Below are 72,089 nucleotides of genomic sequence, written 5' to 3'. Positions count from 1 at the left end.
GTGTCATTTTTAATGCTCCTTGTGTTTTGCCTTGTTTTAGTCTCTAAAGTACTGCAGCCTGTTGATAATGTGAGTGGTGCTCCAAGGTGCCTCGTCTTGCCATTGACGTTCAGCTATGTGAAGCATCTTGGCTGAGAATTAGCATGTATGGTGCAAGCTTTATCAATAAAGCTGACTTTTTCTAATACAGGACCTCTGGTTCTACTAGAATAGCAGCTTTTACTCGTCTTATAAATAACATTAAGCCTCGTGTGTGATGACTGAATATGTAATCACATGTGAATATAATGAATATAATTATGAAGCTGATCAGTAACAGTTGTGTCTGCTTCTCTCTTCTTTAAAGTACAAGTGCATTCACTGACTTTGACTCCATGGCATTTCTCAGGAACACAGCACATATTTGCTTGTGTATTCTGTATCATAATTGTATTTATGACAGCTTGTTGTTCATATGGAACTTTGTGACGCTGGCCCTCTTGGCCACCATTATCAACACGACCCATCCCATTCAGAATCACGGAGGCTGGAGCTGATCCCGGCCGACATTTGGTGAGAGCTGTGCCACACCCTGGAGTGCTCTCCATCCATTCTGACATACAGCAAACCAAGACACTCACACCTACGAGCAATTTAGAGCTTAACCTAACAAACGTGTTTTTGCCAGAGAACCCTTGCATGCATTTTGAGAACGTGTGCAAACAACTCCACACAGAAACACCCTGACTGATCAGGATTCAAACTGGGACCTTCTAGCTAACAGTGCTAACTGCTGCAGCACGGTGCAGCCCCTCTCTGCACAGTCGCTCTAACTAAAAAAATCCTCAGTGTAGCTGCAGGCTGGATTAATAAAATCAATACAATACAGTACAATACAATACAATAATAAGAAGAATAAAAAATAATAGAATAATACAATAATAAGAATAAGAACTGGTTTTAGATGCAGATGAAAGTATTTTGCATTATTTTGCAGAGTTTTTAAATATAGTTACTTATATAACAGTTATATATTTATGTCTCCAAGGTTCAGTTCATAATATTTAGCCTAGTCGCATTTAGCAGACAAGCTTGGTCAAAATTAAACATCATGTTTTTAAGTAGGTCAACGTAAATTACAGTTTAACCATCAAAATATAAAAACTTATATTTTTTAAAATCAACTCATGATAAGCTTTTGACTCATACATAGGGAGGGTCCCCTCCACGGACGACGCCATCTTGGATTTTTGCCTTTTGCATGTTTCTATGGTAACATAGAAGGGACCAAACAACAGATTAGGGCGGGGCAATTTATCAAAAATTAGATTAAATTGTAATATGGCCTGCTGCAATTTTCAAATACAGAAGGTGCAGTATTTCTTTGACCTGAAATTTGTGTCAAATTAGAAGTTTTAACTTTTTTGCAGTGGCAGATATATTATGAATGACATATCCAATCATTCAAGTGCCATTTTTTTAAGAACAGTCTACAAACAAATCCTACCTTCATTTCTATACTTTTTTCTTATTAAATATGAGAATTACAAAAATCCTTCAATGCAGCAATCCGTATCCAATTTGCAATACGAGTCAAAATGAGCTGAATTAGCTATTTTTAACAAATTATTCAGCCCTTGTTTAGGAACTAAAGAAAATTTAGCAATAATAGCATATCAAATCACAATACGGGGCGGGGAGGGAGGAGGGTTGCAATTACATTATTTTCTAAAATCGTTCAGCCCTATAACAGATACACATTTTCTTTTAAATCCACTGGTTGCCAGTTTCCACCAGAGAAATAAGCACTGCAATCTAGAACTGACTGTTAGATGTTGATTTACACACTGCACCTTTAAGTCTCTCAGACATTAGCAAAAAAAGAATAAACGTATTTAATCCTACCCTCTCATTTTATAGTCCGGCTGCTGAACAGAAGCCCAGGACATTGCAGACCCTGGAGAAGAGCTCCTTCAGCCAGCTGATCCTGAGGCTCAGCTCACCTTACAGTACCAGGACAGCCCTGACACCGTCTCAACCAATCAGATACAGAGAGAGAGAAAAAGACAATCAACTATTGGGCATGTGCAAAACTAAGTAAACTCCAGTGTTATTGGGTCATAGAGACAGGTAGACACAGACACACACCTGGATACCTAGCAGGTATCCAGGTATTAGGCAGAATATAGTTGGAAAAAACAGAAAAAACAATAATACTTATCAAACATCTAAATATTGCCAGTTTACTCATTCGGTTATTTATGTGAATGAAATAATATAACAATAAAGCCGTCAGCATTATTTAAAATTTAAGGACAACAAATAGAAAACATAAAGGGAGCTGAGGAGCTAGAAGAACTTCTAGAATCATTTAAGATAGAGTACATTTCCATCACACTGATGGATCTCAGCCCTGGTATGGACATGAACCACTGGAACAATCATTTGAGGGATGATAATAAAATAATCAGCTGGTTTTTGTGCGTTTATAAAAACATTTCCATAATAAAAAAAAGCACACTCACCATGAGTCAGAGAGTCCAGGCAGCCAGGATGGGAGATGAAAATCAAAGTCAGTTGAGTTTTATTCAGACTTATGTTAGGAGATAACGCTGGAACACATGAAGACCGATGTCCCTCCTCCAGAAACGTCCTCTCCTCTGCTTTCTTCTCCTCTTCATCTAAATCTGACTCTTCTTTAGACTTTAATCCTCCAGTGCAGGTGATGATCACTGCTCAGTCCAAAGTTTAAGGGTCCAAATTTAAAGTTAATTTGTTGGAAAAGAAGCCAAAAAAAAATCCCCTGCATAAATCAGAGCGAGTGCTTTTTCATGTGGAATCCTAAACGCGGAACTTTTCACCCGAAAACGTTGATTTCCACGGTTATTTACAGCGTGCCTCATGTGGACACTGAAGGGCGCCGAGAGCATCTGCACGAGGCGCTCTGAGCTGTCACAAAGCATCAGGAATGAGAATGGGATGTCTCAATACTTTTATGTCCTGTTAGAGTCTCCTTGGTTAAAGTTGTCTGTGAGAAATACGGGGCCAGATATGAAACATGAAAGCCATGAATGGCATCAGAACTTTGGAAGTCATCTTTAATCCACTGAGTCATGGAGGCCAGCTGAAACACGAGTCGTGTGTGTGTGTGTGTGTGAACAGCTGGGAGCACATCCCTCCTACTCTCTGTTTCCCAGCCAAACCTTCCTCCTACTAATAAAAGTCCATCGGTTACCTTGGTGACGGCGTGTGGCTCCTTCCTCATCTTTATCCTCTGGTTTCACAGATTCTTACCTGCAGGTCGGTGAGGTGAGTGCTCATGTTAATCTGCAGGTGGCGCTGTCAGCCCAGGTAGGACGAGGAGAGCTCAGCAGCTCGAGGCTCGGCTGCTCGGCGCCTCTTCCTCTCCGTTTAGCCGACAGTCAGACGCTTTCAGCCGGCAGTCTGCAGCCTGGACCGGGGGATGGGCTTCACCTGGAGAGGATGGAGGAGAGAGCAGATCTTAGTGCATGCAGGGGAGGATTCATCCTCATTAAAATAGCACAAACACAGACAAAACAGTCAACTATCTAAATATGAACTAAACCATTAAGAACTCAAATAAAAGATTTTCTTTATGATTGCACAAAACAGTGAAACGTGTCACTGGTAGCTGCAGCTTTAATGACAACACAAAACTCATTCACATTAATCCTTTCACACACAGTGGGCTCTATGATAGACAGCTACTCAAAAATCTTTTTTTTTCTAAAACCATGGGGTTCTGATTAAATGTTCTCACAACAGTCATTTTAATTGATGTGAGACAATCGTCCCATTCCCTGATCCTATAACCACTAAAATACTGTCTAGTCAGAGTTTGGGGTTTAGGGAACACTGAAAGTCTCAGAAAGTTAAATTACAAGCCAAAACAGGAAAAAACAAATGTTTCAAAAGATCAAATAAGTAGATGAGTAACACCAGAGCCCCTCCCCTTTTTGTTTTGGTCCTTCACTCGCTCTCTGTTGACTCGACTTGGATGCAATGAAATTGAGAAATCTCTCCTCTTTATTACTTTAGACTGGGAGTGGAAGGGTTAAGAGTACCAGTCTCTGTGAGGTTGTAAGAACGTTTTTAATTTGTGGCTTGAAGCCTATTCGCTGTTTAAAAGAACTACAATAAAAATTAAAAATATACAGAGCTTAACAAAATAATAGACCACCTGTCATGTTTGTCTCAAAGACCATCCAGCATCATGAAGTGCTTTAATGCCGACTCTTTCATTTTCAGTCAGCTCTCCGCGTTTTACCATTTTGAACAGGAATGAGGAATTTCAAACTGAATTCATCCAAATGTGAGCCAGCTCACTGGGCTTCTCTGAGAAGTCAGAAATGAATCAAGCATAACATTCAACCACTAAAACTCATTTGTCTGTTCAGGAATGACAGTAAATAACTATAATTTGACATATTAATCAAGAAATATTCATGTGCTTTACTATTTTTTCAGTGTTTTGTAAATCAGTAAATTTGAAAATTGATGGATAACAATAATTATTCTATTTTAGCATTAAAAATATCATTTGGGTTAAAGAGCTTCTACATATTGGTGTATTAACCATTGCAGAAAGATAAAAATGATTTTGGTAATTACCAATGCTGATAATTTAGGACAGCTGTGGCAGAAACCTGACTTTGGCTTGGGTGGTCTAATACATTTGTTAAGCACTGTATATATATTTTTTTACAAAAAAATATTTATCAAATTAAATAATTTGAAAAAATGTCTTAAAATATAAAGTCTACAATATATATTCTGAAAGCATTCGAAATTAATTTTAAAATAATTATAAAATATAAAAATCAATAATACATTTAATTAGAAGTAATAAATCATAATTAAATATTTTCACTTTAATATCACAATTCAACACATTCATGTGGATAAAGAAATATATTTTTGTGAGTCCGTTTTACACATATGATTTGAAAGAAAGTTTTTAAATACTAGTTGTCTTTTTAATCTTTAAAATTTGGGTTGCTGTTTAGTCATGTGGTGTCACGTGGAAAAAAAAACATGGAAAATAAGGATTAACAAATGCCAGCCCATGGAGCTGTTTGATTTATTTGTCTGTTTATTCAGTTATTTTTAAGTAGACTAAATTTCTGCTGACATTCACTTTTTAGTTGTGTGTTTTCCACCGTAATCTAAGAATTAAAACTGAAGCTAAAGACGCATTAGGCTGATTTTAAGGAGAAGCCACAGCAAGACCGTTTAATAATTATCATTTTATCTAGAACTACAGTTTGTTACCGCTATCACATTAAATATGCAACAGGAGTATCACAGGACGGCAGAGTTAGCTCATCAGTCCAAATATTTCTTCAGTACTTCGGCTAATTTTGGAAACTTCGCTTCAATTAAGACACGCAAAACTGCGTTTGAAGAGCGCCATTAATGCAACAATTAAAGCAATCCAATGTGCTTTACAGAGACGAAAAACGACACTTAGAACAGCAAGAGTGTCAAATAACATCAAAAACAAAAATAATAAATATACAACAAAATAAAAACAACCAACCGGAGGAGCGAAATTATCCTCTGAAAATATGAAAGATTAAGACAATATACTCTGATGTCTCAGTAGAGATTTGAGCATCAGGGACTGATGAGAAGAATAGCACTGATGTATGGAAATGTAATTTTGCAGGGAAGGATTTCAGGAAATCTGTGAACAGAAACGTCTCTGCGTAAAAAAGGCCTTCAGATGAAACAAATAACCTGAGAGCGCGAGGGCTATTTTCTTAGTTCTCTGAATGTTTTCAGCCATTTCACAGACAAATTAAAAAACAGCATTTTTGGCATTAAAGATTTAAAGCGCATCTTTATCATGTGCGTAAAAACGCCCTTGTTTTTACGCACAGGGTGATAACTGATACTCTACAGTCTGCCGTATGTTCGAAAGTCTCTGTCGTCTTTATCTTCTACTCCCACAGCAGATCAGACTCCCAGCAGCAGATCAGACTCCCACAGCAGATCACAAAACGATTAAAGCTCGATTTACGTTTCTGTGAGTGTGTTCCAGTTCCAGGCAGAAACCTGCGGGTTCATATTTTTTATTTATGGTGACTTCTCTTCGTCCTGCTGAGAAAATTCAACATGGCGGCTCTGCTTTCTGTCTCAGGACGAAGCTCTGTGGTTTTATCAAAGAATGACTTTACCATAGACAGAGATATACTGCACGCGCTGCGTGGATTCCGCATCAGGTTCTCGTTACTGCGCCTCATTACGCGCGGACTCCTGCAGCACATGAGGATTTTTAAAAGCATATTATGGTGATCTAGATTGCTTTTTCACCTTTTCAAGAGTACCTTCTGGGTGAAAACATTTAAAAATATCCAAACATCCACTAGAATTTCACCCCACTGTGTCCAAGCTGTGGTTCCTGAAGAACTTTTAAAAACAGGAACACATTTAGACTACATGTTTTATTTCTAACCTCCTTTTATTCCGGTTTTAAATCCGGGACAAATATTTGTCCTCAAAATCTGCTTCCACTCCCAAATGTAATCATTTTCAATTCTTCCAGAGAATGTTTTTAGTTTTATTAATGATTAATCATATTTAAAATTTTAAATTAAATTCTTTAGCAGCAAATAAAAAGCCTAAAAAGAGTAACAGGCGCGTGCCATAAGAAATATTCCATTTTAGAAGGATGTCCCTAAAAACATAAAAGCTCAGAGATTCAGAAGGTTAGAATTAAAGAATAAAACCGAAATATGGAAACTGCCGATGGCTCATCGGTTTATTAATTCCTCTAATAAAAGTGAAAGAATTTTAATTGCTTATTAGATAAAAACAGGAAGTTGACATTTTTAGATATTAGATGAAGATAATAAAGGAACAATGTCGACTATTGTGAAGGTAAAAGGGGAAAGAGGCAAAAGAAGATTTCGGAAAATTAAAGAAATGACTTGGTGAATTTTCTTTTATTTGCAGAGCTGCTTCAATCTGATTTGTTGAGGCCTGTAAATATGTATCCGGAGTTTTACGGAGTCACCCATCATGAATATCTTTGTTTCAAACTCATGTTTTCACTGTGAAATCCAGCTCGTCTCCCTCTGAATATTTCCGCTCCACTTTTCTCCGCATGTAGCCGAGAATAAAGCGCCAAACAGCGGGGATTGTAAAGTTTGCGGCTCCGCATCCTGTCCGTCTGCTGCACGCAGGAAGAGAGCAATTTAAGCCGAGCAATAAATTCATTTGGAGGAGCCACAAAGTGAGTCTTTGTGTGTGAGAAGCAGCGCCATAAAGGCCAAATAAAGACAGACGGATCAGCCACCTTCTCTCTGCTGCAGACTAAACAGTCTGCTGCATGCTCACCTCCATCTGTTCTCTAACAGGCTCCGCCTTTCCTTCTCATTCAGCCTCCATCTTCTCTACGGAAGCCCATTTCAACCAATAAAAACAAAATACGTGGAAAAATCATCGTAGTGATATCAGAATATTTCTATTTGAGGAAAAAGTCAAAAGTAGAAGATGAATATGATGTTCATGACTCATTAGTCAGAATGATGACAGAAAGTCTCCATGATCTTTACACGATAAACTTACAGAGGACCCAGGCTCTAAGAAGGCAGACCACATGAGGACAGTTTCAACTGATTTCAAACACCATAGTCCTCCAGACCCAGACCCTTTTCAGCCCGCGACCCCCAAAATAAAGGGGCCAGAGACCGGGGACCCCCACTGTACCTGGGGGAGGCTGAACACAGCCATGAACTTTCAAGAATAGTCATGAGGAGAGGGGGGCAGCAAAATCCTGGTCCACTGTAAAGATAAACTGTGGTATTTTATATTTAACCTGAATCATAACCACTCTTATCAAAGAAACACATTTTTATTCTTTTGTGTAGTAAGCAGCCCTCTTAAAAATGTAAATCCTTTTGTTGAAAACAGAATTAATATATGTTAAAAATTTTAAAAAAAGATAAGAAAGGTGGTGAGATTAGATTTTATAAGTTGCAGAAATGGGTTAGAAATGCCAAAAATTAGATACAAGTGGGAAAAAAATAACCAAAAAATAGCAAAAAATGGGTGAAAGTGGCAAAAATGGACATATTAAATGGTAATAGGGGATTCAAAAGTGGCTGAAATGAAGTTAAAGAGGCAAAAACAGGTGGATATTTGGTTAAATGGGATAAAAATGGATTTAAACTGGCAAAAAGGGTTAGCTGAGGCAGAAATAGTCAGAAACTGGCAAAAATGGGAATATCAATGGTGAATGTGGCTTAAAAAGTGGTAAAAGGGGTTAATAGAGGCAATAATGTTTCAACAGAGCAACAACAGGCAAGACTTGGTTTAGAAGTGGCAAAAACAGGCAGAAAAAAAGTGGTGGAAAGGGTTTAAATGGACAAGAAATGGGTTTTAAGTAGCAAAAATGTGTTGAAATTGGCAAAACTGGTGGGAAAAAGAGATCAAAATTTAAGACTGGGCAAAACTGGTGTAGTGGGAAGTGGGAACAGTGTGCTTCAAAAATATTCTGTTTTTTAAAGGAGACCCCCTCTCAGTGTAACGCTGAGAACCCCTGCACCAGAGGATTCATCAGAGACCACGCAGCTTCTCTTTGCAATAATGATTCGATTCCACAAAAACTCTGAGGATTCCCTGACTTCAGAAGATGAACAACCACGGAGGATGACTGTGATTTACTGTTAAAAAGAAAGATGAGGAGTGGAGTCATATTAGTGTTTGTTAGCTGTAAAAGTGCGTAACATCCACGCTGATGCCGCCCGCTCTCATTGGCTCATGCAGGATTTCTATTCATCCAGTCTGACGGTAAAATTTCCACACTGACACCACACAGGATTATTATTATCATTATTACTGGACTATTTGGACTGATAATCTGCTGTGAGGAGCCTCCTAGTGATCGTGGGTGAGGGTCGATGAGTCTGGCCTTCTGCTGTTTTTGGCTCTTGTCTAAAGATTGTGACCTTTTAAATCCTCATAATTCTGCCTAACAGTGACGTTTATCCCGTAATTATGACGTAACTTCTTTCCATACATGCTGAGCTCTCATATTTATGCTTTGCTGGCACATGTGGGCTTCCGTACCTTTCTCCCTCTTTCTCTAAAGTTAGCATCCCTCCTCTTCCTGTGATCTCCCCTTCCTTTCATTTCTCTCTTCTTTCACATCCCTCATACCTCAGTCTTTCTGCTCTCCCGGGTTAACAGCCAGCTCCATCCTGCAGCAGCCGAGCCCGTTTTGGAGTGACACACGTCTTTCATTGTTTCCTCTGGTCGTCTGAGCGCAGCAGCAGCAGCTCTCCTCTCAGTCTGCTTCTCTGTCATCCTGGAGGAAGCTCGCAGCTCGCCGATGGTGGCAGAAGACCCACCGGTTGCACTGAAGAGGGAACCTGCATGGCGATCATCTCCGCGTGCACGGATCCGGATCTGATGGGGGTGGAAATCCTCCTTCCTCCTGGACTTTAGAGGATCGAGCAGATAAAAATTCCAAAAGGACGCAGCGGTGGATCTGTGAGGCTCAAACGGTCTGGACCTCGGATTCTGGTTCGGTTCCTGGGTGACGTAGGTGAAGGGGGAGGAGGGGGATGCAGCGGGGGGAGGGGGCGAGGGTGAGGGTCCTTTTTTGTTGAACAGTCAACACGTGCGTAACGCTCATCCTGGACTTTGTCTCACTGCGCCGTGCTCCATCCTGTAAACATGTCTGCCTTCACAGCTCGTGCGCACCTGGCGGGGCCGAGGTGAGACCGGGGGGAGCGCGAGCGGGACCAGGTTGGAGAAAGTGAACATTAAAAGTTAAAATCATAGAGTAAGGTCTGCTCTGGGTAGATCTGTGCTCACAGTGAGTTTAACTGTTTCTTCATCTTAGAAAAACTTTGAAAATGTTGATTTATAAATAAATCAGACTGTCAGAGCCCGTTATTATGGTCCCATTTAGACTTTTCCCTCGTATTTAAAGCGCCATTTAGCTCGACCTGAGGATGGAAAATGTCTTTTGATTGGTCAGCTTGATAAATATGTGGACATTTCCCACTTCAGTTTACCTTTATACGCTGAATTAAAGTAGAAAAATCAGGAATGCACTATAAACGACAGCCCAGAGTGATAAATATACCCCAGTGTAAACTGTATTTATATTTGTATCTATGTATTTATTAGCCATTAATCCTGGCTGATCTGAAGTCCAAACGACAGCTGTTTAAAATCTTCTGTTTTGTCCTGATTATTCGAAGTCAATTAGATCAATAAATTCCAGGTGTAAAATCCTGACATGTCTAAGTACGCATGCGTCATTGTTGTTTGCCACTTCTCTATTTTGCGTCCAAAGCTTAAAGAAACATCTGCCGGGCCGGTTTATTTAGTTCTATCTGTGTCTCTACTGTCTCTCTGCTTTAACCCTTTCAGGGTGACTTTCATTGCATCTCCGAATTACAGAAAACAGAAGAAATCAAACGTTACCAGCACCAGATTTCATTTCTAGCGCATTTTTCCGTGCGTAAAATCTGAATTCGTCAAAAATTTGAGCTGTTATGAAGCCAGGAAACATGTCCTTCTCAAAAGGAGTACAGTGGAGGTTAATTTACATCAGGGGTCATCAACATCTGCACAAGGGCCAGATTTAGTCTGGACAGAAACTCTGGGGCCGGACTTTCAAATACACAAAAATGAAAGAAATACACTAAGTTTAAAAACGCACATTGGAAAATTTGCTAGAATTGTCATGAGATGTACTCAGATGCTTCAAACAACTTCTCAGACACACAGTAGACCTTTGTTCTGACTGATTGTGCCTTTCCTCAACCACAGACCAGTTCATGAGAGTTGTACTCACCAGTGTATAAACTGGGTGGGTGAGTGAAATATTGGGATGGGATAAATTGTTGGCTAAAAACGTGTAGGCGCGTGAAGCTCTTCAGGAGGAATGGCAGGCGATCCCACAGACAGATGAATGGCCTCATAACATCTGCGCCTCGGAGAGTGGCCGATCTGGTGCGAGCAAATGGAGGTCATACCAGACACTGAAACTTGGACTTGGAAGGATGGCTGGTACTGTCAACGTTTTACTGCGTGATTGAATAAACCGTTTCCTTGATTCCTGATTTTTGTGCGTTATCTCCCACGAGATGTGCGCAGTAAGAACAATAACTATAATTGGAAATACAGTTCATGAATAACAAGTAATACATTCATGAATTTCAGTGTGCGTTTTTAAAGTTACTTTGTGTATTTAGGTCTGACTGAAAATTATTGTAGTATTTGTATTTTCTTTCAAAACTCAGGACATTTTTAGTTTTACCAGTGAGATCTATCCACATCTAGCCCCCATTTTTGAAACTTTTAACCCTTTTTGATACTTTTTTCCTCTTTTACCTAATTTTGTAAGGTTTTAACCCGTCTTAAACTTCCTGCATGTTTTATCCACTCTTATCCACTTTGCCATTTTTAATCCTTTTGCCACTCTGCTGCCTGTTATCGCCCCTGTGTGCCGGTCTTTAACCCCTTTTCCACTACTTTACCAGGCTATTTGTGCCATATTTTTGCCACTTTTAACCCCTTTTTGCCTCTTTAACCCATGTTTTGCCATTCTTAACCTCTTTTAAACCACTTTTCCTGCACGCTTTATCCTCTGACTTCCACTTTTCTTCTACTTTTAACACTCTTTAGCCCCTTTTCATTGCTGTTTTGCACTATTTTTGCCACTTTTAACCCATTTTTGACACTTTTCCCCTTTTTTCCTCTTTTACCTATTTTAGCAAGATTGAAACCCCTCTTAAACCACTTTTCCTGTATGTTTTAACCACTCTTTTATCCACTTTTGCCTCCTTTTCATTACATCCTTGTTAACATTTAAATAATTGTTTGCCGTTTTGGGGATGGATTTAACAGCTGCAGACATTTACTTACTCTTAAAACCACAACTTCTACTTTTCCTCCTTTTCTGAATTTAATGATCTTTCAGGGGCCGGATAGGAAGCCCCCGGGCCGCCAGTTGATGATCACTGATTTACATGATCTAGCCTTGTTATTTTGGATGAACAGACTTTCATGCACACATAGAATCTTAAAAAGTAAATCTGGAGAGTAAAGACCATCTGCTGCTGATGAACTCCGGACCTATAGAAGTTTGATGGAAACACCTGAATGACACCAAAGATCTACTAACATGCCATCAAAGTGTGTTTGAACTCTTATAAGAAACTCAGTGTGTTTAAATGTTTCCATCAGCTTCCATCTGCACACCTTTCAAAGATGAAAATAAAGCTGAATTTCTTTCAGAGATAACCCTTAAAATGTTTGAAGCCCTCTCACATTTAGATCACCTTTAGTGGACTTCCGTTTCACCTGGGCCTTGCGCTCTTTACGCGTCATTCTCAGACGCTGACGTCACCACGCTCCGTTATTTTGAAGCATTAACGATCAGTGTTGAAAATGTGCAGGCTTCGGGGAGCTGATGGAGATGTTGCCCGGATGAAGAGTGTTTTTACTCTGACATTACTGGAGACCTTCTGTGAGGAGGAGGAGGAGGAGGAGGGACCAGGAGTCTGTTGACGGCAGTAGAGACAGACTTTGACTGTAAACGCTTCCTGTAAGGCGGCCAATGGCCGTCTGAGGTTCACGGACAAGCCCCGCCCCCGAGCTTCTTTCTTCCTTTTTTATTATTTATAACGGGAAAACGCGACCCTCCCCCGTTTCGGCTCACCGTGCCCATAACTCACCGAGGCTCCAAATGAGAACCACGCGGCGCTGCGGAGCCTGAGACCGGGCAGGAGGCCTTGGAGGAGCCGCTGGGAGTCCGGGTCTGAAACCAATTAGAGTCCAGCTCCGAGCAGCAGCCTGCGGAGGAATCCAGGCCCAAATTAGAGCAGAACATTTCTGTAGTAACGAGGACTCTCTGTGGAGTATGTTTCTGAGCATGAAGTTAGGACAATTAGGGGAGAAAGAGTCGATTAAGAGTCAGAACGAGGCCGGATGGAGCAGCAGGAGATTTGGTTCTCAATCTTTGAAAAAGAAGCCTGGAAGAAGAGATGGATATAAATCAGTGCAAACTAAAATGCCACGACTTATTAAATCCAACCTCAAATAAATCTCTAATCTTCCTCTGATTGGTTTACTTGCAGCTGCAGGAAGATTTTTATGCATTTAAATGGCACAGAGACATTTACGCATTTAATCGTTTTCAATCCAAACCATTTTTCATCCACGAAAATCAAAGAAAATTCAATGTTTATAAAGTTTTATGCAGTTTTTTCTTTGCCCTTAAAATTGAGGAAAAAAATCCACGCAAGCTCCGTGCCGGTTTTACGCACAAACAGCCAAAAAGGACCAAAAATCGGAATATTACGTCACATGTTAAATACAATAAAAATAAAAGATCTGTCGATTGGTAATAATTCTTTAGGATTTAAGAACTTAATTCTAAATATTTGGTAAAACACCTGAAGTACACTCGTTATGTTTTTGTCACCACTGAAGAAAAGACAGAATTATTGTGCACAATACACAAAAGTATGATTCATTTCTACTGGTAGAAATATTATTATCTTAAATGGAAATTACAGTGAATTCTGCTTTTTGAAAATGACTATAAAACAAAATTAAATGTCATTTTTCTGCAGGGAGACTCTGATACACAGTAAGCATGGGCAGAAATCGAACAAATATAAAAAAAATCTCTAGTAACAGAAGAAGATCAGCTGTTCATTCTGTGAATTTCTCAAAGATCTTGACTCTGGAGGAAGAGGAAAGTGAAATAAAATCATGAGCTCAAACCTTAAACAGACTAGAAAAAGCCTGTGAGCTGCCAGGTGTAATACACCATTTCTGCCACCGGGCGTCACTGTTTCTCTCTGAAACTCCTGCAGTCAGCTCTGGGAAGCTGAGGCTGACAGAGGCTTTCTAGGATGTACTATTCATTACATGATACCTAAAGGGGGCCTGAACTAAACGTTTGAGAGAAAAAGTGTGCTGAGAGTCAGTCTGAGAATAAAAGCTGTCGGGGTATCATAAATGATCCGTAGAAATATCTTTGGAAGATGCCAGTCAGGCATGGGGTAGGAAAAAGAAACTGGTGTAACCCAACACAAAAATCACACTAATTCCATGGGGCATTTCTTTCCTGTCATTTAAGGCAGTGGTTCTCAACCTTTTCAGCCCGTGACCCCCAATATAAAGGGGCCAGAGACCGAGGACCCCCACTGGACCTGAAGAAGGCTGAACACAGCCATGAACATTCAAGAATAGTCATGTGGAGACAACGCCGTCCATGAGGAGGGGGGCAGCAAAATCATGGTCCATTGTGTAGTTAAACTGTGGTATTTTATATTTAACCTGAATAATAACCACTCTTATCAAAGAAACACATTTTTATTCTTTTTGTGTAGTAAGTAGCCCTCTTAAAATGTAAATCCTTCTGTTAAAACAGAATTAAAACACATAAAAAAAAAAAAAACTAAAATTGGTTCATAATAACAAAAAATGGTGAGAAAGGTGGTGAAATTAGATTTTATAAATTGCAGAAATGGGTTAGAAATGTCAAAAATTCCATAAAAGTGGCAGAAATAGGCACACTATGTGATAAAAGGGTATTCAAAAGTGGCTGAAATGGCTTCAAAGTGGCAAAAAATAGGTGGAAATTTGGTGAAATGGGATGTAAATTGATATAAACTGGCAAAAAGGGATAGCTGAGGCAGAAATAATCAGAAACTGGCAAAAATGGGAATATCAAATTGTGAAATGTGGCTTAAAAAGTGGTAAAAGGGGTTAACAGTGGCATTAATGTGTCAACAGAGCAACAATAGGCAGAGAGTGGCAAGATTTGTATTAGAGGTGGCAAAAACAGGAAGAAAAAGTGGTGGAAAGGCTTTAAAATGGACAAGAAATGGGTTTTAAGTAGCAAAAGTATTTTAAAATTGGCAAAACTGGTGGGAAAAAAAGAGATTAAAAATGGTTAAGATTCAGAAAAACTGGTGTAAAGCGGCAACAGTGTAATTTTAAAATGTTTTTAGTTTTTTAAGACATCTGGAGACCCCCTCTCAGTGTCTCGTGACCCCAAATGTGGTCCCGACCCCAACGTTGAGAACCACTGATTTAAGGCGGCACTGAAGCGTTTGGGTAGTAGTACTGAAATCTGTTGTAATTCACTCCGGTAGATGCTGGAGGTGTTAGTCCTGGATTTTGATGCTCATCCCTATTATTTACATGTCATGCATAAAACGTGGCCGACCCCAGATCGATTAGGAGTCATGACAAAGGTGCACGTTCCTTTTCCACCTCTGTATTTAACAGTGCATTCAGCTTTTTCTCCCATCAGGCTTTGCAGATAAAATCTGCCATAAAAAGGTTCATTTCTGAAACACATCCTAATTTTTTCAGCATTATCCAACCAGAAAAAAACAGCATCAATTACATGTTTTCCAGAAATTTCCATCCCTTAAGCCATTATAAATGAAAAAGACAAATGGTCTCTATCTCAGACGCACTCTTGTTTTTCTGGTGTTTAACATCTCAGTTAAAGAGAAAATATCTGTACTCAACACCAAAAACTTTTTAAAGATGCTCATCACTCTGCATTCATTAGAAACATGTCATTTTAATTTATTTTCATTTGGTCTGAATGCTTTGATGGTCTTATTCCTCTCATAAATGACGTGGATCTGCAGATTTTTCCTTTTTTTAATTTGAAAAAGCTTGCTGCATCTCTAATGTTTCTTCCAGCACATTTGAGTTGTTGACTGTTGTCAGGCATGTTTAATACGTTTAATGGAAGTGCCTTTCAGCACATACCCTCATTTAGCACTCTTGTTGCAGAGACATTTATTCAAACTTCATTTCATCTCAGATAATTAAACATTTCTGGTGAAAACCCACCATTTTAAGATTTTTGTGGGAGCTTTTATCCTTTGTGTCGATAGGACAGCTGAAGAGAGACAGGAAACAGAGAGAGGGAGTGGAGGAAGACTATGGATGCCTGCTCTACCCACTGAGCCAAACCGGCACCCAGAAGACCAACCTTTGAAAGTCAAATATTATCCATGTGTGGAAGTGAAGTCTCATTTCCTTTTACAGTCCCTGTTTCTGCTGTAAATCTGCAAAAAGAGACAAACAAGTCACAGAGTAATAGGAGGAAATGCAAACTATGTTTTAACTTTATTTAACAAGTTCACTGCTCTAAAATCATCTATATTACTAAAGCATGAGTGATTTACAGACTCCTGTGTACCGAACTCTTCAATATTTCATCAGCCATGTTTATAAAATGTTTAATACTTCAGATTCTAATCTGAAACCCAATCCCATCACAAACATGATCAATGAATCAGCGATTGATCACGATGACTTCAAACTGAGATCAGACTGTTTCACAGTTTCCTGGAAGTCGTCGGTGCCAAAAACATCCCACATGTTCTGAGAAGAGTTTAATGATTTTTCTGCATGTGAAGCTCAGATGGATGTTAATAAAAACATGAAATCATCTGCAGTGTGATGATGATGATGAGCGAACACATGGAGTCCAGATCGTCCTTTAATTCTTTTCTCATGTCACTTTGTGGATCTTCAACCACTCAGACTTCAGGATAATGAGTCTAATGTGTTTTTAAATGACCGCTAATCCAAACCACAGCAGAGTTCACTAAGAGTCAAAGACTGAAGTAGAGTGACGCCTCGTGAGGTCTCCAGTCTGAGTGACATGTTGAAATGCAAAACACTCGTCTGTCACACGTTAGAATGTCACACGTCTGTTATTGCGGTAGGAACTGTGAAGGTTAAGAGGATCCTTCATGATTCATTTAAATCATCAGAGAGTTAGAAAACTGTTTAAAGACTCGCTCAGGAGGGCTGAACTGGACTACAACTATTTCTCTCTGTTCTGATAGCTTGAGCTCAAGCTATGATGACTTTAGGTTGTCTGTCCAGCTGTGACAGGACATGAGGATGGAGTGGACATGCTAGGCCGCTACATAACATGAGCTCCACAGATAGAAGCTATCAATTTTCACCATCAGTGGAGCCAGCTGGCCGTTTCTTGCTATATGCGGATTATGCAAATGCAGAGGGCCCCACAAGCCAATAGGGGGCTCCAAAGCTGAATGCTCAGCCTCATCCAAGGAGAATTAAGATTAGGCTACCTGTCTTTATCCCTTTATGTATATGCTTAAAAATAAAAGCAGGACATCACAGTAAAATTAGCTGCAATGGTGAGATGTTACCAGTGTTTTTCAGGCAAAATTAAGTCAAATCGACAGGTAGGATGTAGCGCTGGGCAATTAATTCTTTTGCAGCAGAGATGTTATGCATGACATATCATGCAATCATTCAGGTGGCATTTTTTTTAAAATAGTCTACAAAAAATCCTGCCTTCTTCATTTTTTCGACTTTTTCTTATTAAATATAAGAATGACAAAAACCTTTCAATGCAGTAATTCATATCCAAACTGCAATATGGGTCAAAATCATCAGAATTAGACACTCTCAAAGAATTGTGCAGCCCTTGTTAAGGAATTAAAAAAAGTTAAGGAATAATTGCATTTCAAATCACAATTGCAATATTGGTGAAAAAAAAAATGCAATTAGATTATTTTCCAAAATTGTTCAGCTCTAGTAGGATGGGAATAAATGGGTTGGTGTATTTGCTGACAGATCAATTTCCCATTTGAACCCCCAAAAAAGAAATAAAACTGGCCATTTTCTCATTTTTTCATTTTGGTCTTAAAAATAGTTTATTTGTCCTCAGCTAGCCTTGGATGAATGCTAGTTAATGAATGACATCAGTTGTGTTCTTGCTTGTGTTTTATTCGTTGATATATAGAGGATTTTTGTTTTCCTTGTTATTTAAGTTGCTCAACTTAACTTTTTTAATTTTAATATAAGAGGTTACCATGCAAATCATGCATGCATGCATCATTAGCACATTTGTGGATCATCCACTGGATTAGGAATCTCTCCATCGTAGTTTGGAAAACTGGGGAGGAAAGCTGGTCAGGAGAAGAGCAAAAACATCTTTTCAACCAGTGAAATCTTTCAGTGTGGCTCTCTGCTTTTCTTTTAAAGAAGAAACGTTCCAGTTCTGATCAAACTGCTGCTGTAGCTGAGATAATCATCGTTCACATGTTTGCAGTAAAACTAAAACACACCGCTTCTTTCTCCTTAAATTACACTATTTGGTTTCTCTGTTCTAAGACTGGGGACAAATGTTTCATCTTGAAGCTTTGCAAGATGGATCTGCCTGATGGCAGACATGGAATCTGGACAATCCATTCACGAGTTTATTTTGAGATTGTGAACACAAGGTTGATCATAAATATTGTAGCATCAGTCAGGTTTGGGAGCATATGCTGCTTCAACCTTGGTCCTGTCCTGCTCTGGCCTCCTGACAGCCATCTTCCAGGCCCATCTCTCTAGGTGTTCTCCCAGCTGAACCCCTCCAAGACGCATGCAAACACCCCCGGCATCTGGGCCAGCCCACTTGGTCCTGGGCACCCAGTATGAAGTGAGCCGGAAAGCGAGCCAGCTGCTATCCCTGTACCAGGCAACTGCCCCTTCCCATCCCAGCTCTCCTGACCACGTCAGCATTAGACATACGGTCTAACAGCGATACCTGAAGATGTGCCAAGAAAAGTCATCACACAAGAGTCCAGTTGGAGCCTGTGGCCATCCATCAGCATCCAGGCCTCACAGGAGAACATTAAGACCAGAATGGACAAGGACAGAAAGACTGACTTTCATCTGCACACTAAGATACCAGGAACACCACACTGTCTGGATCAGTGAGTCCAAGTCTGCAATTAATCTCAGGCTCACAGTCAGCTGATTGATGGATGACTCCGCCAAGCCAGGAGACCTGCTCTACAACTTTCACGCTCTCACTATTCAGACATAGATTCTATGGCAGCATCCCCAAATCCCTGGATGTTTGTTTTGGCCCAGGAGACGTGCATCCTCAACGCTTTAGCCTCCTCACTCAGCAGGTTAAGAGAGAGGACATCTACAGCATCATCAGCAAAGTCCAGATCAGTGATCTGGACATCACCAAATGACACTCCGCAGTTCTCTGCCCCTGTTACCCCCATCCCCATTCTTTTGGCCATTTTTGATGTTGAATATCCAGGAGCGAGGGGCCCGGTTCACCGGCTCCTACTGTAAAAGCGTGTATGCTAATGTAAAGCTTTGGTGAGAGGAGACATCTGCTTTGAAAAATGACATTACACTGAGCCTTCTCTCTCCTTATTTCCCACTATCCCCATAATTACAAACAGAGGAGCTGCCCACACACACTCAGCAAAGAATGCCCCCCCCACCCATACACACCCCAAGCTCGTATAACTGGTAACCATGACAACGGGCCCCCAGAGTTGCAGTAAAGTTTTACAGCACAGAAAGAGACCTGAAACTCCCACCATGCCTCTCTTCTCTGTCAGTGTGTGTTTGAGTGTGTCGCTGCAGAAAAGCAGAAACCGAATCCATGTCGGCGCTCTCAGTCGTCTCTCCCTCTCTGAAGTTGTTTTCCATAAAAACGAGTCTCAGGGGAGTCGAGGCATTTTTCATTAAACCGAGCCACTGAGCGCATTAGCACGATTGAAACGTATTTATGGAGCAGCATTTACATTTCTGACACAGACACAGACACGGCCCTCTGTGACCTTCTGAGAGCCTGAAGGTCGAGGTCGCCCGGGATTAAATGAAGTCTCAGTGATCGGATCGATACGGTGACCTGCTCCGTCTGCAGAATCTAACGCAGCTCTGCTGCTGAAAAACAAACTTTATTAGAGAGGAAGATCTGGGGCTCTCCTCAGGGTGGGGTAAATGTTTATAAGGAACACATCTAACCGTAAATTTGTTAAAGATACCCGGGCAGTCATGATGCCAGGACCTCTTTAATGAAGATAACAGATTCAGAGCTTCTCTGGTGGGCAGATCTAGCTTTCTCTGTTAGTGATATGGGGGATGTGTTGTTGATTTAGCTGATGGTTTTTCATAAGAGTCAAAGCATGCCAACATTTTCTCTCATGTGTGATCATGAAATCAGATATGAGTTTGTCCAAAAGGCCACTTATCTGCCCTGTAAAAATCTAACATGAATCAGCAGCTAGATCAGACGCCAGCTTAAAACTGCTGACACCACAGATAAACACTGATATCTGATCATTCTGTGTTAATATGGCAGGACTAATATCAGCTGATATCCATGTTTAATGCATCTGTTCATCCCTACTTTAAACAGCGGCCCTGATTTTTTAACCCTCAGGCATCACTTTAATTTACTACCCTTTAAAGCCATTAAGGACAAAAACGTCCACTTCCAAAAACAGCAATAAAATATCAAACATTAATGTTTTTTTCTGCTTTTTTGCATAAATCTCTTAAATAAGTTCAGCTGTGCTCAAAACTACAAAAGATTTAGTCATTTTGAGGATTTTAACCCTTTAAATGCCAGTTTGATTACTTAAAGCCAATGTTGTTTTTATGAAAAAAAGCAAAAAATGTGTTATCTTCCTCAAACCAAACACTGGATGTCTAGGGCATTATTTCTAAATCCAGCTTGGAATTGTCCATGATTAGCCTAAACATTGACTTTGATGCATTTTTAGTTTTTGTATAGCATCTGATTTAAAATTTACTACCCTTTTAAGTCATTAAGAACAAAAACATCAGCTTCCAGAAATGGCAATAGAAATAGTATACAATCATATTTTTTCTGAGTTTTTGGGTCAAATCTTTTGATCAACTTCAGTCCTGGTTAAAACAATCGAATATTGAATAATTCTCAGGATTTTAACCCTTTAAATGCCAGTTTGATAATAGGATGGTCATATTTTTTCTAAAAAAAAAAAATACACAAAACATTAATTATTTTCCAGTTGAGTTTCTGGGTTAAAATCCTCAAAACGACTGAATGTTTGGTAGTTTTAGGCTGAAGTTGTTTGAGAGATTTATGCAAAAAAAGCAGAAAAAAAGATCACTCTGTTAAGTTTTTATAGCAGTTTATTGGAAGTGGGCATTTTTGTCCTTAATGACTTTAAAGGGTTGTACGTTTGTTTCACAGTGTTCCCCTGACCTATTAGAGCAATTGAAATTTGAAATTGAAAATTTGCCTAGAAAGAAACTTACTTGCAAAAAATGAGACCACATGCACCAACACAGTCAAAATGGTGAGAAGAGAAAGAGGAAAAATTTTCCTAAATGGACAATAATGTCCCTAGTGATGCCTGAGGGTTAACCTGGCACATCTCTACTCACCATCATGATCGCTGTAGATGCAGACAAATGTCACGCACGATCAACAGACAACACAGATGCGACAGAACTTTGGACACAAATGAAAATCCAGTAAAATCAAGCAGAATATTTTGGAGTCAGTGACTCAGTACAAAGCTGAATATTCTCCTGAATTAAAACCTAAGTCTGACATCGTCTGACAAATGATCACCTTGTTCAGAGTGCTATCACGGCCATAAATCTTCAGTATCCGTCTAATAAGTGAAAACTACCTCCTTTGCATTGGAATCGTTGGACAGACAGTCGCCTCTGTGTGGTCACAGTAGAGGAGAAGGAGCTCATGCACTGCTAATTTTATTTCCACGTTAGAACAAATCATATTTAGACAAAGTTATTGCTTTAAAGAGGGAAGCCTTAAAGCTGCACTCCTTCCAGTGGCCAGGAGAGGGCGACTCCGCCCACTGAAATAAGATAAAACATGGCATTTATGAAGGCTTAACGGTGCAAGCAGTTGTAAAGAAAGCTCCATTTAATGCATAAAAGCACTTAAAGTTCAAACTCGTCCAATCACTGACTAAAAGTCTCCAGATCCAGAGGCCGCATGGGAAAGAGGACAGACAAAGACTCAGGAAGAAGAAACGCTGCTGCTGCTCTCGACCTCATGCTGTGAAGCTGCATTCTGGAGAGTCATTCCTCCCAGATCCAGATGTGTGTGCGTTTCTGAACATGTGGTCTGTGTGAAATATCTGAGTCACTCTCAAAGATTTTCTGCCAAATAAATATGAGAAGAAGAAGAAATCTGGAGCAGTTCATTTAAAGTCTGTGGTTAATTTCCACTGGTGGCAAATGGTTTACTGCTGCTCCAGCTGTGGACGCTGAGCTTCTTCTAAACTGTATTAACTGTATGAACACTTTACTGTGCATCACATTCTTTTGATTTACATATTTATTCTGTGGTTTGTGTTTCAAAATGATCCAGCTCAGGGATTTCCAGCTGGTCTAGACCAGGACCCACTGCCGCCTCCTTAGTGAGAACTAAGGACACATATTCTGAAAATTTAAACTTCTAAGGGTGTAACGGTGCCATGGCAGGGTGCACGTCCTCACATAACAAATACTGCAAAAACCACTAAAAACCCTGCACACACATACACTGGTATACGTGATATTTGGTTAAACTGTGTGATTGTTTACACTGGACCATTCATGATTACCATTACAATATACGGCTGAGCGATTCACAAAAAAATCTAATTGTGATTATTTTCCCCAGTATATTGATTTAATATGCAATTATTTTTAGGTTTCTCATATCATATATTTTTCAATAAATACAAGCAATAGATCAATCTTTATTATAACCTACACAATATTAGACAGAAATCATTTTGCCCTAGAGTACTCTAACAAATATCTAGTTGCGATTATTTTGGCTCATATTGCAAATTTGATATCAGTTGCTATATTGAAGGGATGATCATTTTTAGTCTCATTCTGCTTAAAAAACATACATAAATAAGGTGGGAATTTTCCTTCAAAAATGTCTGCATAATGTGCAAAAAATCTCTGCTGCAAAAGAAGGATTAAATTGGTATTTTGACACATTTCAAGTTAAAGAAATAGTGCAACTGTTGTGATTTGTAAATTGCAGCAGACTATTTTGCGATTAATTTCCCAGTCCAATAACAATATAATCCATAAATGTTATGAGTCTTCCAGTGAAAATGTAGAGAACATGGTTATAATAGTGTTGGATTTTTCATTTGTTTTTCTTTTTATTTCATTTTCACTTTCTGCATTTGATTTCAGTTTAGTTTTTACTGCTGGTTTGTTAGTTTATTTTTACTTTTTATTTTGAAAAAAAGCTTTGTTTTAGTTTAGTTTTTATTAGTTTTAGTTTTTTACATGTTGGGTCTGAGTGAGAGTCATACATTTTTAAAAACATATTCTAACAGGCTACTCTTCACTTATCATTTATTTATTTAATGATGATGTTAGAGCACAACTCCAGACATAAAACTACCACTGTGCTAAGTCTTAACCAATCAGATCAGGCCATTTTACTCTGGTGTAGGAGTCAGTCAGTCTGTTTGTGTCAAAGACTAAAACTAAGGACAGTTTGTCTCCATTTTTATTTTATTTTGGTTAGTTTTGTAAGTGCACTGTACAGTGGGTTTTTAGTAAAGCTTAGTTTTTATTTAATTTCAGTTAACTAAAATGATTTTTGAATTTTATTTTTAGTTATTTAGTTAATTTTAGTTAACTATAACAACCTTAGTAGAGAATAATGAGAGTTTAGAAAAGTGCACTTGTCAACTCAAAATAGACAAATATCAAGTATTATTAAACCTGAAGTTTTTACAGTACTGTTGTCAAAATAACTTTTAAAAAATAGGTTTTTCCTTTTTTAAGAAAAAAAATATAGCTACTTCTATAAAGTGCAAAAGTGGCACTGTAGTGAACTTTAAGGTGTTTCAGCAGATATTTTGATAAACGTTTACTGCACTACTGAAAGAATTGCAGCCTTTATGCATTATGTTACCGCACAGCCTGACATCACCGTTGCTAATGAGAGTAACCATGAAGCACTAACAGGTGCTTGGTTGTAATTTTATCTGTACTACTGAGTAAATTTAAATAAAAGTAGAAATACTCATAAAATACACTTCAATTTCCACTGAATACTTTGCATGGAAAAACGTTTAAAATAGGAACTGGTTCCAAAGTGACCTGACACGCCAGATGAATGTGTTTCACACACCCATCTGGTAAACCACTCATAGACAGCATTCGGGAAAGGGCAGAGCCTTTGAAAAAAAAACTCAGAGGGTGATTGGATGAAGGTTCTGTCTGTCACATCTTTACAGGCCAATCAGAGCAACAAAAACACGTGACGTAGCCGCCACCGAGGAATAAACTCCATATAGAGCTGATAACGCAAACCATGACGACTATAGACGTGTCAGTACACGACTTCTGTGGTTTTTGAAAGGAAAACAACTCACTGCTGTTCTTTGTTCTTCTTTAAATGAAGAAATGTCGACGAGTTCTGATAAAAACTGATGCTTCAGCAGCATCCACATTAATGTCTTAACCTCTTAATGTCGCCATAACGGCATCGGCCTCTTGTCACTGCTTGTATACGTCATGCCCCTCTTCACTGATTGGTCCTGTCACTTACTAACCGGGCCCAAACGGCTCAGACGGGAGCTTCTGATAAAGTTATTCATGTATTCCTTTGAGTTAGAACTGTTAGAACAGTTTAACAGAAATAAATAAAACAAAAATGAGAAAAGAGACACTCCTGCCGTCCAAATAAGAGCCCAGCTTTTAGACAGCAGCTCATCATCCTACTGACATTCTGCAGTGAGTGTAACTCCTCTTTTAGGGTTGGACTGGCACACTTGGTACCCAAAAAGAAGGGCGTCAAAAAGGTGGCATGGTATGGATCAGTCATTTGGTACTCTCATGTTCTGAAACTGCTCTGAAGTCTCACAAACAAACAGGAATGGTGTTAAATGTTGTGAAAATGTGTCATCTAAATAATCAGAGGGAGAATTCATTGGATTTATGGAGATGTTCTGAAAATTCCATCTCAAACTCAACATTTCTGTACCCAGCTACGGCCATTAGGTGGCAGCGTTGTACAAAGAAAGAGCATGGATATCTGCAGTTTGAGAACTTTATAAGTACTGCAGAGTGAAAATAATAAATGCCAAATATCTACTGAGATTGTTGGTGAGATAAATCAGAATTTGGCATTTTGCATGATTGATTCTGATCCTGTTTCCTGAGCATTAAAGTTATGATCACTTAATAAAGTAGCCTGCATACTGAAGTGCCTGATTTCATTTGGTGTCTGCCTATTTAAAGGCACATTTTTGATAAATGTTTAATATCACCCTGTCGCCCTGGCGATGACATCACCGTCTGAATTTAAAGTCCCTGTTAATGGAAAAATCTTGATTGATGCGTTTCATGTGGAGTCATTTCCTCGCTCAAATTCATCCACTCATTTAAATTTTAAGGTGACGGCTCTTTGTCTGATCTCTTCACTATCAAACCCCCAAACACCCAGCTCATCTCCGTCTCCCAGGATGCACTGGGGCTCAGGCCTGCAGCTCTTTTACGGTTGTGTATTTCACCGGCTCTTTTATTGCCACCGACAGACAATTAAAGTCTGCTGAACACACGCTCGCTGCCCGTCAGCGGGCTGCCGCTCCATAAAACGCGACTTTCTGTGAAAAACGAGTGGCCGAGCCGTCACGCAGAGGAAGAGGAGAAGCAGATAGAAAGCACACAGTGATCGGGGTTTTATTTTGGGCTCTATAAAGTCAGAGACCCAGCAGCAGCCACCCCAAACTGCTCTGGTTTGACCTTGAGACTGAGTCAAAGAGCAGCCTGCTTCTTTATCGCAGCAGAGCCCAGACACCACGGCCTGAGGGGAGTTCTGCCATCATGAGCATACAATGACTGTAAAAATCTAACTTCTGACGTTAGAACTCCAAATGTGACATGTTGAAACCTTCATGTCTTTGTTTAGACAGAAGGGAGTTTATTCAGACGACATGGTGCACAGAAGCTAACCAGTCTGTGCTCAAAGTCCCTTCATTAGCCAGCCAACCAGCAAGTTAGGGAGATTTTTCTCAATGTAAAAGAACAAGTCCTCTCATGACTGCAGTCTTCCAACCTCTCTGTGGTAAAAGTCAACAACAAGTCAGACTCCCATGCATAGAGAAATCCATGTCTGACCAACACTGAACGACTTGGAACGACTTGGGACCACTGGCCTGCTCCTCAGTTGCCCAACGTTTCTTTTCAAATGAAAGTAAATGTTGTATTTCTGTTGTAAATCACAGTCTCAGAGTGTGCATGAAGAGTGGACAGGCACAGAATCCAAGAAGCTGGACTCCAGTGTTTCTAATTTCATAATCAGTGAAGATTTGTGGCGCCATGTTTTCAGCTGCTGGTCCACTGTAGGACTGACCAAATACTGGTCCTGATTACTGACCTGGCTGATTATGGGTTTTACTTTAGTCCAGTGGTTCTCAACCTTTTCAGCCCGCGACCCCCACAACAAAGGGGCCAGAGACCGGGGACCCCACTGTACCTGAAGGTGGTTGAACAGCCATGCACATTCAAGATTAGTCATGTGGAGACAAGGCTGCACATAAGGGGGGATAAATGGGAGAGCTTTCTGGGGCCCTGCCAGACTGGGGGCCCAAGGAGTTCATCAAAACCACGGTCTACTGTAAACTTAAGCTGTGATATCTATATTTTATATTTGACCTGAATAACAACAACTCTCATCAAAGAAAAAAATATCTTTATTCATGTGTGTAGTAAAAAGCCTTAAAAATGTGAATCCCTTTTGTCAGGGAAAAAAGGAAATGGTTTAAAAGTTTCTAAAATGGGTTAATAATGGCAAAAAATGTTGAGAGAGGTGGTAAAGTTGAATTTTAAAAGTAGCAGAAATGGGTTAGAAGTGGCAAAAACTAGATTAAAAATGTCAAAATTGGTATAAAGTGGCAAAAATGGGCATAAATAGTGGTATAAGGGAGTTCAAATGTGGCTGAAATGGCTTTAAATGAGCAAAAATGGGTGGCAGGTGAAATGGGATGAAAGCTTGATTTAAACTGCTAAAAAAGGTTAACTGAGAAAGAAAAACTGTTTAACTACCAAAATTGGGCATAAAAAATGATGAAATGTGGTTAAAATTTGGGAAAAATTGGTGTAAGAAGTGGTAAAAATTGTTTAATAATGGCAATAATAGGTCAACAGAGGCAACGTTTGGCCTATGTGGCAAGAATATGTTTAGAAGTGGCAAAAACAGGCAGAAAAAGAAGTGGTGGAAACTGACCAAAACAGGTGTTAAATGGCCAAAATGTGTTAAAATTGGTGGGAAAATGATGAAAAGGAGTAAAAAATATGACAAAATTAGTGTCAAGTGGCAACAGAGTAATTTAAAAACATTTTTAGTTTTTTAAGGCATCTGGAGACCCCCTCTCAGTGTTTCGCGACCCCAAAGGGGGCCCTGACCCCAAGGTTGAGAACCACTGCTTTAATCATGTCCTGATATGATTAATCAGTTAAAGAATAGTCCACTACTCTGCCTCTGCTCCGAGTTGTGTCTTTCCTCTGCTCTGTTCTTTAACTCGCCACAGTCTCCCTTATTATCCTACAATACTGTCTGATTAATGTCAATATGGATAATAAATCTAATTTATTTTAACCTTTATCTGACCAGGTTAGGCCCTTTGAGCTCTCTTTTTCACTGGAAACCTGACCAAAACATGACAGCAAAACAGTTTGAAAAATCAAACACAGTCGGACTCAAACAGTTTATGATAAACTGTAAATATAATAAAACACCAGCTAAAATATCATACACTGGCCTCTCTGGGGCCCATCATGTCTTTTTTGGGTAGCCCTGGCAACAACAGGGATGGGAAATTAATTGTAAATTAGAATAAATTGCAATACGGCCAGCTGCAATTTAAAATTCATAAAATCTGCAATATTTCTAAAACTCAAAATGTATCAAAACAGCAGTCTGACGTTTTTGTGCAGCAGACATTTTATGCACATTATGCAAACATTCAAATATTTTCTTGAATAAAACATCCTGCTTTACTTTTGTATGTTTTTCTTATTTAAAACCAGATGTCATAAAATTATCATCCCTTCAATAAAGCAATTGATATCAAATTTGCAGAATGAGCCAAAAAATGCCATTAGATATTTGTTTAAAAATGTTTTGCCCTTGGGTATTCCATCTAATTTTGTGTAGATTATAATTTAGAAAGCTTTATTTTTAGTGCTTGTATTTATTGAAAAATATATAATATAAAGATCCTAAAAATAAAAAACATTAAATCGCAATTTCAATATTAAGGGGAAAAAAAATCACAGTTGATTATTTTCACAAATCGTTCAGCCCTAGAAAACAGTGCCACAGGCTGATCACCTCTGCTCTCTGCTGCACTGATGCAGTAATTCATGCATGCATTCAGCTCCAACCAAGTATCGGGGTATGAAGAGGACATTTATGACTTATAAATCCTTTTCTGATGCCTTCGATAAATTCTAATATTTCAGCTACATTAAAGATTTCACAGCATGAATCTAGAATATATCAGAATTTATCATTTGTTGAATTAAATCACAGGAAAAAAGAGATTCTCTTCAATGTCCTGATTTATTTAGTTTAATGCTCCTGCAGTTATTCTGATGTTAGAAGCCTAATACCGCCAAAAACATTGTTATGTGGTAGTTATTCTGCATTTGGTAGCAGGTATCATCATGTAGTTTTCTTCTAAACACAGTGGACATAAAGGGGTTATTTCAGTGATGAGCACAGATTATTTAGCATTAAACAGAAGTCAGGCTGAATAAACAGACACAGGGCGCCAAAAGGCATTCATGAAACTATCTTTATACACCTGAACATGCTGACAGGTGTCTAAAGGAGACACTCGGACACAAACTGCAGTCAGCCCGCGAAAATAAGCCGCAAACAAACACAACAAACAACCTTCACAGCAATCCCCACACAGCCAGATAACCCAGATCCTCATTTCTGATGTCTGAGCCTCATCAGATAAGACCAAAAGCTGCGTTAACTCAGCTTTTAACGTTTCAGAAACACAAACAAACGTTCCCTCTGCTCACCTGTTGTCCACGTGCGCTCCACTTCCGCTCCTCCGCCTGCCGCCATGTTGGATAGAGGAAACCGTACCGAACCATTTCCGCCCTCTAAGTAGGAGATTCTGGCGCGAGTTTGAAGGTGAGTTAAACTGCGTGTCACCTGTGTCTCAGTAAAAACTGCAGATAAACCTTTAAGTGGTAAAGATAAGGCGATAATGGCAGATACTGCTGTAGGTTTGCTGAGCTTTAACGCTTTTATTTCAAACCACATCTTTTTTGGGGATTTTGCTACCTAACCGTCCAGTGGGCGGGGCTACAGCTTTAAAAAGCGGCTGAGTCGGCCTTCAACGTCACTCTATGGTTGGTCACAGGTAAAGGTAAGAAGTCTGACACCTGGTGCGTTATAGCTGGTCCCTATAGGGCAGCATTTTAAAATTACTCATTTGAATTATGTTCCAATACTCGCCCCCTTTGCTAACTGGTCTGAAAGGTGAGCATTAGGTTTATAAATGTTAGATGGTCTGATCTGAAGATACTGAACCGTTATGTGAGCTTGGTTTTGGGGACAGTGGTGTAGTGGCTCATGCAGAGGTGTGTACTCTGGGTTTATAAGCTCTTTATCAGGTCTACTCTGTATTTAGAAGTGAGTGTGCTCACTGGCAGTGGTTCTCAAATGGTGTGGCAAGTCTGGGTGTGCTGTGGGAGTTTACACAACCATGCATTATTACTATAACTGTCTAAAGCAGTGCTTCGCAAACTTTTTTGGTCATTCCCCACTTTGAACGAGGGGGAGTTTTCAAGCCCCAGCTGGCTCGATCACCCTAACAAAAACCCTGACAGATTACGCATTTTTGAATTCATTGAAATAACATCAAGTAATGTAGGAGGCTGTTTGTGCCTGACAGGTAACTGATGTAGCCTTTACCGAGCAGTGTTCCTGCTGTCGATACTCAGTGAGTCTTCTTTTAAAGACATTCAGTGGCTTGGTGACGTGACTGGGGTGTGTTGTCTCCAGGCGTCTCCTTAATTTTGTTGGGCCTCATGCTGTCTGCTGCTAATGTTTTCAGACGCACTGATATTTAAGCACTTTTGATTCAATAATGGCAATAATTAAGGAGGAAAAAGAAGAAAAAAATGAATAAAAACAAATGTTTTATTCCCGGCTTCTCAAGGCTCCTACCCCACTGTGGGCCAGGGTAATCAGTACCCTTCTCTGTACTACACCCATGTATTAGCAGGTAATGTGGTGATCTCTGGTGTAATATAATGCTGGTATCTAGTTAACCTAACTCCTGATTTGATGAAGGATTTAGGGCTGAAGATCTGGCCTGTTGGATGAACTCTGATCTGGTCACACGTGAGAGTAAATGTAGAAGAAAATGAAAACATTCTCAGTATCAGATTTCCACCATGAATTCATCTGTAGTTTATATCAGTACAGGGGTTATTGAAGGTGTCCACTCTGTTGCAGTTCACTAAACTGACCACTAGATGGAGAAAGAGCACCATAGAGCCACTACTGCTGAAGTAACGAGCCCCTTCCTCCTCTTTCCTCCCTGCAGTGAACATAAAATCATGGAAATATGACTCATATTTAACACATTACCGACCACCGTGTTTTACAGTACAGCCTGCAGCTCCTGTTCACTTTATGGCTCTGTTTTATTAGCTAATTAATCCTCATATAGTATTGATAGACTGATAGATACAGTGATTGGTTTTTAACATTTTCCTCACTGTTTAATTAATTGAACTCCTGGATTGTTTCTACTCCATGAATTTGTGTGTTATTTCCTCCAAAAAGGTACAGCTGTGATTTCTATGGCAGATATTCTTTCTGTTAAATTTCAGCATTTCTGTGCATGTTTAATGTGAACAAACCAAGTCAACAGTGGGGTCAAAATCAAACAGTCCTTTTGTATTTGACAGATATATTAGTCAAAAGCTTTAACAGAAAAGAAAAGAAGTAAATCCTGGTTATTTCTCAGTATTTATGTAAACCTGCTGTCACCACTGAACTATTTAGAGTCTTCATTGGAATTTTAAACTGTGTAAACATTCGATGCACCTATTGATAAAATGCAGAAACCTCTGGCTTTAATATTTACATGTCTATATTCTATAATTTTTTATAGAATAATCCATGCATGGATTAAAGTATTTCTTTAACAGAAGGTTTTGTTCATGCATGAAGAGGAAGGTAGAGGACGGTCATGCCAGGGCCTCTTGCACGGTGTCTGCAAATTTGCATAAAATGTGAAAACATTTCAATAATGAATATGAATTCAAAATGTAAATATGATGCCCATTGTGCATTAAAAAATAGAATCAAAATAGTTTGATAGTCCTAAAATGTTCCTGGATAGAACCGTGGACCACCTACCCCCAAAACTGAGCTGAAGTTAAAGCTCCACCATGTTTTCATATCACAAAATTCTACTGAGATCAATCTGTAAGTATCCAGATAATTAAACAGCACATTATTGTGTGGTAAAATAGTATAAAATTAAAATCAAATAAGGATTTGTGGCTGTGATATTACACCATTTAGCACCATTTATGTTGATTTTCAAAGTTCCATCTTCTCTCTCGGTGTTAAAATACTGAGAGACTTTGAGTTTTTGTTCTTCACACGGACGTGATGAGTGAGAGCTGCCTGATCAGATTTAGGTTTATTCATTTATTTATCCGTTTATTTGTCAGGGACAGTAAATAAGCATTGCTGCATTTAAATACAGTGCAACTGATGCAAAGTGTACAAGACTTCTAACCATGGCTAATTTGCAGTATTTGTCCCTGGTTAGGCTTTTAAGGAATGACACACGATACAACAGAATAAAATGGACATAAAAGACTAAAATGGCAGTAGACATGAATGAAGAACCACTGTTATCCTGCACTGATGCAGCTCTGTGGTCATTCTTGTGTTTGCGTTTAGCAGAATAGGAAAGGGCTGCTTGCTGTTTGCCTGGGGTCTCAAAATTACTCTAGAAGTTTCAAAAACTCCCCTGCATAAAAATTTTTCAAGAATTCTTCTCTTTAAAAAAATAGCAAAATAAGATACACATTTAGACATAAAATTCCATGATACTTGAGTTTTTTGTTTTAAGTAAAATGATCCGTGCACTTGCAGCGTGCAGAAGAAACAAATGTGATGTTTGTCAGTGTGCAGAAATATGCAGAATCATGTGCAGTAAGTATAGCACAACTTTTACTAACAGAATGTTAATAAAACAAAACCACAATAACTATGAAATAAAAAATGTCACTTTGACAAACAGACTTTTGATGGCACTGCTGCTCCTCTGTGGAGATTCTGTTTACTTGTTGATTAAGTTTTTTTATTTTATTGTGAAGGCAGGTGAATGTTTGCCACATCGAAGACAAATTTCCAAACACAGACCAGAAAAATCAGTCCAGTCGTACTGAGCGATAAAAGAAACAAATATAGAAACAATTTCTCTGAGCATAGAGACACACGCTGGCAACATTTAAACATAAATAAATATCATTCTGTTTTTGCAGGCAAGTTTTTCAACATGAATTTGTTCATAAAGAGTGTATTATAAATCATAGACCATGAAATGATGATTCAATTTTAACATTTGTCATCAAACATAGATAAAACATAGTATGATATCTAGACATAAAAGATAAATGTGTAAAAGGATCAAAATAAATAAAACCAACAAAAATAAGATGGGCAGAGTAAATGTGATCTTATTCAGGCTCTAAACATAAATAAGTCCCATGACTCCTGTTCCTTATTGTTATTTTAAATCTGCAGATTTAGAGCCAGAGGACGGATCTCTGACATCAGCTGAGTTTTTAAAACCATCTAAACCCTTTTTTTTAGAGTCATCACTCTGCTCCACTTGGTTTTATATTATTCTTACATCTGATTTTCCTCTCACATTTTCAAATCTATCCTCTATTTGTCTTCATGCTGCAGGATCAGTTATTTCTCCAAACATGAGACAAGCAGAAGCTCTGCAGCTGAATACGTGTAATTTAATCTTTAAGAAAAACACCCTCGGTCGATCCTGTTCTCTAGCATATTCATGAATGATTCCATGGTCTTAAATTCCATATTTTTGTCTTGTGTTTTTAGGAATCCAACTGAAGAGTCCCGAGCAGCCAAAGAAGGAGGAAACGCCCAGAAACGACGCCCGACAACTCCAGACAAGTAAGTGAAGAGTCTTTAAATTTAGCTTTTAGCCCACTAAAACACGTCTAACAGTAATGTCTGATAGTAAACATTATTCCTTTACAAATAGATCAAAGGAAAAACAATAAGAAATACTTGCAGAATGACGGTTTAACTGGAGTTCCAGTCCAGGGAGGGACGAGTCTTTGAATCCTGGACTTTCTGCACAGACGGTCTGAGATGTGTGCCGTCTGCAGGAGGCTCTCATGGTAAATTCAGACAAATCTACTTTACTTAAAAGGCAAATATTCTGAAATAATTCTGGCAGTTTAAAGAATAAATGCTGATCTGTAGTAAAGAATTCTAAAATGTTTAAAAGTTAAATTTGGTAAAAATGTCTGATAGATTTCAGCTTTATGGTGCAGGTTAAAAATTCACTCATGCACAAATATGAATGTTTGAATTCATTCTGAGTAAAACGGCTAACTCATTCACAAAAATACTTCTGCAGCTACACACTTTTACTCACAGGCAAACTTGAACTTGACCCTTACCTGATTCCGTAGTCAACGGTCAAATTCAGTCTCTTGCTGAGCCCGTCTGTCCGTCCTGGTTTTACGGTGATTTATGGTGCCAGTCACGTCTGCCTTCAGCTCTGAAAGAAAAACACCATCCTCCTTCACTCTTGTCTCTATCCACTGTTTTTAAACAGAGCCGATCTTTAAATATTTGGGTATAAACCTCTCCAACAGAGAAAATCAAACAACCAGAAGAATTGATGAATACAGGAGGGAGACTTTGAGCTCACCTTTCTTTCCTGAAGTCGTTAGAATAAAATAGAAATCAAAACGTACCATACTGAGCAAAAGAGGAAATATCAGACACAAGGACAAATATTTACATTTGCTTTAACCCCTTCTCTTTATGCAACTGCAGCGTGTACCATCAAGACCAAAGAAATAGAAGTGAGTGTCCTCATCACAGTTTTGTTTTTATGAAAAGACAAAAAAGTCAAATTTAGTCATAAAGCCAGTTTTGCCTGAGCATCACAGTAAAATTTGATTTTTGTAAGGATTGCAGCTGCAATCTTCTAAATAAGTTTTAATAGTGAAATGTGAAAAGAGGCCCTGAAACCCTGCAGCATATTTCAGTGCAGACGGGTTTTCCTCATGGTCGTGTCAGTGCATTTCCTGCGTCGTGTTTTCAAGCAGAGATAAAGATCATAGACGTTGAAGTCAGACGTCTGTAGAGGAACACACGTACTCACACATGCAGGTGTTAATGAACCACCCAGGTGGAGATCTTCTCTTCCTTTACGCGTTTTATGGGAGAAACAACATGGCGGTCAGAGCAGGAAGTTTCTCAGAGGTCAGCTGACCGCACAAACATCTGCTTCTTATCACCATGACAACCCTCAGTGCCTGGGTGCAGATGGTGTGTGAAGCAGCGCGCTCTGTTGATGAATTTTTACCTGTGTTATCTAATGTAATCTCTCACTGTCTGTGCTAAGGCTGAACAATTTACAAAAATAATCTAATTGTGATCTTTTTCCTCCAATATTACAATTTAATATGCAATTATTTTTAAGTTCCTAATCTTATTTGTTCAATAAACATAAGCAAGAAATCATTTTATGTTATAACAAGCACAATACTTGATAAATTTAGCTAGAGATAAACAATTTCGAACAAAATATCTTATTGCGTGTTTGGCTATTATAGCAAATTTGACATGTATCGCTATATTAAAGGGATGATCATTTTTCATATTCTTATTGTGATGAAGAAAAACAAACATGATCAAGAAAAGAAGGATTTTTGTACAAAAAGAATTAAAATGCCACTTGAAAGTTTGCATAATGTCTAAACAAAGAAAAAAGAGAGAGTATCAAACTGCTATTTTGAAACATTCCCAGCTGAATAAATATTGCACTGTCTGTGTTTTTGAAAATTACAAAATGCCATATTGGATTTAATCTAATTTGCGATTAATTGCCCAGCCCTAGCCTGTGCTTTCAGAAAGGGAATCAGTAATCCAGCATTGGCTCTAAATATAAATTCAGTGAAGATTCAGCTGTGATTTTGACTTCCAAAGATGATAAAAACAGAATATTAATGATGAAATGATAACTGAGCTGCATGCTAGGTTGTGCTTTTCTAGTTCTGTAGTCAATGCTTCAATATTTTTATTTTTATATTTTTATTTGTGACATGTTTTTGTTTATATGTTGTCATTATATTCCATTGTTATTTTTATATATTTCCGTTTATACTATTTGTTTTCATTCATTGCTTGTTTTTCATTGTTAAAGTCGATTAATCAGTGATACATTTGCTGTGATATAAATGCATAATCATGTTTAAAAATCTTAATCTCAGTATCAAACTACTAACCATGATTGCGATTTTTGTCATAATCCAGCAGCCCTGATACAGAGGATTGTGGAGGCATTGGAATTTAAAAATAGCATGTTTAAAAACTAGGGATGCACCATATTGGATTTTTGCAGATATTTAATGTCAATATCAATACTAATATTTAAATATGTTTTATTTAACCAAAAATTTAGACCTCTGAACACAATTTAAGGTTTGGGGATGAAATTAATTAAACTTTTTTTTCTTAAAACACACTTTAAAGTTTAAAGAATGAGGATTATTTATATATTTAACCTTTATTTAACCCGGTTAGTCCCATTTAGAATGGCAGCAATGCAGTTTCAAAATCAAACACACTCATAATAAATGACAGGTACAGTAATAACTAAACATCAGCTGAAACAGAGGCATCCAGACAGTGGTGTCAAGAGTTTTCACTAAAGATTTTAAAACATTCAGAGACACCAGGTTCTGCAGTTTAAATTCATTCTGCAGAATTTTCCACACAAAAGGAGCAGGAAACCTAAAAGCCTTCTTTCCCAGCTCAGTTCAGACTTTGGGAACAACAAATTGCACAAAGTCAAACAAACGCAAGTCAAGCGATCCATCCTTCAAGATCGAGGATGAATAAAGAAAAAGATCTCAACTTACAGAAGTCTGTTGGTCCAGCCTAAAACTCTTTAATTTTAATAGACAGATGGATGGATGGATGGATAGTCGTTTATTGTCATTACATTGTAAAAACACAATTGAATTATGTTTGACAGTCTCCTCTGTTATGTAGCAGCAAACCAGCAGGTGGTTAGAAATCCGCAGCCTCACATCATCCTTCCTTGGCGAGGGAGCGGGCATCCAGGAGAACGATGCTCAGTACAGCAGGTTTGTGTGGGGCCACTCTTAGATTAGCCTGCAAGCCTGGCTTCTTTGCCCCGCTTCCGCCTTCTCGCACAACGCAGTCTCTGCCTCCTCCCCACCTGGCTGTCAGTGTCGTACTGCTCCACATCCTTCTCCTTCTCTGAGCGCCCCGTTCTCTGGATAATCTCCGTCGGGAAAGATGTAAACTCCATGTGCATGCTGTCAGTTCTGGTATGAGTGTAGGTCTTTGTTTTGCTGCTAGTGATGGAGCGCCATGCCGCTGCATTTGTACGCGCCACCCCATGCTAGGTAACATTCAGTAGCCTCCTGTTGATCAGGCGGCGTTCTGTTGCAGTTACCAGCAGTTGTTGTTAGCTTTTAAGCTAGCCAGGAGTTGTAGTTGAGGTCTTCTTTTCACCTTTTTTGGGTTTTTCTTGATGGAAATTTCCCGTTCTTTCTCTCCGAGGTGTCCTTGACCATCCATCTTGGTTGTTTTCACAGGTTGCAACATATGTTGTCAACTTAATTGTGAAAAAACACTACAAGTCCAAGATATAAGTCAAGAGTGCATCTTTCTTGCTGCCAACAACTGCTCTGGTTGCAGGCAACTTTTTTTTTATTAGTATATATGGTCAAATTCAACTGCTTATAGGTAGGCTGATATTCATGGCCAAAATATTGGATGTAAACTTAAATATCAGCAGAAATTTTGATATCAGGCTGGTTATATCGTGCATCCCTATTAAAAACTGTAAAAGTTCACACAAGCTGCATCACCTCTCCTCTTCTCTGTGCATTTTTCTTCCTACATAAAACACAAAAATATCAAATCAAATGCTGTTGCATTATTTATCCATGGCCCTGAAGCTAAAAACAGCACATACTTTCTTGACTGGGTACAACATACTTCATACCCAGTGACTTATTTCAGAGTCTATCTCCTGGTTCTTTTCTTTTACCCGAGTACGATGACTTAAGTTTTATCCTCATGGATCTAAACGCTCAGATGTTTCCTCAGCTGTAGCTCTAACCTGTGCCAGGCGGTTTGTGGTGTGTGTTCATGTAAATGAGCGGTGGACTGGAGGGAAGAGCTGGCAGAGAGGTTTATGTTTCACATCATCTTTGGAGTTTCAGTCAAACATTTCAAACCTTTAAGGCTTCAGTCAGTGCCACCCAGGACCCGGCGTCATGTGACCGTTTGGCGGGGGCCTACGTTAGCAAAGCTTTGAGCTGGAAAAGCTCCAAATCTGAACATGATGGTTCGTACTGAAACCGATGTTTTTCTCCACTTTTTCTGCTGCAGCCCTCCCTCTACGCATGCCTCCCATCGACCATGAAAAAGATTAGATTTAGTCCAATCAGAGACTTGGTCTGTCCAGTAAAAAATCTCCTTCATAGGTATACCAGATACAAGCAGATGAGTGCTGGCTACTGATTTCTGTCCATACCGCGTTACTAGCTGGCAGCGGATGGAGTCCGGCTCTAGGAATGTGCAGGCTGAGGCAATGCCTCTGAAAAGCTCCATCAAATCATCCTGCTTTTTCTTAAAATGTAAGAATGGGTTATTTAGGTCGGGTTATTTATCTGGACCTCTCTTATTTCAGCAGAGCAGTATGAATTTAGCTCAACTTTCCTACATAAAGAAATTATACTGTGGTTTCCTTTACCTGTTTGTTCTGCTGGTGTCTTTGACAGATATTTTCTGAATCATTTACAACACTGAGACTGATTTTACAGGAGTCCTGCAGATCCTTGAAAAGTCTTAAATTGCACTTTTGAAATTTAAGGCCTTAAAAGTCCTAAAAAGTCTGATGTTTAGTGGTGAGAGGTCTTAAATCTTAGCCTGCCCTTTGAGTAAGACATGTCTTTGTTTTAATCCTCTTCCTCTCTAAATCGTTGCATAGATATTCTCCAGAGTTCAGTTTTTGATGCTCTAAATTTCCTGGAGGAGCCCTACCTCTCTCTGATTTGATCGGACTCACTGATTAAATTAACTCTGGCCCACTTCTCTAACATCTGGGCCACCAGGTCGTCCACTAAAGAATGGTGCAGCCCACTGTTATTATAACAGGACTTCACTGATTAAAGTGTTCTTCTGCTTTTTAATAGTTAAAGTGTTTAGAATCAGCTCAACATGCAAAGATATGTTATGATACACATAAATATACTGTATATTGATAAAATAGAGGCATTAAACATGACAGAAATCATTAATTTTAGCCTTTTTGACCCCAAAAAATCTGCAGCCCTGCACCGTTTAACATTTGATGAACAGTTCATTAAGTCAGTCCTGGTCTGGCATACTGAGGAATCTCATTCCTCTTATTTTTGACAGTTTGCTGTGCATAAAGTGGTTTAATGTTTCTCTATTCAGGTCTTTAAAGGTCTTGGCGTGTAGGAGCACTGTTTTAGTCACTCAAACTGTTCTTGACTGGTTCAGGTCCTACTTGTCTGAGACATGTTTTAAAGTGAAATTGGTGACTGTGTCTCTTCTTGTGCCCCGCTACCCTGTGGAGTTCCCAAAGGTTCTATTCTTGGTCCCGTCCTTTCCTCCCTCTACCTCCTTCCTCCTGGCTTGATTTTTAAAAAGCATGGATTATCTGACCATCTGTATGCAGACGACACTCAGATTTACCTGAAAATGAAGACGAATGATGGCAGCTCTCTCAAACGTCTGCTAGACTGTTTTAAAGACATTAAAGACTGGATGGCCTCGAGCTTTTTACATTTTAATGAAAATAAAACCAAACTGATCATTTTTGGCTCCAGTGGAGCCCAGGAGGCTCCTCTCTGGGACCTGGACCCTCTTTATCCTTATTTTAAACCCACAGTTTTAAATCTTGGTGTAAAAGTTCAGTGATTTTAAATTGGATCAACAAAAAAATTCTGTTGTTAAATCCAGTTTTTAATCATCTGAGGCTTTTAGCCAAGATTAAATCAGTTTTATCTTTTTTCAAGGTTTATTTTTGGGCCTTTTCATGCCTTTATTAGATAGAAGAGGACAGTGGATAGACTCAGAAACAGGGAAGAGGACGAGGAGAAACATGCAGGAAATGGTGCCACAGGCCGGTTTTGAACCAGCGTACATGGTGAGCACCTCAACCACTCGACTACCGGTGTGCCCCTGGTTTTATCTTTTAATGACTTTGAGCGAGTAATTCATGCTTTTGTTTCTGCACGGTTGGACTACTGTAATGCTCTTTACGTTGGTGTTAACCAGGCTTCCCTCGCACGTTTACAGTTGGTCCAAAATGCTGCTGCTCTTCTTTTAATAGGGACACGAAAATATGAACACATCACTCCGATCCTGGCGTCCATACACTGGCTTCCCCTTCATTTTAGAATTCATTTTAAAATTTTATTGTTATTAAATCTTAAAACAGATCAGCACCCCAGTACATCTCTGACCTTTTAAATGTCTACATCCCCACATGTTAAGGACCCCCGCTCGTCCCAAAAACCGGATTAAAAAACCCGAGGCGATCGAGGCGATCGAGCCTTCTCTGCGATGGCTCTCCAATTTGTGGAACGAAATGCCAGTAGAAATTAAAACATCCCCCACCCTACCGACCTCTTAATGTTTTTACTTCTGCAGTGTTTGTGATTTTTTTATTTTTGTGATTTTACTAGGGATGTCAGATATTGGTATCAGAGATATCAACATCTTTGCTGATGTTTACATCCGATATTTTGGCTGTGCATACCAGCATATATCAAATGTCAAAGTTGGCCACATATCCTAATAGATTAGTGGAGTTTTAGGCTGGACCGACAGACCTATGTAAGCTGAGATCTTTTTCTTTATTCATTCTCATTCTATAAACTTTAAAATGTGTTTTAAGAAAAAAAAGTTTTTCTTTTTTCATCCAAAGGACTTTTTTCGTTCAAAGGACTGAATTTTTAGTTATGTAAAACATATTTAAATATCGGTATGGGCTAAAATGAATCTGTAAATATCGGATATCGGCAAAAATCGGACATCGTGCATCCCTAGATTTTACTGTGCAGCTCTTTGTAAACTTGAATGTTTTTAAAATGTGCTATCAATAAAGTGGATTGGATTGAAACTTATATCACACATTCTCTTAAAAGTAGAGCTGGGAAATTAATCAAAAAAATAGATTAAATCACAATATGGCCCTCTGCAATTTTTAAATCACAGAATGTGCAGTATTTCTTTAACTTTAAATTTATGGCAACATGCTAGTTAAAAACTGTTTTTATAGCAGAGGTGTTTTGTATTACATATCATGCAACCATTCAAGTCCAGTTTTTAAAAAATATTCTACAAAAAAATCTACTTTCTTCCTTTTCATATATTTTTCTTATTGTGTATGGCAATGACATAAAAGTTATCAGTCCCTTCAATGTGAGAATTCTTATCTGTTGCAACACGAGTCAGAATCGTCATAGATATCTTTTAGAAATGGTTTAGCTCTTGTTTAATTTAATAATGAGTTGGTTATAAAATAGAATAATTTACTATTTGTGTTTGCTGGAAAATACATAAGATGAGGAACTTAGGAATGCATACCAAAACAAAACAAAAAAAATTGCAATTAGATTGTTTTCATTCAGCCCAACTTAAAAGTATCAACCACTGATGAAAGTCTCTATTTAGCATCGGTATCAGAAAAAGCACAAACAATGTCCCACCCTGCCTTAGAAGTGCCTAGATGCCCCATGTTCCTCACAGACGGCTGCTGGTGCTGCAGCGAGGAAGAGAAATGAACACGGAGGAGGCGAGGATGCACGTCTCTCCCCAGTGCACTCCTCTCCTTCCTCTCTGCTTGGATCAGGAGATCTAACCCCTGCTTCTGTCTTCAGTCCCTCTTTCCTGGACATTTATGGCTGTTGTCAGACCAGTTGGAGCGCTGGCCAGCTGTTTGGTGTGCAGTGATGGTGTACGGCATCCTGTCTGCGTGCCATAGCTCAGAGTAAACATCTCCGGTTTAGCGACTCAAATCATCATCCTCAGTAACCCGGCACTTTCGGGGAGAGTTCAGGTTTTATTATTAGTCATTTTTCAGCTGTTTTTACCTTATTTCTCACATCTTTATTTCATCTGTTCTCCTTGTTTACCTTGTTTATCCAGATTTCTTCTCTGTGGCTCAGAGCGTTTATTTGCCTCTTCTGCTGATGCCTCCAGCTCCATGGCACTGAATTTAATTTTGTGCTTGTTGTCGGTTGGCCTTCTGTCCAAACTCTCCGTGGCATAAACCAAACATGCAGCATAAAGGAATGCATATGTAGTTTTGTACTCTTAATGTGTGATCTTCGTAGATTCAGCCCTCAGTAACCCTAGTAATGAGTCTTAAAGTCTTAAACAGTCAACATTTCTTAAAGTCTCCCAGTCAAAGTGGTCCAGACCCGGGCATGTGGCTGATGCATGGGTGCATCTTTACCTTCATCCAGCCTCTGGTACGAGGGTTTCTTTCTAACCTCTGCATAACAAACTCTCCACAAATACAGAAATACTGCACAGATTCACTGATTTATTCTCTTTTCTGGACTGTTGAAGTCTGCAGTGCTGCAGACGTCTGTGTTCCATCCCTGCTCTTACATCTTAACTTCTGTGCAAACGGGTAAATTAACCACAGAATCAAAGCGGTAATTAAGGCTCTCTAATGAGCGTCTCACCTGTTTCATGATGTCCAACATGAGCGGGTGTAACCGAGGGGGAAAATCAGACAAACGGCTCCATGCTAAACAGGCACATGCAGCCTCCTTTATAAGGTTAACGCTGCTGTTTGTGGCTGTAAAATGACACACATGACTGTGCGCCGGCGTGGAGCGTGTTTGTGTTTAACAGCAGAATGAAGTCTAAAACGGACGCTGGATTTATTTAAAAGGACGAGACGTTTCACTGTCTGCTGCTTATGACAATCAGGAGTGTGTGTGTTTTTACATGTGTGTGTTCTAGAAGTGTGTTCAGATTAGTATTTTAGAAAATGCAATATTCAGTTTATACACATTAATGCATTTTCCACAATCTTTCCCTTTTCCCTGACTGTATACCAGTGTTGATTTCATCAACTAAAACTGAGTAAAAATGTTTGTCGACAGCTTTTTTTCCATGACTAAAACTAGACTAAGACTAACAAAATAGATCTGTGATGACTAAAACTGACAAAACTAAGGTTAGTTACAACGTATCTGTATCTATTCACTCTCTCAGCTGTAGAAAGCAGGAACCCCAGGTTTGCCAGAGAACACTCTACTATGATTTGGTACCAGATTTAGGCAAAGAAAATAAATGCTTGGACTAAAAAGGGTAAAATGTGAGGACTTTTATGGACTAAAACTAGACTAAAACTAAAATGCATTTCATTTAAAGACTAAAACTGAGACTAAAGTTCAAAATAGCTGCTAAAATGAACACTGCTGTAACCTGCTAAAGTTCTGCAAAGAAACAAGCTGTACATGCTGGACACAAAGAAAGGCCATCTTCCTTTAATGCTACTTGTAGTTCTCTTGTAATTCTCTTGTTGTAGCATCTGCTGCTGATTTGGGTGATTAGTTCATGGAGATTATACGAATGAGAGACAAAGAGATGCCTCAGTACACAGTACCACAAAGTAATCTTTGCTGAATCACAACAGTTTAATCAGAGGGTTCCTTCAGGTGTTAACAGTAAATTATTCTCAGTTATTACCTGAGGAATACCTCTGGTCCTGAAACATTTCTGTAGCATTGAGCAGACAAATCTATAATCACATATTTCTATCTGCTTCTTGAATAAGCTTTCACCTTTGTGATGTGTCTGAACAGCCGCTGTTCAAAGTTTAATGCGGGGAAATAAATCTGACTAACAGTAGTTTTTAGGGTTGTGAGGTTCTTTCTTATTTTTGAGGACTTTTTTCAAACTTTGCTTGTAAAGGCAGGAGAAACTCAGTAGATGTGAGGAGGAGAGAAAAGGAGGAAGATGTGCAGCAAAACTCTGAGGGTTGGGACTAAACTCGATCGGTGAATCTGGATATTTGTCGACCTCTTTAGCCACTAGATCTCCACACTGATCCTGTCTGGGTGTTTTTTTATATCTGAAGTGCCATCGTGTTTCGACCTTGAGGGAGAGTAGATCACACCTTATTATAAAAAAATAACACCTTTTATGTCAATTAATAAATGAAATATTTAAGTTAAAGTTATAATTACAAAACAAAAACTACCACCTGGGCGTATACGCCTCTGAAAAGTTTACAGTAGCGGGACAGTAAAAGAACAGAGGCGGGTCAAGAAGAAAGGCTGTGGTGAAAATTACTATTATCATATTATTATTATTATTATTATTATTATTATTATTATTATAAGGTTTATTTGTAGGGACAGATACAGCATATATAGACGACTGAGAACAGGCATCCCATGCATCATAGTGTTTGTAGTAAATGCTAATTTGCGACACCTGTCCCTAGAAGGGCTTTTTGTGAGAATAAAAAGCTGAAACAGTTGATTAAAAAGGGAAAAAGTGAACTGGGTAGAACAGAGACAATAAAAACACATGAAACAGAGAGGATGTTATAGAAAATCAAACATGAGAGCAGCTCTGTCCCTGAAATAACCAGGATCTGGTAGCTCTCTAAAAGGTGGTGAAGTTTGTGATCATTTCAGAGAATTCCCGAATTTTAACTCCTTTCACAGGGAATACAGTCGCAGCAAATGAAATCAAACATTTGATGCTGCTCTGGAGTCTCGTTATGCATGTGCAGAAAGGTGGAGGAGCAAGTCCATTTAAGCATTTAAACACAAACTTTACATTGTGGAAATTAATAAAATTACTAAAACTTAAGATCTTGTATTTGTTTAAAACATGGCAGTGATGGTGTCTACTTTGTTTTTTATCCAGGACTTTCAGAGCCCGGTTATAGAGACACTCTAAGACAGGGGTGTCAAACTCAATCACAGCAGGGGCTGAAATCTGGATTCAGGTCTAACCTGAGGGCCAAACAGGGTCAAGATTTAACCGAAAACTGTCAACTGTGTTTTCAGAGGTAATGAATTAAACAGTGACGATAAAGGATTTTAAAATTTCTAAAAAAAAATTCAAAATGAGTAAATATCACCGCATCAATATTTCTGTGTCCATGTCAAATAAATGCTAAATAAATAAATAAATGACTTAAAGGCTCAACATCTGAGATAAAAAGTCAACTTTATAAGTTCTAAAGGTCAAAATACAAAATCAAAAATCAAATCAGGTTTTTAAAAGGTAAATATATGAGATAGAGACCTAAAATCATGAGTTTAAAAAGTCAAAATTGAAGATAAAATTCAAAATTGTGACTTTAAAAGGTAAAAATATGATAAAAAGTTCTCGATCTGGTGTTTAAAAAGTGAAAAATGTGATTAAAAGTCAAAATTATAAGTTTAAAAGGTCAAGATTTGATTTAAAATGAAGATTTGTGAATCTAAAAGGTCACAACATGAGAGAAAAAGTCAAAATTATGAATTAAAAGATCAAAATATGAAATAAAAAGTCGAAATCCTAAGTTTCAGTCATAATCCTAGGATGTAAAATGAAAACAAAAATGAATTTCTTTCCCTCATTCCTGACTTTTTATCTAATTATTTCTACCCTCTACTTTTTTCCGATTTCTATAACTTAAAAAAGATTATTTTTTAATCTTCAAGGTTAAATTTATATTTTCATACTGGAGGAATCTGCGGACCTCATAGCAGCAGGCCAGTTCTAATGAAGATATGATCGTCAGGCCGGGTAAAGCTGCACCGCAGGCCGCATTTGGCCCCCAGGCCTTGAGTTTGACACCTGTGCTCTAAGGATTTGATCACTGACTGATTTGAAACCAGGCTGTTAAACCATAAGAAAAGTGTGAAAGAACCATCGAATTGAAAAACAAAAAAGGCACAATTACTAGTCAAGCAGTTTCTTATCATCCTAAAACAAAAGATGAAATGATGCATAAAATTATACATGCTAGGGCTGACTTATATATCCTATACTTGTGAGTTTTGACTCCAAAATATAATTATTTAATCCTTAAATCTTTGTGGACTTTAGTGCAAAATGTGAAGAAAATCCCTCAAAGAGTTCTCTGAGTCAGAAGACTGGCCTGCCTGAGCTGTGGATGAACAACCTGAAAACCTGGAGCCTGTGGTCTTGGCCTCGCTGATGCTGAGGCTTATTAAATAATAACAATTAATGTAACGTCTTAAAGGGAAATGCATGATAAACAAAACTGAAGATTCAGTTGAAAGTGAAAGTGAGAGTTTTTGACTAGATGTTGAAATGTCTCGGTTCTCTCCTACATGCTGCTGATTTTACAGCACAGATTTAACAGATGTCACATTTCATAATTCTCAAAATACCATAAAATATCAGAGCAGTAACATTTTTACCACAGTGAGAATGCTTTTATTTACTCTGATGTGGCATATTTCTGATGTTTGGTCGAGTTTACCATCAACACTTTGCCTCATTAAATGAAAGTTTTCTTGTGGTTCGCTTCATTCAGAATTACTTTGATACTTTTCTTTTATTGCGTTTTTACAGTGAGTCACCAAAAGAACCACCTAAAGAGATATGTGGTCTCTCTCTGCCCTCCCTGAGCAGCAGGATGTGATCTCTGCAGATTATCACCGCGTCCGTCAGTGTAGCCGTTGATCACATGATCAGCGCTGGCGGGGGTTTAACGTTTCACTGTGTCCACATAAGAGCTGCCGTATCACTCCATTAAATGTCCTCTGTGTTTCTGGGGGGTTAAAAGACTCACTAAGAGAAAACAGCACCCAGTTTAAGGAAACAGTGAAAAGCTTTTGGCCAAAAGTGGGCCAGTCTTGTTCCCGTAGTATTTGACGCAGCACTCAGAGTCTGCCTAGCACTTCATTTATGACACCATGATGTCACGTCCAGCCGCCAATCACCGCCACCCACCGTGGCTGCTGGAGGCCCGTCCGTCTGTGTGGCGTTTACTGTCACTTCCTTTTCTTCCAGAGCTGTTAAAATACTCACACATGCACACACACACATGCATGCTTCTGATTGGCTGCTTATATTTCACTGCATTTTTCACTGTAAAGTCTGTTTATTATTGCAGAATGTCTGAATGCAGCCATCTTGGATTTGAACTGAATTTCTGTTTCACTTTTATTTTATTTACAGACCAAATTTAAGCTCATTTTCACTTTTTTCAATAAATAAGTCACATTTCTTTCCTTTCCTGCAGTTAACCTAACCCCACTGATGTTGTTCAGGCTGTGTGACCATGAATGAAAAAGTCTTTAAATGAAGGCTGTGTGTCTTTTAGCTACATGATCCATGTCTATTTTCTACATATAATTTTGTAAAGAAAGGATGCACTGTTGTCATCATACTGCAATGACAAACGACAATATGATTCTAGCAAAAATCAGAACCCTGTTTGATGCCACAGCAGCAAAAATAGACCTCCTAGACACGCAGTAACGGGCAATTTATTGCTTTAAATACCAAAAACTGCAGCCAATCTCACATTTACTGTCTAGATCATACAAACCCATCTGTTTTCTATATGCAGGGATTTTCAAAATGCTCTATACTCTTAGCGTGGTTTCACACTGGGACTCAGATCCAGATCCAAGTACACTTGACCCCAAAGTCCACTTCATTTGAGCCATACTCGGCCTCATGCCTGGTTCGAGTTTGAGATGAGTGCAACCATGCCCTGGTACGGGGTACTCTACTTAAGTGGTGTTATGTATATCTGTGCAGCACGGGACCGTGTCATCCTCTGAGCTTCTCATCAGATGTGGAAGAGGAGGGTGACAGATGTGTAGGGAGAGGGTCGTTTTTGGCATCTCCAAAATAATAAAAACATCCATCGTATCAGGGTGGACTCTGTCTGCTCAGGGCATAAACAAATGTGGCTGTTGTGGTTGTCTCTTCTTCTCTGCAGGTTTGTAAAACAACTCGGCGCATCCTGCCGCCTGCATGGACATAAAACCTGCATAAGACATGTGCAGAGACTGGGAACAGATCTTGCAACCTGTGGGTGGAGGACTGTGACGCCAGCATGATGGCGCTCTACCAGCTGAACCAAACCAGAGCCCCTCAGTCAGATTTTTATCCATACAGAGAGCACGGTCTAAATTGAGCAAATATTTTAGCAACATTTGGACTGAGTGGAGCTGGCGAGGGGCTCGCTACCTGCCAACTTTTCCAAATGTCATCAACTTACTTCTACTAGTGAGACACTGTGCAGGAGTTGAGATGATTAAATATAATAAATTCCCCACTATAAGATGTGTAGAACTCTTTTAGTTTCAGTGGTATCAAACAAAATAATCATCTTGTCATCAATAATCATGTTCCTGTTGCTCAGCATTAGAGCTGGCGTCTCTATAATCATGTAAATATAAATGACACTGCCTTAAATCTTGGTTGTATCTTAAAACTGGATCCCTACTTCAAACCTCCAGACTCATTCAAAGGTGTTTGTGTTTTAACAGGACTGTTGTCCGTTCCCCTCTCCGCCCTTTGCCCCCACCCCCAGGCCACCCTCCACCCCCCAACCTGGGCCATTCCAGACCAGACAGAGGCCAGACCACTAACTGTTTACAAGCTGTCTGTCTGTCTCAAGTTCAACTGCAAAGAGTCCGAGCAGGGAACAAAAAGACGCTCCACGATGCAGACGGAGGAGGAGGGAAGGTGGTAAAACCGGCAGGGAAAGAGTCAGGAGGGGGGGGGGGGTCTGTTGGACATGAACTTGAGACAGAAAAACGAGCCTCAGTCCTGCATTCCTGGTCTGAAGCATAAAGGATTCTCGGGGGACTTTAGTGTGAGAGGAGGTGGCTCCTCTCCTCCTCTTCCTGTGTCCTATAAACTGCTGTCAAATAGAACAGAATAGCATCAAATAGAGAAAAGCACTTTTTATTTCTGTGGCTACAGTGTTATAGTTACAGCCACATTTACATAATGCTAATTTTAATGGAAAATGGTCACGGTAACAACTGTTCATTAGGGGACCTTGATAAAATGCATCATTTTCATAGTTAAACTGCAATTTTGGAGTTCCTCTCAAAATGGAGACTTTTTGCACATGCTCATTATGGTTTCCATGTGAGATTTGGTGGACTACAACAACAATGGCGTCCTCCTGAGTGCTGTTAGTAAAACTAATCTTATGTTGGTTAAGATATGCTGTGATTGGGTATGCTTGAATGGCTAGTTGATGGGAAAATACCCAATCATTTTAAGGATTTTGGGGAGGCCAATCAGATTTGGCCACCATGGCCCCGCCTCTGGAACATTATTGGTGCGACTATTTGCTGCTGTAATCCATTAGGGCGTTATAAATTTATATCTTTATATTTTGGTTGCCAATATTTTTACCATTTATAGTGTCGTCTCAATTTAGTCCCGAGAAAAAAACTGCTACAACTCCTTGTCAAAATGTTTGTTTACAGTATTAGCATGGTAGCACTGCCTTGTTTCGAAACTAAGAAGAATAATACAGTGTAGCACAAGCTTTATGCTCTATTGAGGGCCATATTTAGTGTAATTAAGAACATTTTTAAGGGCCAATCAAACATTTGGCCCCCGGGCCATAGTTTGGACACCCCTGATCTAAGTGTAGGGCGTCCTGATTCTTCTGTGCAGTGAAGCTGCCGGTGATAAGAATGAATGGAGGCTAATTAACCAAAAGCATAGAGGCTACCAGTGCCTCTTTAACCGCTTTTCTCCATCCAGTTCTAAAGATGCTTTTAAAGGGCACTGATGTGTGTCCTGTGGGGTAGAGGTGAGATTTAAATGAAAACTCTGTTTAAGGCAGCGCACTATGAGGGAGTCATGATGTAGTTTTCACGGTTTAAACGCTGGTTCCTGTATACACAGTCATAACAAGGTTATTAAGGGACAACTCAGCTAACAGCCTGTTAGCCATAGATTATGGTCTTGTAGAATAAAGTATTATTAAGCTATTAATAATGACTTATAAGCAGTTGGTGTGCTTCTAATTAGCATGCTAATAAGCAGCTAATCAATGATTTATCGCACCAGAGACGGTTCCACTTTATCCTTTATTGTTGCTGTTTCAAAGACATAAAAAAGCCAAACTGGTACCAAATGAAGAACCTTTGGGAGCCTAAAGACCGGCTCTTGTTCCTGAGCCGAGACAAATAGTTTAGATCAGGGGCATCAAACTCAAGGCCCCAGGGCCAAATCCAGCCCGTGGTACAGTTACACCCGGCCTGCAAGATCATATCATATTCTTATTATAACTGGCCCAAAAATATGAGGTCTGCAGATTTCCTCCAATGTAAACCTAACCTTGATGATATCAAATATCCTGAAGTCATAAAAATGTGAAAAAATAAAGAGTACAAATAATTAGACAAAAAAATGTGTGAAAAGAAATGCGTTTGTGTTTTCATTTCATATTTTCAATTTTGCGTCGCATGATTATGACTTGAATTGATTATTTGGGCTTTAATTCATATTTTGAGCTTTTCAATTTATTCTTTCAACCTTTTTCTTATATTTTGACATTTTAGATTCACCACTTTAACTTGTAGTTCATATTTTTGCCTTTAAAACATGACTGTGACTTTTCTTTTTATATTTTTGCCTTTTAAAAGCATTATTTTAACATCTAATTTTGTGTTTTGACCTTTTTAACTAATACGTTTGACTTATTTCAGATTTTATGCCTTGTAACTTTTCATTTTGACTTTTTTAGTCTCAAAATCATTTATCATCAGTGCTAATTTTTCCCCCATAATTGATTACTGGTGAAGATGAGGTTGACAGTTTGGTTAAATGTGGACCCTGTTAGGCCCTCAGGTTAGACCTTAATTCAGAATCCGGCTGCTTCTGTGATTGAGTTTGACACCCCTGATCCAGATCTCTAAAAGGAGCCACAATCCCCATCACACTGAGCGATTCTAGACGGACATAAATAAAGCTGTGCTTTTTGTTTACTAGCAGAATCATGTGAGCTGACAGGGCGCTGCATACCAGTACCTGCTGCATCTAGAAAACCAGTCCAGTCAGGATGAAGGCATACTAGACCACCTCTGTATCAGAACTATCAGATACCAAACTGTGTTAGTACACATTTAGATGCAAAACAATAAGGATGATCACTGGTGTCTGTCAAAAATGGATATGGATCCATGTTAATGCACAGTGTAAACGGGGTCAAAGTGCACAGATCTGAACGAGATTTAACAGGAATCCTGAGGAAAATGAAAAATAAAATACAAACCTGTTTAATAACACTGAACTGTGAGAGAGAAGTGAGTGCTGGTGAACTTGTGGACTCGCACAGATATTAACTATCTTTCTATACTTCATTTTGCCGATGTTCAGTTCCCTCCTTAAATCAGAGCTTATCTCATCTGGAGTCCTGACTGGCTCTCCTCCCAGAATGATGGAAATATATCCACATGTGTGGGTTTTAACATGCTGACATCAGCTGACTGCCGCCCTGTGTTCTGACCGTTTCTGCTGTCTTATTCAAAATGCTCTCACATGCAGAGTTTAATTCATTAATCCAAGTTGTTTCCTTTATCTGGTCTTTTACATCTTCATGATGATTGCTGGTGTAGTCTACCCTACACAAACATTTAACAAACCACAGCTTAGCTTTGTCCATGCATTATTATTTTGTTCTTATGGATCAAATATTATCAGTGATGCTCATGAGGGATATTTTTTAAATGAGAGCCTATTGTAAACAACCTTTTTCCTGCAGACTTGTGGAGAATTATTTGTATTTTATGTAATAATCTTCACTCTGTCATTTCCTCTTGGATCCTGTAGTTTGTTTTTATCATCTTTGTGACTGAAATCTTCCTCTGTCTCTCCATCGTTCCTCTCTGAGCGTGCAGCTGTCCACAGCCAGGAATGTAAAATCCTCTCTGTCTCTATTCACCGTTTTTACGACCACAGCAGGTCAAACCACTCGCCAACGTCTCCACTCAGTGCTGTCAACAAAACCCTGACTGCCTTAGGTTGAAAAAGGAACTCAAAAGCATGTATTCTGTAATAATCCCACTAAAATCCTCTCAGCTCTAGTAGAATGTTTGTTTCATGAATTATCAGACAGAGATGTCGCTGATTATTGACTTTCTTTGTGTAGTTTTCTTGGTCTGAGGCTGCAGGTTCGCTGAGGAATCATCCTATTACTATGTTTTTTTCTAAGCACTGAAATGTGAATGAATTAGCACCATGAGCATTAATCAGCTTATCAGAAACATGTCTCTATAAATGTGCACGACATCTAAATTTCATCTGTAGTATGAAGCAGGCAGAGTCATACTTTCTCTCTCCCATGCAGCTTTTCTGTTGCTCCCAACCAGCACATTTCCTCCTTTAATTTACTTTAATTGAACACATAATGAGGTAAACTCTTGGTGCATGTTGCAGATAAATATTTGGATATCCTATGGCAAAGGGGAACACATTATTCAGATGGTTTTGTGTTGGTAACATGGTGTTAGAATGCTCTTTAAGATTTGAACATTACACCATAGTTAGCAGAGCAGCATGCACAGACAAATCTTTAGTTTCAAATGGAAAAGTGATGGGAAAACACACGAGAACTGCAAGAACTAGAGTAATCGGACACTACTGAAAAAAAAATTCTTTCCAGTCATGTTGAGCCAGTCTTTGTTTTTGTAGCACATAGGGAAGCACAATGTGCTTTAAATGCAGTTAATCAGTCAGTCTTCAGTGCAGTCATGCAAGAAGGATCCAGACCCCCTTCACTCTTTTACTTTTTCAGTTTTATGCTGATGCTGCAGGCTTTTAAATTGATTTTTATTCTCTTTATTCTACACTCAGCACCCCACCATGACAAAGGAGAAACACAATTATATTTTATTTATTTAGCAAATTTATTAAAATTTTAAAAATATCATGTTGACATCAGTATGCAGAGCCTTTACTGTAAATGTAGCTCAGGTTCCTCCTGTGTCTGAGATGTTTCTACACTTTGACTGGAGTCCACCTGTGCTAAATCAACCTGATTAAACATGATTCTAAAGGCTCACACCTCTCTGTAGAAGGCCTCACAGCTGAGCAGAAACCAAGCCATGAGGTCAGAGGAGCTGCAGGATTGTTGACAGGCACAGATCTGGGGAAGGCTACAGAAACCAAGGCCCTTCTCCTCTGATTGCTCAGTTTTGCAGTTCTTGGAAGAGTCCTGCTGGTGCCAAACTTCTTCTTCATCTCTAGAATTCTGGAGGCCGCTCTTATGAGGCACTCTTTGACAAAACATCCAGTGTTACAGCAGCTATGAACTAGCCAACACTCCAGTTGAAACAATAAAAATCAACATTTTCTTTAAGCAAATACATGACATAAAAAGACATCAGAGTTCAGTTGAATATGACGTGAAAATGGTAAACAGACATACAAATGGAGCTTCAGCTTTCTGCATAAATCCGTCTGATGTGTGAGAGAATGAAGAGAGACCACACCAGTGGCACCATGATGCAGTCTGCCCCCCCACTTCTCTGGTATTTGGACTAAAGGGGAGACAGAGCTTTATGAGCTTCAGGGCTTCCGTCCGTATTGTTGGTTTTAAAGGAGGACAGAGACGGAGCTGTAAAGAGAGTCAACAGGCCGCCAGAGCACACCGCCGTTTGTCAAGTTCAATGTTAATGTTTAACGGTCTGACCCACACCCACTCAGAGAGAGAGGGGAATGAAACCAGCTTTTATTGGCCAGATTCCTGCTCCTTCTTTTTAAATTTAACATCAGATCTAATTCTTTTTGCATGATAAATCATAAACTGCACCTGTCAAATCGTGGTTCTTTCACGTTTCCTGTTCTGTGTTTGACGCTCATTTCACTGTTCAGCTTAAATGTCAAATTTAAAGTTTAATTTCACTTTTAAAGGCATTGGAAACTTTCTTTTATCACATCTAACTGCCTCAGCACAGCCTATAAACTAATTTATATTTTAAGCTAATTTTCTTATAATACAGCCACAAAGACAGGTTTACCAAAAGGCAAAGGTAGGCAGTCACCTGGGGCCACGCGCTCCAAGGGCCCTCAGGATATAATCAGTATAGGTGTGCATCAACAAAGAGGTTAAAGTCTCCTTTCAGTGTTAAAGACTTGTATTCTAAGGTAAATAAGGAGTCAAGAGTGAATAAAATTGCATTAAAGCAGATTCTGATGATCTGTGGAGGACCCCTGGCCCAGACATCGAGGTCTGAGCCCCCTTTAAAAAGCCCCCAAATGTCTATCAGTCTAATGAAAGTACACTAAATCTCTAGACCAGTGATACTAAACGTGTGGCTTTTTTATGTCTTAATTTTAGAAGTTATTCCCCCAGGAAATCTTTAAAAAAAGAAACTTTATTGACATTTTCACCATTTTGCCACTTTTCACCCATTTAAGCTACCTTTTGCCATTAAATGCCCCTTTTGCCCATTTTTGCCCATTTTTGCAACTTCTTTTTCCCCCAATTTTTGCGACTTTTAGCCCTTTATTTCAATTTTTTGACACTATTCGTCCAAATAAGCTTTTTGCCATTAAATACCACTTGTTTCCTTTTTTTCCCAAATTGTTGCCTCCTCTTTTTGATACTTGTTTTCCTATTTTTACCATTTTCACAGTTTTTTGCCCATTTTAGCTACCTTTTGCCCTTACATAACACTTGTGTCCTATTTTTTGCCAACCTCAACTGCTTTCTGTCCATTTTAGTCACGTTTCACTAATTTTTTGTCACTTTTAGACCATTTGTTGCCGCCTGAAACTCATTTTTATGTCACTTTTCACCCATTTTTGCTACTTTCTGACCATTTTTCCACCTTTTCTCCCCATTTTCTCCCCTTTTCACCCATTTTTGTTGCTTTTTGACCATTTTTGCCACTGTTCACCACTTAGATTGTGGCTCTTGCAAAGGTAATTTTCAACAATTTGGCTCTTTGGTTGAGCAGGGCTGAGTAACACTGCTATAGACTACTGAAACAATGAATTGGCGGATACTGTGTAGTGCAATGGACCAATAAATCCAAATGTCTGATTGGCTGTTTGGGGATCCAGACTTATGATCTGGGTATGTCCTAGTTCTCTGGATTTGGGACCTGTATTATATTTTGTTTATGGCCCACATTGGCCTCTGAGTCCCTCAGCCAGCCCTGAATGCAGCTCCAAAATGTGGCTATATTCAACACAACAAACATGCTTAAACAGTTCCTCTCTTTGTTTTCCGTGCGCATGCAGGAATAACATGGCATTAACCCTTTGCGCACATGCGCATTCTGAATATTTTCAGGATGTTTATGGTTGTTGAAAGTGAGAAGCTGAAAATGAGAAGGACTGAGTCAGTAATTTGTAAAATAACCCCATGAGTCAACACATAGAGGTCTTTTTTCAGAGATCGAAGGTCTATCGGCGTGCGTAAAAGGCGCAGCAGGAGTTTTAAAGGCGTTCTTTGGAGAGAGGTTTATTCTGTCTCTCTTACTTTGGCTACGCTATGACTGTAAAATGTTTTTACCTTTTTAGATTATTTTTTTGTTGGCTTTTTCTGGTGAATTGTGCTGCAGAATGAATCTCTGCCCACAGTCTCGATCGTGACCACTTTCTTAATGCTGGTTGGTTGATTCCTAGAAATAAAGATGACTTTGCAGAAGAATTCCTGATTTGATTGGTTAAACGTGAATTTAAAAAACGGGAGAACCGTGCAGCAGAGGAGCTGAGGCTGCTGTGAAGGAAAGGGTCGAGCAGAAATGAGTTTTAATAATTCATCAGCGTCTCGCCCTCCCAGCGATCTTCAGGACAAAAATGGCATCACTCCATGTTGTTCAGTTTTTGCATCGTAGTGCTTTAGAACTTTAATCCTCCAACTAAAGACAGTTTAATTTATCTCAAGGCCTAAACGGTTTGGACACAACTCAGTTGATCGTGTTTGACATTGATCCATTTTAATCAATAAAATATTGACTGGGTAGACTGTCCCTTTACTAGAATGCTTTTATAATTACATGTTTTTATTCTTATGAGACTTTTATTCCCAGCGTCTAATTTAGTGATTAATCACTGCGGTCTTTTTTAAAAAGGGAACATGTTCCTTCCTTCAACACAACCACGCATGCTCTGCTGTGTGCAGAAAGAACAAATAAATCAACCCTTTTGCTTCAGTGCCTGTTCAGCATGTTTTGTTCTCTGCGCAAACCACCAAGTCAAATATAAACGCAGACAAAAATGAGCGCAATCTCTGCGTCATTCTGCGTGGAGCTGAGATACTGGTAGGCTAATTAGTTGAGACGTTGCTGTAATTGTGGTCTCAGCAGGGCATCGCAAGTTGCTGCTGCTGCTTTCACTGTCGCAGTCAAACACCCTGATGGTGTTTTTTATATTAATGTGATTTTCCTTCTTATGTGTTCCCTCTCTGCGCTCTAGGGCACCGTGGGGAATGACAGTGTGCGTAAAGATGAGCTGTAATTTGATAACAGAATCATTTAAACCAGGGGTCATCAGGTACATCTGCACAGGGGCCAGGTTTATTCTGGACAGGAACTCTGGGGGCCGGACTTTCAAATACACAGAAATCAAAGAAATGTTCTGGTCTGATTGAAATGTTATCGTAGTATTTGTATTTTCTTTGAAAAGGCAGGACATTTGTAGTCATTACCAGTGAGATCTATCCCTATCTATCCCCCATTTTTAAAACTTTTAACCCTTTTTGATACTTTTTGCCCATTTTTTCCTCTTTGACCAATTTTTGCTAGATTTGAACCCCTCTTAACCCCTTTTTCTGCATGTTTTACCCACTCTTTTATCAATGTTTGCCACTTTAAACCCCTTTTCATGACATTTTTTCCAACAATTATTGCAACTTTTAAATCAATGTTTGCCACTTTTCACACATTTTTCCATTCTTTAACCCTTTTTGCAACTCTGCCAGGCTATTTCTGCTGTTTTTGCCACTGTTAACCCATTTTAAATACTTTTTGCCTCTTTAACTCATTCTTTTTTCAATTCTTTAGTCCATTTTAAACCACTTTTTCTGCTTATTTTATCCTCTTTGTGCCACTCTTTTATCAATTTTTGCCACTTTTCTTCTATTTTCCACTTTTTAACCCCTTGTCATTACTTGGTTGCACTATTTTTGCCACTTTTAACCCATTTTTAATACTTTTTGCTACTTTTTATGCTTTCACCATTTTTTGCACAATTTTAACCCCTTTTCATTATTTTTTGTCCTATTTTTGACACTTTTAACCCATTTTATATTACTTTTGCCTCTTTCTTCCCTGTTTTCATCACTTTTTTCACTGTTTTTTGTCTCTTTGTGCCCACCATTTATCACCCATCATCTTTCTAACACTTTTGCCAGCCTTACCCCTTTTTTAAAAATAAATAATAAGTGTGACTGAAAAGTACATTTCAGTAAAAACAGATCAGATGTTCAGTCATTCTAAAACTACTTCTATATTCATCGTTTTGGGGTGGATTTAACAGCTGCAGACATTTAAAGCCAAAGGATGCTCTTAAAACCACAACATCTTCTTTTCCTTCTTTTCTGAATTTAAGGATCTTTCAGGGGCCGGACAGGAAGCTTTGGGGGGCCTGATATGGCCCCCGGGCCGCCAGTTGATCACTGATTTAAAGGAATATCTGATTCAATCATCCGTTAGTGAATGTGGAGCTGTGAACTCCTCCTCCTCTTGGATGTGAATTTCTAGTTTGACTCTGATGATGATGATGATGATGATGATGAAGATGAAGATGAAGTCCTTCCACACCATGAGAAGAATTCTAATCACAGTTCAACAGAGACAGACAAACGGCAGCTCCGTGCGTTTGGGATAAATCTCCATAAAATCTCAAATGATCAAACACGCATGCGCGGTTTCTCAAAGGTCTCTCCTGTTTGGGTGTTAACTTTCTACAGTTGGAGTGAGTCGAGGTTTCTGTGGAAAACCTGGAAGAAGAAAGTCCAGACCAGGAGTCCGTCTCCTGCTGGTGACCCACAAACCTCAAACAGGCAGCGTGGGCGCGCATCTCCACGTGAACGCGCGGTGAATCCGTGGCTGCAGCTGTATCAGTTAATCGGTCTGCTGTCGTAAAAAGCTGATCACGTGACTTTCAAGGTCAAGGGCGTCTCTCTCTCTCTCTCTCTCCTGACAGACAAACACAGAGCGACAAAAACACAGACAGGACTCAGAGTCTTCCTGCTGCTGGCTACGGTGGCCCTTAAGGCCATCAAACATAGATCCCTGAGCCTCCAAATATGTCAGGAAACGGGTTTCTAAATATTACATTCTTAAATGTGCACAATTATTTAACAAAACCCGGGACTTTTTAAAAACTCCCACTAAAACCCGAACATTTCTAGTAGCGACAAAACATGTCAGGATTTTTGTGTTGTTGTTGTTGTTTTCGTTCCAGCAGATGTTTAACTGTTAGAATTACTGTTTATTAAATGTTCCTTTATTTTCCGTGATTTTTCCGTGTATAGCCTTAAATAATAATAATGATAATAATAATAATAATAATTTCTCTTTTTTAGATTTGAGGAGTTTTTGCAGTTTTTGCACATCCAGTTTTCATTTGCATTTTATTACTTATGCTGAGAGGTGTTCGGCTTTTTTTTCTATAGAAAATGTTTTTGGATGAAATCGGCCTATCCACCTAATTCCTGGAGCCGCTACTGAAATAATTATTCAATAATAATAATATGAAATTAATTTTTATTATTATTACATTTCTTATTAAATTAAATGAATTGTTATATATTTATTTTTTAAAATGATCATTTATTAATCAGTTAATTATATAATAATATTATATATTTATTTTTAGTTTTAGTTTTTTTAGATATGTAAACCGACAACAATAATGATCAAGAATCAAACCTTTTATTTCTAATTGCGGGAAAGAAAAAAACAAAACCAGTAATAATAATTTTTTCAGTTAAGATGAATTATCTTGTTTTATTTTTCTTCTTTTGGTCATTATGATCGTTTTATCGCGCATGTGCAGTGCTTCAAAGATTTAAGGATGGATGTTTGACTGGCCATTCTGTCATAAATCATTTTTCTTTCTTAGATTTTCATTCACATTAAATAACGTTAAACTTCAAAAGTTTAAATCTGTTGAAGGAACTTCAGTCTTCACATGAAACAAACCCAGCAGGCCCTGTGTGAGGGTTTTGGATATGAAACGAAGAATATCTGTGAGCCTGCATCTTTACTTTGGATCATTTTCCTCCGCCCTCTTTAGTTTGGCGCGTTTTGTTCCCACGGCTCCGGCCTCTGCGCGCCGGGGCTGGATGGCATTGTTGTGGCGATGTTCACAGTCTCATAAACACGTTTCAGCCTCCACTCTGCGGGTATCATCTTCCCGCCTTTGATTGCGGATTAGTTTGCACTTTTTACGGGAATAGTTTTGCAGAAGAGGCGACCAGAAGCGAACTGCGCGCACGGATCCAAAGTTTATGATGAAATGTAAAGATATGAGATGTAGAGGAGACTGCTGTGGGATTAAAGGTGTTTATTAAGTGATGCACTATACTTTGATTACGGGCTTACAGGCGTTATAAACAGTATGAACAGCACAGAGAGGGTTTACACGAACAACACGGACAGACAGACAATAAAACAGGGACAGGAGACACACAGATACATCAGAGCAGGCAGGAAGGTGCTGTATGTACAGAACAGGGCTTTTTTTGTCTTGACGCGCTTTTACGCACAGCCCCAGTCCACGAGGAGTACCACCGAGTTTCTTTATTAGGATTTCTCTCAGTTCGTTCTTCATGTCTAACACACAGGAAACATCCAGGTCCTTCATCTGAACCGTGCAGAGCGCACGAGCCCGCACGCTACGGCGCGCTGCTCTTCACTTTGGCCACGAACTTCTTCTCCTTCACCCTCCGGTTCTGGAACCAGATGGTGATCTGCCGCTCCGACAGGTTGGTGGCGGTGGAGATCTTCCTCCTCTTGTCCTTGGTGATGAATTTGTTGGCCGCGTATTCTTTCTCCAGCTCCTTCAGCTGCACCTTGGTGTACGGGATCCGCTTCTTCCTGCCGCGGCGGAAAGGCGAGCCGTCGTGCTGATGAGCCACCACATCTGAGGGAGAGAGAAGAAATCCAATTTAAAAGCACCAATTAGAGGTCTGAGTCTAATCAAAATAATTAAGAAGTCTCCACCGGTCTAATCCACGGGTGTCCAACTCAAGGCCCGGGGGCCAAATCCGGCCCGTGGAACGATTATATCCGGCCCGCGAGTTCATATACCTTTATTCTAACTGGTCCACCAGTATGAGGTCTGCAGATTTCCACCAGTATAAAAATGTAAACTTCACCTTGATTATTTAAAATATCCATGCTAGATAAAAATCTAAAACAGAGTAAGAAATATTTTAAAAAGCTCGAGATGTGGGGAAAGAAATTAATTTATGTTTTATTTCACATTTTCAATTTTGCATCTCAAGATTAAGACTCAAACTTATGATTTTGACTTTTTCTTTCATGCTTTGACCTTTTCAGCTCATAATTTGGCCTTTAAATGTCTCATTTTTATCTTTTAGATTCACAATTTTAAACTTTAAGTCATATTTGGACCATTTTAACTCCTTACTTTGGCTTTTTAATCTCATATTCTGACTTTTAAAAACATTTCAAATTTTTTTCTCATATTTTGACATTTTAAATGAATAATTTTTACTTTTTATATCATGCTTTGACCTTTTACACTCCTAGTTTTGAATTTAAGTCACAATTTATCTTTTTAAGTCACCATTTTGAATTCTAGCTCATATTTTGACCTAAACTTCTAATTTTTGGCTTTTTAATCCCATATTTTGAAGGATCAGACTCACAATTTGAAATTTTAAGTCATATTTTGACCTTTACAGTCATGATTTCAGATTTGACCTCATATTTGACCTTTCAAACTTATGATTTCAACTTCCTCCTCCTATATTTGCTCTTAAAAACCTAATATTTCTATTTTTAATACCGTCTTTTGATCTTTTAAACATAAATTGGAATTTTTACCTCAGATTTGAGCCTTTTATCTTATCATTTTTACTTTTTTTGAATTTCCAAATGATTTATCATCAGTGCTGTTCTTTTAATGGTTTATTACTGGTGAAAATGAGGCTGACAGTTTGGTTAAATGTTGACCCGGTTAGACCTGAATCCAGAGTTTGACAGCCCTGGTCTAATCTTAGCCTGGTAACCATGGTGAGGAGGAAAACTGATCTAATGTTGGTGTTCTACATTTTAATGTGCCGTATGCGTGACATTACCATGGAGCGGTATTTGATGTTTAATGTATTTAACAGCTGATATCAACAGGACCCAAAAATGGGCCGTGGTGCCATTTTCCGAGGGTCATGAATGCGTCTAAAAATCTCTGATGTACGGTAGCCATAAAACTGAGAGAGTTTTCTACAGTATTACTACATTTATCTCCTTATAATGGGATATCACAGCTGGTTTCCCAGTGATGTGTTTATTTATTAAGATTTCCAGTAAAAGTCTAAAATTACGTTTTCACCAGAAAAACAAAATGCATGCCGGTCTTAGCAGGACTTCTGCAACCGTGCTTTTAAAACACTCTTTACTCCATCATGTTTTAGGGATGCACCAATGATCAGATCAGCGTCGTCATTGGACGATATCGACGCAAACATCAACCACCTGCAAATAACAGCATGAACCAACGGCAGAAGCCAGTGATGGTCTACGAGCCTCATACTGGACAAAAGACAAGCTGTGATCCAACAGCGGTGCATTTTTTAAAATGTTTAATTCCATCTAAGGTTGTCTGGGGATCCATACACACTGTGTTTAACCCTTTAAACACACTACCACCATAAAATACACACCTGTACTGGCATTTCTAAGCAGATATATGTAGGTAGATACTAGGTAGGTGGCTGGATGGATCCTCTGTTAAACACTAGAGAAATTTAAGTACCCAGTAGCATTTTCCAAGACACAACATGAAACACCCGCTGCACCCCCCACTATCCCATGAGTATTTTTATCCTTGAAAAACTGGACAAAGATCAAACATTTAACCTTTAAGATTAAAGTCACACTCAGAAAGATAGATTTAAATATTTGCAGGAATAAAAGTTAAGCATGTAAAGTGGTCTGACATTTAGAGCACACAATAATCAGTCGTATTGCTGCCCTGCAGCGTCTGCAGAGAACGGATGAGTACCAGAGAGAGGAAGAACATTCAGCATGAGTCTGTGATCAGTGATCGATGCAGAAATCCTAATCAGGATTCTTCTGGCTGACACTGACATTACAGTTAGACTGATTTTACATCATCACACTGAAACACTTCAACATGGCTCTAATAGAACATTCTAAGCACACAGAAATAACACGCAATAATAAACATCCAATAAACTGATGATGTTTTGAGGTGATGTGGCAAAAGTAGAACCACAAACACTCAAACATGAGCCACACATGACACAATAAGAGTGTTTGGCACAGTGTTTAACATGGGTTATGACATTTCCATGACTATGAGGCAAAAATCTGAATAAAAATGAACTTGATTGACCTCCCTGTCCAAAAATAAAGTCTCTTTGACAAGATTTTCTATAGGAAAAAAAAATAATTTTATAGTGTTTATCTTTGTATGGGGGTTCATATTCACAAATAAACCAAAAATACAACTGCAGTTAAATAACAGCACTACATCCTATTATTACAGACTAAAAGATTAAAGACAGAAGACAGAGCAAAGATTTGTGAGACCCTGAAAACATCACTTTAGTTTGGTTTTTGCCTCATTTATATGTGAAGTGTTTTACATATGAGTATAGTTATATTCATGTTTGTCTTCATGTTTTTATTGTCATTCTGTGATGGAGAAAGCCAAACTACAGACTCAGAAGGACAAAAATATCATCAAATATCTGAATGTTGTGTGCTGAATTCTGCTTCAGAATTCTGACTTTTACTGTTCCAGTCATGACGCACATCCTAAAACTCTGGATGTTTCCCCCTTTAGAGGACTTTTCTATAAGTCATGTTTCTATACTCTTGTTGAAATGTTGTATATTTCTATTTTTTGTAGTCTCATTATCAAATAAAGATTTTCAGCTGTGTTGGGTCACATGAGTATTTTTGTCTTTTTAAGATGGCGACTCACTAGAACATTCCCAAGTTTAAGGACGTTCCTGTTTGCTCAGGCGTCACTTGTTGCTGAATAAATTCTTTACCGGAAGGTTTCCGGTGTGTGGATCTTCATGCTTCTCTACGTCACTCTGCGCTGTGGCGTTTTTCCTCATAGATAATTTAGTTTAGAAGAAGGGCACGCGGCTTAATTTCAGTAAAAGTTTCACAGACATGACTGCTGTGAGGATGAAGTCAGAGGCTGTGTGCTTGCAGCTGATTGGTCAGCTACGCTGCGACAGCCAAACAACATGGTGGATGTCTGTTTTCTGCACGAGCATGCAGCTGCATCCTCCTTCAAGTGCACAAGCTTTTTTTGTGTTTGCGTCAAAATTGCGTTTTTCCAGAGTGCGTAATTTCGCCTGCCCTGTTTTATAACTAAGGAGACTTTCACAGACAGAATAAAACAAAATCTTTCTGTTAACATCCCAGATCAAAAACTTGAATTCAGCTGCTCTCCTATGATAATTAGAAATATTTATCACCCTGCTGAGTTTCATCGCTCTGCTAACAACACAACAGACTCTTCTTCAACAGGTAATTATTGCGTTAACACAAGAGGAAGCACGTGACCTTTACATTCATAAATGGACCTAATTCGCATACAGGCGCGTAAACAAAGCTAGGATTGTTCTGGACTTTAAAGTGACATGTGATGATGCACATTTAATCTCAGTCAAACAGCTGGATTTATTTTACGCACCAGTTGCGCACAATAGCCTCACACACCAGGGGAGTGTTTGAGCTGTGATTGAAATCATCATTAAGGAAGCAGCTCCACACAAAGAGAGAGAGCCTCATGTTCATCATTTACTCTGATCAGATTCATTAATAAGCATCTTAGTCGTGTCATCAGATCTGCTTGATTAGAGGAGTCCCACTCAATGGCACAGAGCTCATCAATTCTGGTTCATTCACGCATGGCTCAATTGCTGGGCCTTTTTTTTATTTTACTGAATTATTTCATGTACTTTCCAGGGTTCTTCTCCCCTCTTACTTGAGTTTTTTTTTTTTTTTTTACCTTTAACTCTCATAAAAGCCATCTTAGTGGCGAGTTTTGCGGAATTGGCATTCGCGAAAAACTTGATACTTGCATACTTGGATGTCTGTTCCTGGTTTTTCATGCATCTATCTCTAACAAATATAAATAAATCATATCAATACAAGAAGCACCCATGGTGTTGTCACGCAGCGGGCCTGTGCGTCATTTTACGCACAGTTCCTTTAAAATCTAGATTCTACGAACAGGGGAATGAGTCGGCGTTACCTGCCAGCGCTGACTTCCACAGATGTCCAGCCTGTCCCTGGTCCTTGGAGCAGTACATCTGACCCCCCCAGCCGTTGGTCAAAGCCCACGGCTGGTAGCTGTCCATGGGAAGCAGGGTGTCATGGCGCGGCTCGGTGCCCAGAGTCTGGACCACCGAAACGTCCAGGTAGCTCGCCATGGACTGGTAGGGGCTGGGGTATCCGTGATAGAAGGCGAACTCTTTGGCCCGGTGGTTGGAGAAGTCTTCAGAACTCACTGTGGTGTCCATGTACTGCGAGCTGAGCGCGGGTCCCTGCGTGCAAGACTTCAGGGAGCCCCGCCCCATCCTGCACGGGTAGTATCCGTTACCGAAGTAGCTGTACGGTAACGCCGGGGCGGCAGAGGAGCTCTGGCACGGACCGGCCGCGCACTGCTTCCCCGAGGTGGCTGCCGACTCAGTGGAGCCCGAGGCGGACACATCCACGGTGGAATATCCCGCCGAGGAGTGCACGAGGCCGGATGGGTGGCCGCTCAGAGCCGCGGAGTGAGCCATGATGTTGCGGCACTGAGTGGACAGGTTCCCGCTGCCCACCAGCCCCTCCATGTTCTTGTTTAGCTCGTCCAGGTTGTTGTCATACACAAACATCACCGTGTCCGCGGGCCAGCGAGGGTTTAACACCAGGGAGGCGGTCATATGCGCTCCTGCTCCCGGGCTAGCCTCCGTCACTCTCCGCTTCTTCTCAGACTGTGTCGCTGCTGCCGCGCGCTGCGCTGCTACATCTGCTGCACGAGTTTATTCAGCTTTACGCATCGATCCTTCTCTGCGCTCAGGTGATTCTCCTGTACTGTCACGCGCTCTGTCATAGCACGCGCCCTGCTGCACCGTAAGTGACGGTGCTCGCTCGAGGCAAAGACTCCCGGTAACCTTGCCGGACCTCCTGTTACATTTCAGCCGCAGCTTTGACGCAACGAACCCCGAGAGGAGGGAGGGCGCGTGTCCATTGGATGAGACTGGATAATCACGTGATGAGACAAGAGGGAAAGGGCGGAGAAGAAGAGCCTTGTTGGAGACTGTCACTCAAAGAAAAATATTTTTATGAGACTCGAGCTGTGGCACGAGAGGAGCAGGGGCTGCGTGCAGTGCTGCAGCTCCATGAATATGCTGGGGTTCCTCGTGCAGCTGCGTGATGTTAAACTGGAGTCTGATCTCCAACAATGGCACAACAAGTGTAGTGATTTATTTAGTGTTCCTAAACTCACTGACATGTCACCATGACTTTGGGAACACAATAATTAATCACTCCACTCGTTTTTAGCTGTGCGCAAAGACGCACACCAACGCGCTTCGACGAGTTCAGACCTGTGGGCCCATATGAGCAATAAACTGATAAAAATAAATATGAATGATACAATTAAGGACAAAGACAAAAGGATTATATCACTGCAGTTCATAACCTGTCAGTAATTCAAACACAGACGTTTGTTCCAATGTTTCCAAGAGGAATAAACCAAAATATTTTATTTTTGACTCAACTATTGGACAGACAAGTTTGCCCATTTTTCTTTGTACAGTGTGAAATTTTGAGACATTATTTTCACTTTCACTCTTCCATCTCGGTAAACTGAGAAATATTCCAAATTCAGCGTGTATGGCACCATCTGGGTTTGGCGTCACTGTAACTGCACCGCAGCTGAGTAGGAAAAAAGTGGAATATGAGCTCTAAAAAGACGTTTTAACATTCTCCATGCACATTGAAAAGGTCCAGACTGATGTGATCTGATCAACAGACTGATGACTGATGATGAAGGTCAGAGATGAAGATGGAAGGAGAAAAATCCTCTCATTTAGTTTTTGAACGTTAAACTTTACGCAGCGTGTTGTTCTGGACCTGCGTTAGCTCATCTGAGCTCTGCCTGTTGTGCCGTTTTTAATTCAGTTTATTCGTCTGAGTTTTTGCTGATTTTGGGTTTAGTTTTCATCCTCTTGTTTGGCTTTTCGTGACCTTCTCCATTTTATCTGATTTTTGATGCGCAACTATTTTACGCACCAGTTGCGCACAACAGCCTCACACACCAGGGGAGTGTTTGAGCTCCCTTTGTCCTTTCTTATGTCTGTTAAAGCACTTTGTAATCATGGATGGTGTACTGGAGGTATAATATCAGTAAGATATATTTTTTAAGCATTATATGCTGAAGTTTCGACATTCTTAATATGCTAAAATGGAACAAAAAAAAAATTTGTGATGTACGGAAGCTCTGTGCAGACAAACATTCATGTGTTTTATTGTTTCCTGTTTTGCTGTAATAACAAGTAAAGTCAGCTAATTTTCTCCAGGTCTTATTTATGATACTTTAATCATTTATCTCAGTGTCCTGGGATAAGAAAGCTGTAGCTGACCTTCCTTTAAGGTTGAGGACTGTTATGTTGGACACAATATTTTTATAACGGTGAATCTAACTCACATTTGGACACAAGGATAGCAACAACACCTGGGCAAAAATATGACTCCAAACCAAAACTTTCCAACCATGCATATAGTTCTGATAAAGAGGAAAAGTTTGAATAACATATTTAATATTTTTCTATGCTTTTTTTGCCAAGGCAGAGAAATTGCTTAACAACTGTTCCATTCTCCAGCATTTAACATACCTGAATCGAATTCTGCTTTTTTGCAAAAAAAAAAAAAAAAGTGGCACAATAGTCAAGAGCAGTGGTTCTCAGCTGGACCCAGATGTGGGTCACTAATGTACGTGAGCAAAAACAGTGGCTTAGACTTTTTGATGCATGGAAGCAAACATCTTCCACAACTTCCACATTGCGTGGAAGTGTGTGAAATCATTTCTAAAATCATAAAAATGACTGTAAAGCCTTGTCCTCTCCAATGTATTTAGGGGCTATCTATCACAGGTGGAAACTTAAGACAACATACATAATTAATATCATTACTGTTTTATTGTGCAAGACTGACAACTGTACAACATTGGCTGGATGACATGGAACCACTTATTTCTGACTGGTCCAGTAATATTCTGCAATTGTTTCCAATGGAAAGATTAACTTATATCTTGAAAGGAAACATCAATATGTTTGTCAGCATTTGTGACCCCATGCTTAATTACATCGGAGAGGACTCAGCTAAAACAATAATGAAAGGCTTCGCCATCATATGATATGATATGATGTACTTGTTGGAACGGTGCTGATCCCAAAGCGTGTGGGTGTGTGTCTTTGTGTGTGTGTGTGTATGTGCGTAGTTGAATGGGTATGATTGTGAATATGAATGATGAGGGTGAATATGAGGGGTGGGGGTAGTTTTCTTTGTATATTTAATTTGTTTTCTTTATGTAAGGCGATGATTGTTATTTATTATGTTTGTGCAGTGACATCTTAATGCTCCTGTATATGAATACAGAACAACTAAAATGAAAACTAAATAACATGAAAGAAAGCAAGTAAACATCTATCCATAGACCTTACTTGACCTTGTTTTGCAGTGATAACAAGTACATTTGGCTGTTAACTGGAGATTTTGACTTATTTATCTTATCGTGGTTTTCCAATGGTGCAATGCATTCATTTCTCTGGATTCGTAGTAAACAACCAAACTGTGCATGCTATCAGGGGAAGAGGTGTAAAATCAAGTGCATGCATGCATGTCTGTGCAGGACTTCTGTAATGATGTGCTTTTAAAACATGTTTGTTTTTGTCCCGTCTCTCTGCAGAGTCATGTGTTTTTGTTCCATCTAAGGTCCAAAATGCAGAATTTGTCATCAAATACATTTAATGGCTGGAAATTTTGGGAATTGGGGTCATGGGTTTTCATCAAGGAGGCAAAGAACCAAAACTGTAGGGGCCACTGGTTTAGAGCCACTGGTTTAGAGCCACTGGTTTGGAGCCACTGGTTTAGAGCCACTGGTTTAGAGCCACTGGTTTGGAGCCACTGGTTTGGAGCCACTGGTTTGGAGCCACTGGTTTGGAGCCACTGGTTTGGAGCCACTGGTTTGGAGCCACTGGTTTAGAGCCACTGGTTTGGAGCCACTGGTTTGGAGCCACTGGTTTGGAGCCACTGGTTTGGAGCCACTGGTTTGGAGCCACTGGTTTAGAGCCACTGGTTTAGAGCCACTGGTTTGGAGCCACCTGTACATAAAAACAAAAACATGTGCAAACAAAGAAATATGCGTATTAATGTGTAAAACAAGCTTTTATGTAGAGAGGCCTGTATGCCATAATTAATCAATCATCCACTTTTCGCCCACTTTTGGGTCTCCACCCACAGGTTAGGAACCATTACTCTATGATAACAGTTTATCAGTATTTTTGTATCAAGTCTCTTGGTAACTTTTAGTGCCATTCTCACACTGTAGGTTTAATTAGAAACTATTTCAAAGAGCTTTAAATATTATCTAAGCTCATTTTCGGGGTCAGCCTGGTCTGAGAATGACGGAAATAACGTCAGTATGATCTGATCTGTTATTTCAACAGAAAATTCTTCAAACAATCCGTTAAAACATGCAGCGAGGACACGAGGAGTAAAGTTCTGAAAGGATCAAAAACTGAGCCATAATGATTTAAACTTTGGTGTAAAATGTTCAGAGTTATGGTCACTTTAAAGACTCTAACAGGCTCTGCCAATGCATGAGAAAAGAAGTTTATGTAGTCATAAGAATCATAACTTTCCATGAATATTTCCATCTTTAAAGAAATCTTTAATTACTAAAATAACTCTTGGACGTTTCTCACGTCTCCCTGAGTGAAGGAAGCTCTCTGGAGGAGATTTGGAGGGTTTAAAGGTTTGAGAGAAAGAGTTTGGGTTCAAAGCTCCTCAGGAAGGTTTTCAGAGTTTCTGATCTTCGTCTTCATTTCAGTCTCTGCTCATGGATTTAAATTTACGAGCAAAGGAGTCACAAACGGCGCCTGGTGCTGCTTTTCACGCACAGAGACATTTGAAGTGCTCATGGATGAAAATCTGCAACACTTTCTGAAGTTTAACTCAGAGAACAGTGGGATTGGATTTAAAACTTAGCCTGGATCAGTGGTTTTCTACTGGTGGAGCCTCAGGATCCACTACCACCTCCAGTCTCAGACAAGGCCGTCCACAAGGAGGGATAATAGGGTCCTTTCTACTTTTAAGCACAAACAGCCTAATTTATACTCAGCATTTATTTCAGCAGCAAAAAACCAACCATTTTTGGTTATTATTGTTGCAGCCAGTGTTTAATGAAAAGGACAGGAGTTGTTCCTGTCGAGTCTAAAATACTGGCACCAACACAACGATATGATGCTCCATTCTGATGTTTTCACATCAGGCTGTGGAACTTTCTGACACGCTGCTAACCTGAAAGTTGTTTGTGATCAAATAATTTAAGTAAATATTACTTTTTAAAAAAATAAGGTTTTTGTATTACTTAAGTCATTTTGGTGTATTCTACTATTATAATGTGACTGTAGAGTGTACTTGTTGTTTTGAGTTGAATTAAGTTAAAATTTCTATTTTTTTAACTTAAACTTTGTAATAATATCAAATGCTTCAAGGTGTTGAATTCTGCCTCGCTGGTTGAATTCAAGCTTGCAATTCAAGCGATTTCCTTGTTCAAGCATGTAAGACAGAAGCTAAAGAGACCGGTTTCTCCCTCACTTGGTTCTAAGCATCTTGCACTGTAAAACGCAACATCATATGACAAATCTGCAGTTTTCCCAGAATGCCGTTGGGCACTAAACCTTTATGCACTCTGCTGCTGCTGTTTTGGCCAGAACACTTTTGAAAAAGAGATTTTTAATCTTAAAGAGGCTTTCTCCTGGTTAAATAACGGTTAAATAAAATAAATTAATAAAATGCACCATGAGTGATGTTGCTGTCTCAGTTCCATAGGGGGCGATGTTAACATCATTAATGTCTATGAATGTTGGATAGCGCACTGAGATTCATGAAACATCAACTACTGGTTCATTGGGTGTCCACCTTAGGTGAAATGTTAACTTTAAAAAACTTTTACAGAGAGTACTATCTGACGTTTTAAGTTAAATCAACTTGTAATTTAGTGCAATAGGCTTAAACTAATAAGTGCAATAATTATGCAAAGCAATTGACTTTGCAAAAGATTTTGAGTTAAATCAACTTTTTTTTTTAGGGTTTCCTCAAATTTTTGAAGTAAATTCAACTCATCCGGGTTTAGAGTGCAGGGCCTCTCAGGGCCCAGACGTCTCTGAGCGAGCCTGATCACAGAGCTTTATTTCTGAAAATGAACAATCTCTCAGATTTATTCATTTTATAGTACTTTGATATAAGAGAATTAACCCCTTAAAGCCTGAAAACACAAATTATAGCCAGAAAATTCTCATTTTTTGAAACTGAAATGTTTATTTCACTTTCTACTGAAATCCAAAAAAATCCAAATTTCCATGAAATATAACATACAGTGCTTAACCAACATATCAGACCACCTGTCATATCTGTCTCAGAGACCATCCAGCATCATGAAGTGCTTTAATGCCGACTCTTTCATTTTCAGTCAGCTCTCCACGTTTTACCATTTTGAACAGGAATGAGGAATTTCAAACTGAATTCACCCAAATGTGAGCCGGCTCACTGGGCTTCTCTTAGAAGTCAAAAATGAATCAAGCATAACATTCAAGCACTAAAACTCATTTTTCTGTTCAGGAATGACAGTAAATAACTCTAATTTAACATTAATCAAGAAATATTAATGTGCTTTACTATTTTTTCAGTGTTTTGTAAATCAGTAAATTTGAAAATTCATGGCTAACAATAATAATTCTATTTTAGCATTAAAAATATCATTTGGGTTAAAGAGCTTCTACATATTGGTGTATTAACCATTGCAGAAACATCAAAAATGATTTTGGTAATTACCAATGCTGTTAATTTAGGGCAGCTGTGGCAGAAACCTGACTTTGGTTAGGGTTAGGGTGGTCTAATACATTTGGTAAGAACTGTTTGTATATTTTTTGTATCTCATTTGATATATTAGGTGTTTCTGGTAACTGATAATCTACTTCAGGGCATTTTTATCATTTATCAGAATGTATTCAGAATTTTTTTTTTTTTTTTTTTTGGTAATTTATTGATCCTATTGATGAGATAACATTCAACCACTAAAACTATTTCCTCTCAAAGTCTTTCAGTTTTCTCCCCTGAAATACACAAAAAATGTGCAACAAAAGTGAAACTTCAGTGGGACTCACTCCATCCCATAGTGAGATGAACCAGTTTAGAACCACTGCCCAACATGTTTGGTTTAAATTTATTTTACGCACAAACACTCAGTGGCAACAGACAGAAAACGTTGAAATAAGCCGCAGACAGAAACCGTTCCTCAGCGCGCTCTAAGGTCAAACGTCACCACGTGATAAAGCACTGCGGACTGCAGAAACGATTGAAAGGACAAAAAAGTCTCAGCTGAGGATCTAGCAGGATGTTCCTGCACGTGACCTTAAACTGCAGCATGAAGAGTGAATCTGGTTCCGGCTCTAGTTTGAACAGAATCTGGAATCTAAACGGCGACGTTACTGAGGAGCGTTCCTTTTACGCACAGCCTCACTGGGACTGCTGGTCCACATTTTATCTCCGTGAATTTTTATTGAAATCAGTTTAATTTTCGACTTTTTCTTTTTATCCCCACTGTCATATAACCCTTCACTGTCTCCTTTAGAGAGCTGCAGAGTTCAGCGCTGGATGATTTTCCATTTATTTAATAATCAGTGGGAAAAGAAGCGGAGTCTCTTCATGCAGGGGACAGACCAGGACTGATCCGAATCGATCAATAACCAATCGATTATTCTAATATACATTCTCTTTACTGATGTTAGTTTTAAATGACTCCTCCTTTCTTTGTGTGTGTGTGTGTGTGTGTGTGTGTGTGTAGCTTTCTAAAACAGTTTAGAGTGTAACTCTAAAAATGAAACCAGATTATAGAAACAGGGTTCAGCCTCTAGTCAGTGTTGCTTCACTGAGAGCACGCGCTCATTTACAGTCAGGAGTGTTGCGTTCAACAAAAATGACCTGATCCTAGTTTTCTTTTTTTTTCTGAGCACCAGCGCTAATTCTGCTTTATTTCTAAAAGCTGAAATCTTTAAATTGTGATGTTTCTTAAATCTAGGTGTTGATCTTGTGTGTTTTCTCACAGGCTATCTTCTAAAAGTACTAAATGTCAGTCTGGCTCTGTCCGCTGGTGGATTCAGTGATGTGTGATTTTAGAAATCTCGTTAGAAACACAGGCCGTGTGAAAAACAATACATCAGTTATTTTTAGATAGCGTTAACGTGTTTTTTCTTATTTTTACATATTTAATCTCAATAAAAGTCTTTTGACGTCGAGATACCCGAGATAGAAACAAAGAAGAAATGAAGATCATCATTAAAATCTTTAGTGGATGTTTATTCCTCCTGTTCATCGCTCATTCACAGTAAAGAGAGGAATCCTGAAGAAAGGAAGAGAAAAAAGTCAAAGTTAGAAAATACCAAGCTTCTAACGGGATAATCGATAACAGATCA

The 72,089-nt window shown here is 39.1% G+C and overlaps 1 protein-coding gene and 1 long non-coding RNA gene across 3 annotated transcripts; one reads left to right on the top strand and one right to left on the bottom strand.

Moving 5' to 3' along the window:
- Positions 1-29,163: 29,163 nt before the first annotated feature.
- LOC121529403 lies at positions 29,164-62,264 on the top strand. 2 transcript variants are annotated; one of them, XR_005993573.1, is made up of 4 exons: positions 29,164-29,222; positions 32,957-33,031; positions 33,123-33,261; positions 60,771-62,264. It is a non-coding gene; the product is annotated as an uncharacterized LOC121529403 (long non-coding RNA). The 2 variants fall into 2 exon arrangements; XR_005993572.1 differs by lacking the exon at positions 60,771-62,264 and adding an exon at positions 47,118-47,444 and having other exon boundaries at positions 29,166-29,222.
- On the bottom strand, positions 58,661-64,527 carry hoxb13a (homeobox B13a). Its single transcript, XM_041817208.1, has 2 exons — positions 63,599-64,527; positions 58,661-59,254 (listed from the first exon to the last, which is right to left on the bottom strand). The coding sequence occupies exons 1-2, from the start codon at positions 64,269-64,271 to the stop codon at positions 59,007-59,009; spliced, it is 921 nt and encodes a 306-aa protein (XP_041673142.1). The 5' UTR covers positions 64,272-64,527; the 3' UTR covers positions 58,661-59,006.
- Positions 64,528-72,089: the final 7,562 nt, after the last annotated feature.

This window comes from Cheilinus undulatus, linkage group 21, assembly GCF_018320785.1.
Source record: "Cheilinus undulatus linkage group 21, ASM1832078v1, whole genome shotgun sequence".
NCBI classification, from domain to species: Eukaryota; Metazoa; Chordata; class Actinopteri; order Labriformes; family Labridae; genus Cheilinus; species Cheilinus undulatus.
Note: the sequence above shows the minus strand (reverse complement) of the source record. Positions and strands in the feature narration are given on the sequence as shown.

What these genes read in the sequence shown, in the direction of transcription:
- hoxb13a (XM_041817208.1), bottom strand. Translation starts at nt 64,271, where the DNA reads ATGACCGCCTCCCTGGTGTTAAACCCTCGCTGGCCCGCGGACACGGTG. An exon ending in GTGGAAGTCAGCGCTGGCAG is followed by an intron (nt 59,255 to 63,598) that starts GTAACGCCGACT and finishes TCTCTCCCTCAG; the next exon opens with ATGTGGTGGCTCATCAGCAC.